The sequence below is a fragment of the Hylobates moloch genome, unplaced genomic scaffold, assembly GCF_009828535.3.
Source record: "Hylobates moloch isolate HMO894 unplaced genomic scaffold, HMol_V3 SCAFFOLD_17, whole genome shotgun sequence".
In the NCBI taxonomy this organism is placed as follows: domain Eukaryota; kingdom Metazoa; phylum Chordata; class Mammalia; order Primates; family Hylobatidae; genus Hylobates; species Hylobates moloch.
Genome location: NW_026652292.1, coordinates 48,948,178 through 49,020,266, shown reverse-complemented (window position 1 = coordinate 49,020,266; position 72,089 = coordinate 48,948,178). Strand labels below are relative to the sequence as shown.

At 42.2% G+C, this 72,089-nt stretch overlaps 1 protein-coding gene across 2 annotated transcripts; it reads right to left on the bottom strand.

Moving 5' to 3' along the window:
- Positions 1-12,825: 12,825 nt before the first annotated feature.
- Positions 12,826-54,913, bottom strand: BEND4 (BEN domain containing 4). 2 transcript variants are annotated; one of them, XM_032135722.2, is made up of 6 exons: positions 54,758-54,913; positions 53,871-54,599; positions 45,361-45,927; positions 27,542-27,633; positions 22,010-22,250; positions 12,826-19,689 (listed from the first exon to the last, which is right to left on the bottom strand). In XM_032135722.2, exons 2-6 carry the CDS (start codon positions 54,364-54,366, stop codon positions 19,472-19,474), a joined length of 1,614 nt encoding a protein of 537 aa, XP_031991613.1. In that variant the 5' UTR covers positions 54,367-54,599; positions 54,758-54,913; the 3' UTR covers positions 12,826-19,471. The 2 variants fall into 2 exon arrangements, with proteins under 2 accessions (XP_031991613.1, XP_031991614.1); XM_032135723.2 differs by having other exon boundaries at positions 19,544-19,689; positions 22,081-22,250.
- Positions 54,914-72,089: the final 17,176 nt, after the last annotated feature.

The following is a 72,089-nucleotide window of genomic DNA, read 5'->3' as shown; positions in this document are numbered from 1 at the left end:
GTAATGTATGATTATTTATATCTTGTTAAATCCTATTTAAAAGAGATTTTATAAGATGACTTCTAGATTACTCCTGGAACTATGGCAGATCATGTTGAGGTTAAAAGAGCATTAAGGGATTGGGTGATAGATGGTCCAATATCATCACTGCTTGAAGTTCCACGGAATTACTCAAATTGATCCAATTTCCTTATGACATTTTCTATATGGATTGACAGCCCATGTCAATTATTGAATACTTAGTATATACATGCTATGATATACTAGATGCCTGTGAGGCCCTTCTTAGAAGGAAGATGATGGCAGTGTTGTCAGCCAGATAATCATTCCTGATGGTCAAGGTGGGGGATGTCCCATCCTGATAATGCCCTCATCCAATAACCAGGACAGAATTACTCATGGCTGTGGCATCTTGTCCTTCTTGAGGTCAATAAGGCCTGCCTTGATCAGAACCAAGCAATTGTTCATCCCTCATGGGCCAGTGATTTCAAGTATAGAAGATGCTGGGACCCTAATTTGAGTCCACTTAATGGGAGGTATCCTGGGAAATGCCCATAATTAATTTGTTTGCTTTTCCAGGTTTCCTTACGCTTCCTAAGTTTCATAATGTATAAGATATTTACAGAATTCCTAAATTTTTGTAAACATGCTGTTATTTCTCCCATCTTAGTAAAACAGACTAAAACATCACAACCACGCCCCCACACACAAAATGTGTAAAAACAAAAAAATCCTTCATTTACTTTCTTATTTCTTTACTTCCCTTTACAGCAAAACTTAAAGGAGTTGTCTATATTTGCTGCCTCTCTTTCCTTTTCTCTGAAACCCATTACAATCAGGCTTTTGTCACTCTCTCCACTAACCCTGTCCTTGACTTCCATACCACTAAATACAATTGTCAATCTTAGGTTGTCATCTTACTTGATCTGTCAGCAGCATTTGACACAGTGAATCTGGCTTCCAGAATTCTACTTTCTGGGTTCTCCACCAACCTCTGTGACCACTCCTTTTCAGTCTTTTTTTTCTTTTGAGAGACTCTTTCTCTGTCACCAGGCTGGCTACAGTGCAGTGGCATAACTTGGCTCACTGCAACCTCCACCTCCCGAGTTCAAGCGATTCTTCCACCTTAGCCTCCCTGGTAGCTGGGACTACAGGTGTGCATCACCTAATTTTTGTATTTTTAGTAGAGATGGGGTTTCACCATGTTGGCCAGGCTGGTCTCGAACTCCTGGCCTCAAGTGATCTATCTGCCTCAGCCTCCCAAAGTGCTCAGATTACAGGGGTGAGCCACCATGCCCGGCCTTCAGTCTCTTTTTGTAGGTTTCTCCTCATTTCCATTACCTCCAAACACTGTCATATCCCAGGACTATGTCTTTTCTTTGTCTATATTCATTCACTGAGTGATTCTGTCCCACGGCTTTAAAAAAAAAAAAATTTATTGAAACCTTGATTCTCTACTTTGAATCCCAGACTCAAATGTCCAGTTGCCTACTTGACATCTCCAGGTTTGTGAGATAGGCATTCCAATATGCTGCTGATGGGAGTGTGAAGTAGGCCCAGCTATGTGGGGAGTACTATAGCTGAAGATATTAAGAGTCTGGAAAAATATGGCTGGGCGTGGTGACCCATGCCTGCAGTTCTAGCACTTTGGGAGGAGGAGGTGGGTGGATTGTTTGCTTGAGGCCAGAAGTTACCAGCCTGGTCAATATAGCAACGCTTTGTCTCAAAAAAAAAAAAAAAAAAAAGTCTGGAAAATAGCCATGTCCTTTTGACCTATCTATTCCACTTCTAGAAATATAGCCTAATAATAGTCTTTGGAGGCATATTTTTTGCAGGATATTTAATACGGTACAATGCTTATGATAGAGAAAAATGTAAAAATGTACATCTTGGGCTGGGCGTGGTGGCTCATGCCTGTCATCCCAGAACTTTGGGAGGCCAAGGCAGGAGGACTGCTTGAGCCCAGGAGTTCAAGCCCAGCCTGGCCAACATGGTGAAACCCGGCCTCTAAGACAAAGAAATACAAAAATCAGCCGGGCGTGATGGCACGCACCTGTAGTCCCAGCTATTTGGGAGGCTGGGGTGGGAGGACTGGTGAGATGGGAGGAGGTGGTGGTTGCAGTGAGCCAAGATGACACCACTGCACTCCATCCTGAACGACAGAGGAAGACCCTGTCTGAAAAAAAAAGAAAAGAATACACATCTTGCAGTTCAAGTTGTTGCTGCTAAGGTTTGAGATTGGAGTGAGACATAAAAAACATTTTTATGAACAGGTATTAGTTTTTTAAATTTTAAAAAGTGCTTAAGATTCATTTTCTAGTGAAAAAACAGGATACATAACTATATTCAGAATAATTTCAATGTTGTGTACATAGAAAAAGAATTGAAAGCAAATACACTAAATGTTAACAATTTCATATGTGGATAATTTTTTTCTACTCTCTTTCTGTCATTTACAGATTTTCTACAATGAGTTTGTCTTTTATAATAAAAAGTTAATTTAAAAGGACAAGCAATTCAGGCTGGATGCAGTGGCGCACACCTGTAATCCCACAACTTTGGGAGGCTGAGGTGGGCGGATCACCTGTGGTGAGGAGTTCAAGACCAGCCTGGCCAACATGGCGAAACCCCGTCTCTACTAAAAATACAAAAATTAGCCGGGCATGGTGTTGGACACCTGTAATCCCAACTACTCGGGAGGCTGAGGCAGGAGAATCACTGGAACCCAGGAGGCGGAGATTGCAGTGAGCTGAGATCACACCACTGCACTCCAGCCTGGGTGACACAGCGAGACTCTATGTCAAAAAAAAAAAAAGAAAGAAAGAAAAGAAAAGAAAAAAAAAAAGGACAAGCAATTCTTTAATCTTGGGATAACTGAAGACATTGATTGGAGTGTCAAAAAACTAAGGTGTGAGAATTTTTGAATTAGAATTTTAATTTTAATATCTACTTTCAAGAGGAGGTAAGAACCAAAAGTTTTAAAGGGAAAAGACTGAAGATGAGCGTGTTTCTTTGAATTATAAAACTTGGGTTTAATACCACTAGACTCTAAATTTCCAATCTAGTAAAATGGCATATGCTGTTGGAACTCAACTTGGTCGTTTGCTTAACTTTTTGTTGATATAATCTGAAATGATCTTTAATCTCACTGTGGAGCATCATAAAAACAACCTATTTGTCAGAGAAGAGTAGGACAATTGTCCTATTAAATTGGGCAACTGAAAAAGAAAATTTTAAAACAGACTTCCATTATTGCATTCATATGACAAATACTTTTTGAGTGTCTGTGTCACTGGGCAGTGTACTACCTCGTAACTACCTAGGCAGTCGGGATAGGGAATCCTCCTTGGGGAAGTACCCTTTGTAAGGCCAGGCACAGAGAAAAAGGAGGGTAGAGTGTGCTAGGTAATAGGTAGAGGACATGTACAAATAGATGGCTACTGGTTTTCAGTTGGTAACTATGTCTAATTAGGTGAATACCGTCTTATTCTAGTAAGAGTATCAGAGTGCGTTCATTCCCGAGGACCCTTTCCCTGGTGTTGAAACAAATTATCTCTAGCCTTCAATATGAAATAAATTCCCTTTTGCTACATTTCTGCCAAATCTGAAGAATCACAATGGATGAGTCTCATGCCTATTTCAAAATGGCATAGAGTCTCTGGGGGTTCAGTATATTTAACTTGTTTCCTCATAAGTGTGACTTCAAGATATTGTTTCATGCTGGAATTGTAAGTTGTGATTTATCCATTCTCTGTAGAAATATTAAATAAATCTGAAAAAAACTCCAAACCCATTTTTATTGTAATTTTTCTTACTGAATTTTTGATATAGCTTTAAGATTATTTGGTAAGAGATGAAAGGAAAGGTGGGCGTTAAACTCACATTGAAGCAATTTAAAATTTTACAGGCAGCTATATTTGATATAGAACTTCTCAGTTTATTATAAAGTGGAAAAAGGTTATATCTCTAAAAGGAAAAAATATATGTTGCAGCTGTTTCCATCTTATTTGTTCCATGGGACTCTCTTACGGCCCCAGCCCTGCAAGATTCCTCCAGGGGTCTCCAGCTACCTCCCCTCCTCTGAGGACTTTCTGTGTACAGAAGACAGGCCCAATGTTGCAACAGGACCTCCTATCGAAGCTTGGCAGTGTTTCCAGATTAGAGTTCAATTTTCTGTACTTAATTTCTTGATGCCTATCTCCAATCCAAATAAACTTAGCTACAATATTTTTGAAGATTTACATTCCTGAACACTTAATTCTGGAATTTTTCCTTAATAAAATAAGCTTCACTATTTTTTAAATTTTTAATCAACTCGTAATTGTACACATTTATGGGGTACTATGTGATGTTTCAATACATGTATACGTTGTGTAATGATCAAATCAGGGTAATTACCTTACCCATCACCTCAAACATTTATTGTTTCTTGGTGGTGAGAACATTCAAAATCCTCTTCTAGCAATTTTGAAATACACATAGCTAACTATAGTTACCCTACTTGCAATAGGACACCAGAACGTATTCCTCCTATCTAACTGTAACTTTGCATCTGTTAGCCAATTTCTCCCCATCTCCTCCTCTCCTCTACCTCCCACCCTTCTCCCCCAGCCTCTGATAACCATGGTTCTACTCTCTGCTGCTACGAAATCAACTTTTTTAGATTCCACATATGAATGACATCATGTGGTGTTTGTCTTTCTCTATCTGGCTTATTACACTGAACATAACGTCCTGTAGTTTCATCCATGTTGTTGCAAATGACAGCATTTCCTGTTTTGTTATGGTGAACTAGTACTCTATTGTGCATATATACCACATTTCATCTACTCATCTGATGATGGGTACTTAAGCTGATTCCTTACCTTGGCTATTGTGAATAGTGGTGCAATAAACAGGGGCATGCAGATGTCTGTTTCACATACTGATTCCAATTCCTTTGGATAAATAGCTAGTGTTGGGATTGCTGGGTCATGTGGTAGTTATATTTCTACTTTTTTTATAAACCTCCAAACTGTTTTCCATAATTACTACAATAATTTACATTCCCACCAACAGTGTGTCAGGGTTCTTTTTTCTCCATGTCCTCACGAACATTTGTTATTTTTTGTCTTTTTGGTAATAGCCATTCTTACTGGAGTTAGGCGATATTGTGATTTTGACTTGCAGTTCCCTGACGACTAGTGATGTTGAGTATTTTTTCATATACTTGTTGGCTATTTGTATGTCTTGTTTCGAGAAATGTCTATTCAGGTTTTTTGCCCATTTTTAATTGGATTATTTGTTTTTTTGCTATTGAACTCAATAGTTTGAGTTCCTTATATATTCTAGATATTAACCTCTTGTCACAAACGTTTACAAATGTTTTCTTCCATTCTGTAGGTTGTCTCTTCACTCTGTTGATTGTTTCCTTTGCTGTGCAGAAGCGTTTTAGTTTTGCTTTTGTTGCCTGTACTTTTGAAGTAAAAAAAAAACTCCTTGCCCAGACCAATGTCATGAAACATTTCTCCTGTTTTCTTCTATTAGTTTCATAGTTTCAGGTCTTACAGTTAAGTCTTTAATCCATTTCGAGTTAGTTTTTATACAGTAATCCCCTCTTTTCCATACGGGATACATTCCAAGACTCGCAGTGGATGCTTAAACCATGGATAGTACTAAATCCTATTTATACTAAGCTTTTTCCTATATGTACATGCCTATAATAACATTTAATTTATAAATGAGGCACAGTAAGAGATTAACTATAATAAAATCAACCAATTATGAAAATATACTGTAATAACTCATGTGAATGTGGACTCTTTCAAAATATCTTACTGTGCTGTACTCACCCTTCTTGAGACGATGTGCAATGATAAAGGGCCTACATGATGAGATGAAGTGAATGACGTAGGCATTGTGCCGTAGCATTAGGCTACTACCGACCCTCTGATGATAGGTCAGAAGGAAGATCATCTGCTTCACTGATCCTGGATCATTGAGCCACAATGATGTTGATGACAAATAGGCAGGTAGCATATACAGTACAGATACACTGGACAAAGGGATGATTCATGTTCCTGATGGATGGCATGAGATTTCATCACACTACTCAGAAGGGTGAGCAATTAAATCAAAACCACAATGAGATACCATCTCACACCAGTTAGAATGGCGATCATTACAAAGTCAGGAAACAAGATGCTGGAGAGGATGTGGAAAAATAGGAATGCTTTTACACTGTTGGTGGGAGTGTAAATTAGTTCAACCATTGTGGAAGACAGTGTGGCGATTCCTCAAGGATCTAGAACCGGAAATACCATTTCACCCAGCAATCCCATTACTGAGTATATACCCAAAGGATTATAAATCATTCTACTATAAAGATGCATGCACACTATGTTTATTGCAGCACTGTTTACAATAGCAAAGACTTGGAACCAACCCAAATGCCCATCAATGATAGACTAGATGAAGAAAATGTGGCACATATAGATACACCATGGAATACTATGCAACCATAAAAATGAATGATTTCACGTCCTTTGCAGGGACATGGATGAAGCTGGAAAGCATCATTCTCAGCAAACTAACACAGGAACGGAAAACCAAACACTGCATGTTCTCACTCATAAGTGGGAGTTGAACCATGAGAACACATGGACACAGGGAAGGGAACATCACACACTGGGGCCTATTGGGGGTGGGGGGCAAGGGGAGGGATAACATTAGGATAAATACCTAATGCATGTGGGGCTTAAAACCTAGATGACAGGTTGATGGGTGCAGCAAACCACCATGGCACATGTATACTTATGTAACAAACCTGAACGTTCTGCACATGTATCCCAGAACTTAAAGTATAATAAAAAAAAAGAAGATTGTGCAATTTAAAACTTATGAATTACTTATTTCTGAAATTTTCCATGTAATATTTTCAGACTGTGGTTGACTGTGAGTAACTGAAACCTCAGAAAGGAAAACTGGAGGCTGGGCATGGTGGCTTCTGCCTGTAGTCCCAGCACTTTGGAAGGCCAAGACGGGTGGATCATGAGGTCAGGAGTTCAAGACCAGCCTGGCCAACATGGTACAACCCCGTCTCTACTAAAAATACAAAAATTAGCTGGGCGTGGTGGTGGCGCCTGTAATCCCAGCTACTCGGGAGGCTGAGGCAGATAACTGCTTGAACCCGAGAGGTGGAGGCTGCAGTGAGCCAAGATCGCACCACTGCACTCCAGCCTGGGCGACAGAGTGAGAGTCTGTCTCAAAAACAACAACAACAAAAAAAAAACAGAAAGACAGAAAAAAAGAAAGGAAAACTGGGATGGGGGGACTATGTCGTATGGTGAGAGATAGAGGTCTAGTTTTATCCTTCTGCATGTGGGTATCTAATTTTCCCAGCACTATTTATTGAAGAGACTATCCTTTCCCCAAGGTGTATTCTTGGCACCTTCATTGAAAATCAGTTGGCTGTAGATATGTGGATTTATTTCTGTACTTTGTTTTTATGCAAGTACCATGCTGTTTTGGCTACTATAGTAGCTTTATAGTATATTTTGAAGAACATGAAGTAAGAACATTATCTTAAAAATGTTCATAGAATGGTTAGGGCTTCTCCTACAAAATGTACTGGTGAGTCACAAACACAAAATAAATTTTATTATAGTGTTCCTTATTTTTAACCCAAAATAATAATAGCCATTTTATCAATCTACCGTATTCATCAGTTGTCAATCCAACTAGTTTTGACTGCTTCAAAAAAATCAAATTTATCTTCAAAGGATAAAGATATCCATTATTCCATCAAGCCTATTTTAAAAATTGGTCCCACATACCTCAGGTTAACTCCCCAGCAGTATGTCAAACATATCCTAAAGATGATGACATTCTTAGAAAAAGATGATGGCATCATAAGATATTATTTTTAAAGGAATACTTAGTTGCTCTTCAATGTTTGTTAAAAATACTACTGATGTTATTTTATGATCATACTTTGGATACAATTACAGATTTACCCAAAAAATAAAGTAGGTAAGAATGTATTCCTTTACAAGATAATTCATAGCGATCTTTCTTTAAAAAGTTGTTTCTGTTTTACAACCACAATAACTACCCCTACATCATTAGAGATGCATCTATTATAAAAGATGAGCTCTTCTTGAGCCAGCAGGCTGGATATCCACACATTTGAAAATAATCTTAGTTCTTAACACTCAGTGAGTTTGTCAGCAACACAGGATCTCAGACTCCACTCCATACCTATTGAATCAGAAAATCTGTGTTTAACAAGATTTGCAGGTGATTTAGAAGCAGGTTAAAATTGGAAGAGCAGACCTCTTGCTAATCTTATGAAGAGACATAATTTATAACACCAACGAAACAACTATAGAAGACGAGGAAATTTTTTTCTCATAGAATACACGATGACCTTAACAAAGCCATATAAATAGAAATTTGCTCAAGAATATAAATGAAGATATAAACATAAGGACAGATGTGACACTCTCTCTGTCATACACTGGATAGAATTAATAGCAGATTAGGCACAGCAAAAGACAAGATCAGTGAACTTGAAGCAATACACACTATCCAAAATAAAGCAAAGACAGAAAAGAAATAAACAGAGTCCATGTGATCTATAGGAAAATATCAATCAGTCTGATTATGTGTGTGTACTAGTTTGCTATGGCTACTGTAAAAAATTACAACAAACTTGGCCCCTTAAAATAACACAAATTTATTTTATACTCCTGTAGGTTAGAAGTCCAACTAGGGCCTCACTGGTGTCAACAGAGCTGCATTTATGGCTGGAGGCTCTAAGAAAGAACCAATTTCCTTGTCTTCTCCTTAGAGACTCCAGTATTCTGTGGCTTGTGGCTTCCTTCCTCCATCTTCAAAACCAGCATGGGGTCCTCACACTGCATCACTCAAATCTACTCTTTTTTAAGACCCTTGTGATTACTTTGGGCCCTCCCAGATGATCCAAGATAATCTTCCTGTAAGATCCTTTCTGCCCTGCAATCTAACATACTCCCAAATTCTGGGGATTAACATGTGTGGACATCTTTGGTGAGTCATTATTCTGCCTTCCACAACATGTAATTCGAGTGCCAGAAAAACAGGAGGAAGAAGGAAGACAGAAATTATATTTGAAGAAATAGTGACTGAAAAATTTTCCAAATATGATGAAAAAGATAAACTCACAGATCCAAGAGTTCAACAAACCCCAGTAGAAGAAATTTAGATAAAACCACAAGGCAGATCATAATCAAACTTGATGAACAGTGATAACTTCTCAATTACTGATACTTCAAAGAAATGGCATCCTTTATACTTTTTACCACTATTAAAAATTCATTAAACAAATGTTTGTAGTTCTCCATAGATTCATGAGGATTTTCCTCATTATGTATCCTTAAAGAGAAATGTGAAAAGATTAGGAAAAGCCCCAATCTTTACCTGTTTTAAAGCTATCATAGACATTCTTCTGCAAAAAAAGTCTATCCACTGGGTGTAGTGGCTCATACCTGTAATCCCAGTACTTCAGGAGGCCAGGGCAGGGAGATCACTTGAGGACAGGAGGTTGAAACCAGCCTGGGTAACATAGTGAGACCTTGTCTCTATTAAAAGCAAAAAAATTAACCAGGCATGGTGGCACACACCTATAGTCCCAGCCCTTCGGGGATGAGGTGAGAAGATCACTTAAGCCCAGGAGTTCGAGGCCGCAGTGAGCTATGATCATATCACTGCACTCCAGCCTGGGCAACACAGCAAGACCCTGTCTCAAAACACATAAACACACAAAGTCTACCCAAATATACACCAGAGAGTGAGTGAATGGGTAATTATGTAGCACAAAATGTTAATAGAAAACACAACTTAAGCCACAATCAAACAGAATTATTATATTTTTATATTGAATTAAAAATGCTTCTGTGTTGCTAGGAAGGAGAAAGAATCATTGTCACTGGTACAAAAAAAAAAAAAAGCAGACTAGAATACATGTTTATACCCCTTTCCTCATCTCTTGGCAGGGCCTGCGTTTCTCCCCAGCATCTGGTGGAGAGTGAAGAGTCACTATTTAAGCCCTTATTTTGTCTGGAAGCAAACCCTGGGTTTAAAAAAAAGCCTGTATTTCCAGTTACATTCGCTGGTCCCCCTGCTTCTATTTAATCACACAGCCTACTATTCATTAGTCGTGCGTTGCTCAATGATGAGGACAGGTTCTGAGAAATGTGTCATTAGGTGATTCTGTACTAGTACAAATATCACAGGCAGCACTGACGCAAACCTGGATGGTATCACCTACTGCATACCCAGACTCCTAGTATTGCTCCTAGGCTGCAAACCTGTACAGCAAGCTTCTCCCCCGTGGCCCATGGGGCTTTGAATGACAGCTTTGAAGGGGGCTTTCAAAACGGCTTTGAATGCGGCCCAACACGAATTTGTAAACTTTCTTAAAACACTATGTTTTTTTTGTTTTTTTTTTTAGCTCATCAGCTATCATTATTAGTGTTTTTTTTGTTTGTTTCTTTTTGAGACGGAGTCTCACTCTGTCACCCAGGCTGCAGTGCAGTGGCACGATCTCGGCTCACTGCAACCTCCGCCTCCCAGGCTCATGCCATTCTCCTGCCTCAGCCTCTCTGAGTAGCTGGGACTACAGGCGCCCACGACCACGCCCGGCTAATTTTTTGTATTTTTAGTAGAGATGGGGTTTCACTGTGCTCTTGATCTCCTGACCTTGTGATCCGCCCACCTCAGCCTCCCAAAGTGCTGGGATTACAAGCGTGAGCCACTCCGTCCGACCTCATTCGTGTATTTTATGTGTGGCCCAAGACAATTCTTCTTCCGATGTGGCTCAAAGAAGCCAAAAGATTGGACATCTCTGCCAAAAGATTGGACATTTTTTGAGGTTGAGGTAGGAATCCAACTTCATTCTTCAGGATATGAATATCTTGTTCTCCCAGTACCATTTGTTGAAAAGACTATTCTTTCTCCATTGAATTGTCCTGGCACTCTTGATAAATGTCAATTGATCATAAATGTAAGGGTTTATTTCTGTTGGCTATCTGAGTTCCTTGTATTTCCATATAAATTTTAGGATCATCTTGTCAATTTCTGCAAAGAAGCCAGCTGAGATTTTGATAAAAACTGCATTGAATCTGTAAATAAACCCGGGGAATATTGCCATCTTAACAATATTACATCTTCCACTCCATCATCATGGGATGTCTTTCCATTATTTGGGTTGTTTAAAATTTTTTCCAATGATATTTTGTAGTTTTTCAGTATACAAGTTTGGCACTTATTTTGTTAAATTTATCCCTATTTTATTCTTTCTGATATAATTGTAAATGGAATTGTTTTCTTAATATCATTCAGATTGTGTATCACTAGTGTATAAAGGTACAAGAGATTTTTGCATATTGATTTTGTGTTCTGCAGCCTAACTGAACTTATTTCCAATGCTTTTTTTTTTTTTCGAAAGAGGGTCTCACTCCGTCCCCCAGGCTGGAGTGCAGTGGTACGTACCCCCGCGGCTCACTGTAACCTCCACTGCCCAGGCTCAAGTGATCCTCCCACCTCAGCCTCCAGAGTAGCTGGGACTATAGGCACGCACCACCTTGCCCAGCTAATCTTTATATTAATATTTTTAGTGGAGATGGAGTTTCGCCATGTTGCCCAGGCTGGTCTCAAACTCCTGGCCTCAAGTGATCCACCTGCCTTGGCCTCCCCAAGTGCTGGAATTACATGTGTGAACCACCACACCCAGCCTGTTTCTAACACTTTTTAATTGGTAGCTTTACTCTGTGTGTGCTTTGCTACAAAATATCCAACAGCTCATATTACTTAATAATCCTCTTTTAATGCTTCAGAATAACTTTCTTTTTAACTGATATTCCGATTCTAACAAAAATTATTTGGACTGAAGTATTCCTTTTCCATCCAAAATTACTGTCTAGGCTGGGCGTGGTGGCTCATGCCTGTAATCCCAACACTTTGGGATGCTGAGGCGGCAGGATTGCTTGAACCCATGAGTTTAAGACCAGCTCAGGCAACATGGCAAAACCCCGCCTCTACAAAAAATACAAAAACTAGCTGGGTGTGGTGGTGTGCACCTGTGGTCCCAACTACTCGGGAAGCTGAGATGGGAGGATCACCTGAGCCCAGGAAGGTCGAGGATGCAGTGAGCCATGATTGAGCCACTGGCAACAGAGTGAAACCCTGTCTCAAAACAAAAAACAAAAACAAAAACTCTTATCTTAAAGTTTGCATCTTCTAGGGCAAAAATAAAATACTTTTATGTTTTCCTTAAAATGAAATAGTGTGCTGTCTTAGCTTTTACTTAGTCTGACTTAACAGTTACTCAATTACGCTGTTTGATAATGATTATGTCAGATTTATATTTTATGTAATAACTAGAAGTGGGAAGCCACAACCATGTCCCCTTATTTAGCCACAGCTATTCTGCCTTTGTACGCAGAACACTGCTCAAAAACCATAAATAATCAGCATCTGTTTATTTTTTAAAGTCATGGGTAGCAGCTATAGGTTTTTTTCTTCTTCCTGATGGACTGGCACCATGAATAGCAAGCATGTGTGCTTTATGTATAGCAAGCATGTGTGCTTTATGTGTGAATGTATAAAATACCGTATGAAAATCCTGTTGGACTACACGTCACTCTGAGCTCGTCACTGGCTGTCCCTTTCATTCACCAGATCAAATGAATTTCTAGATGATTTCTGGTCACTTTCCTGACAAAACTGAGCATCTTGTGTTTGGATATTAAGCATATAACATTTCCTGATGTTCAGAGACAAGCAGAAAACTCCTAGCTTCAGGGAGAGAAAAGTTATGTATTCAAAGAAACAGAAAAGTATTTACAATGAATTGGAAAGATGCAAAAACCAAGTTAAAACACTTAACAGAGACTTGACATTTATTGTGCAATTTTATCCCCAACAGAACACGTGGCATTCTAGAGGTATATGAGGTAATAAAATCAACACTCCAATTAGAACACCTGAAATAATTGGCTCTAGTAACAAATGTCTCTTATAATTAAAAATATTGAATGTTTAAAAAACTTTTATAACATTTTAAGTTCCTAAAAGAAATGAGCCTAACACTTAAAAAACAACTTACTCTTCTATATAAATTGTTCACAAAAAAATCTTGCTATTCTATATTACACTATGCATTTGTAGTTTTATTAACATATCCCTAGTAGGTATTAACTCTACACAGTACAATCAAATAGAAATTATTCATAGAGAATCAACAAGACTCCAACAATAAAAATATCAGGATCAATGGATTTGTCACAGTTTCTCCACAAGTATTCATCATAGAAAATAGAGTAAAGGCAACTCGGCCCCGGTGTTAGGCTGCTACATGAAGTTCCAGAGAGGAGAGACATAAAGGCGATGCTTAAATTGGGCAGGGTCGGGCCGGACCAGTGACCTTGAAAGCTTCATGACCCACCTCTAGCATGCCCTGTTCCCAAGAAGCACAAGCCAAGACCCTCATGGCCTTGGCATGCTCTTGAACTTAAACACAGCCAAAGGGATGTGAAAGCCAAAACTACAGGAAAGAATCAACAGATTACTGTATTTTCTTACAAAATTTTCACAACAGTTCTCACAGTGACATCATAAATTAAAACTCTCTCTTCCAAACCAATCAGACTCATCAGCTCTAAAGCTACAAAGACACAAACATGAAAAGTGAATTGAATGTTGGCTACCTGATGTCCCAGTGCTATTTCTAACATCTAGGAGTTCCCAAAGACTCTCACTTCACTGAGTTCAAATGTTTGCTTGTATCTCCCTGCGTTTTTGCACTAGGAACCTATGAGATAAATGTGAACAAACTCGTGATTTTAATTCTAATTTACCTACTTTTTAAAAAAGTTTTCTGGTCTTCATCATAGGATGTTACATAGGTCAAGCCTTATACAGAAACCTGGGCAGATCCCAGAGGATATATGGTTTGTTTGTTCCTACTTAAGTATCGACATACTTTAGAAGTAGTTTTTAGCAATACACAAATATCACCTCTCCCTTGATGGCATAAATAAAACAACAAATCCATTCCAAAGTGTTGATGGGCTTTGAGAACTGTGCTCCAACTACTGAGGAAGACTGAACTCGTCATTCTGCTTCCTATGCCCAAAGCAATCCTCTTCTTAGCTGAGTACCTTGGGCAGTTTCCTTATCAATACAGTGGGGATAAGAACAGTAACAGCCTCACAGGGTAGCTGGGAGGATTAAAATGAGAACGCATTAAAGTACTTATCCAAGTAACTGTCACACAATAACTCAATAGATAGATATTAACTATAGTTACTACTGTTGTTGCCATTAAGTGGTTCCGAATGGGCCCAAATAGTTTTCCAATGTGGCCAGGATACATCTGGCCACTTGTACTGGCCCAATTATTCCAAGAATAAACAGGTTTTCAAATGAGTCCTACTAGCAGACGTGCTTCCATTGTAATTTGAGGATCTGTGATTCAGTAAAAACACAGCCCTTATATCAGACAGCTATAGAGAGTTATGAGGAAAATTAATCTGGTCACCATTACTGCAAAGACTTGGTAATTTAGTGCCTTCAGAAGTCAAATTAACCAAGCTGGTCATTAGATGAGGGAAGTCTCAACCTCTCAGTGTTAGCCTGCAACTGAACATATTGTGGAGTGTGGAAGGGTCTCTAATGTGCACACAGATCAGTTAAATGTTTACATTTTACATTTAGAAGGCAAATATTGATGGGTTATTATTTTTGCACTCCATGTTGTCTGATGTCAATTCTTCACTCTCCTCTAAAAAACAAACAAACAAACAAAAAAAACAAAAAACAAAAACCCCAACATAAATAAAAGAACCAGTGCCACTGGCTGACAATGTAACTTTGCAGAGGACTATCCATCCGCTGGGTGACATTTTCCTACATTACTCTAACTGAAGTGGTTATTTTTATCCAGTACTTACATGACTGAAAGAAGCCATCACTATGTTTACAAAAATACATCATAATGATACATACTGCTGTTTAGACACATTTACATTAGAGTTCTGACTCAAGCACTCCATTTGACATGTTTTGCCAAACAGTTTTGGCACGTGTTGCCACATTAAACATACACCAGCAAGACTTGCACCATATGTGCAAAATCATTTTCTATTACATTTCTAAAAATCTGTATATATGAGCTGTCAAAAATTAACGCAGATCTGTACTGTGAAATGACATAGCACTGAATGAGGAAAGTTATACATTTAAATCTTTTCTAGAATCGAAGCTATTATCCACGGATGAGATTTTTAAAAATAATTGAATCCTAAGAAACTCAGGAGGTAGTCAATGGGTATTAGGTTTAGGTTCTAGAGCATAAATTGAAGGATGGAATCTAAGTGAGGACAGTGGATGTTTGCTTTTCTGAACATATAGTGCACGTTTCATCTTTACCTGAGCTCCATCTGTTTTCTGAGAGCAACAGAAGGGAGGCAACAAGCCATTGAGAGCGGCAGGGGAATGTAGGAATCATAAACCTATAGATTCGAAGTCTGGGTTATTGCCTAATTTGGGGTAAACATCTGATATTGCAAGAATAGTTACTGGACTTAAAAAAAATCCTATCAACATCAGTTACCACTAGTTGATGGGACATGGAGTAGCTGGATCAAATAAAAAATGGTTAATAATTTATCTCTCCTTATAATCCTGAAGGAATCTCTTATGTCAATGTGTCTGTCACTGACAAAGGAATAAGGAACAATGCAGAATACAATCACCCACTAACTCTACAGCTGTGAAGTAGCTACATATATGCCTCGAATCCCCTACTAAAGGAGGTAATAACAATTTTCTGCAAATGCCCTAATATTATCCTTACATTCCTAGTGAAGCTTAATGAAACATAAATGGTAACGGTCACCTAAATGCTGTGGTGGAACGAGGAAAACCAAAAAAGTGATGCCTGGATTCAGGGGCTAGAGGAAATATTTTCAAGTAAATACGGAAAGTACTTGTAAAATGTTCAAGTAAAATGAGGAAGTACTTGTAAAACTGAAATGGTTACAGTTTTTCATGAAAGCATTGAACACTAAGGTTAAGCCGTGAGATTTTGAACAATGCACCGTCAAGAGTCAGTGAGAAACGTGACTTTAGTAACTGCTTGCAAAATACTGGTCCCCTCCACAGGCTCCTGGCCTACACTATCCAATAAATACCATTCGAGGGTCATCCTGAGCCTGGCTGGAACTGAGCTTGGGGCTTCAGCTCACTGTGAAAAGCTGGCATGATCTTTGTAACGAGATTTTAATTTGGGCAACACAGCACATTTGTCACTTTTTGTAGGTATGGCTCTTCTGCTTATGGACCACACCTAGGCATTGACAAAAAAGCCACATTTAGTCTCTGTTGCCAAGCCAGCCCCGTGACCTCTTCCTATCACCAACTAAGTGGGGGCACAGCTGCATCCTAAGCTGTTTTAACTCAATCCATTTTACACCACCAATGCTAACATGACTCAAGGACTCTAAAAGCTGACATGACTAAGTTTCCTGTGAGAGCAATCTGTCCATTTGCCAGATAAAGAGGCAGAAAATCAAATCCAAATAATAAGCAACACCTTCAAATCTCCAAGGATTTCAACTGAAAGGCTCACAGAGCAATGACAGCATCCAATCTTAGTGGGTGAGCTTTTAACCTGGCTACACAGAGGCCCAATGGGCCTTACCAAAACACAAATGAACATCCTTTGTAGGTCCTGATTTAAAGAAGAGGAGACCATGCAAACAACCACCGAGAAGCTCAAGTGGCAGTGTGGATACGTCCCAAGGAGAGGAGCCAGCAGTGTCCACAATGATGCTGTATCATAGCCTCAGTGGCTGCTAGTGCCTGCGTCAGATGCTAGGCTTGGCTAAAGGAACCCAGCAGTTACACAAACAGTAGAAGTACAGTGGAAAATCTCACTCAGAGGCAAAAGTCGTAGGAACATCTCACTCAGGCGAAAGTCGTAGGTCCTAGACCCAGGAGAGGAGTTAGAACTGGTTGTGTGATGCTGAGTATGGAGTCCGTCAGCCTTGTGCAAAAGATTAGTCTCAACATTCAGAATTTGTTGATGGAGAAACAGCTGATAGAGAAATGATTAACCTGGAATGGGTGCGAGGGAGGAAGAGACCATGTGTAACTTTGGAACAAAGGTGGTGTGCAAACCTGGGACAGCAGCCTTCTCAGGAGGTAACAGCAACAGCTAAATCACAGGCTGCTGTCCCCTGCCCTTGCAGCAGTGGTGCAGGTGTGCTGTCATGTACGGCCATGGAGCAGGGGTGCAGAAAGTGCTCTCATCAGCCTCAGCGAAGACCAGCATGACAGGGCTCCAAGATATTTGGATATGAAGAAATATTCAGGACCCTCAAACTTCCAGAAAAACAAGAAAGGCTAGTCTGTTTTTCTTAAAAGCAGTGATCAAATATTGTTGCTTTAGAAAAACAGAACAATGTATTCAGCAGTAAGGACAACTTAAGGCCAATGAAAAATTAAGGTAAGATGGAAAAACAGATGAGGCTATCGTGGTGTTTTTCTTCTAGCAAAGATGTCACGTTGTCAAAGAATCTTATAAGACAGACACTGACTTCTCGGACCTCTAAAAATGCTTTAAGAGGTATCTTTCTTCCTTAGACAGCCAAAGATACTGGTCTCGTGGTTGTCGTAAGAACATGGCATTTGCCCATATCATTTCTTTTACTTCCAAATTTTAGCTAATTTGCCCCAAATAGGATTGAATATTAGTTCTCCCTATACCATTGAATAGATCTCACAAATTTTAGTTAATTTTCTCAAAAGAGGATTGAAATATTAGTTCCCACTATGTCATTGAGCAGATCTGACAGATAACCATCTCCATAAACATTAAACTTTTCAATGGATGAATTCTAGAAATACAAAAAAGCTAATAAACAAAAGCTACAGAAAGACCTGTTTCTAGGACTTTGTATATAGTGAATGCAAACTAAATATTAAATCTAAAGGACAACTTGTGAGTTTATGTTGACAAAAATAGCCCAAAAACCCTTTATCAATGGATGCTCATTAACCTGAATCTCCAACCAATTTTCAAAACCCTTGGTCATGTCTGTAGATGACATTAGTAGCCTTCAATAAACGCTGTCCATTTAGCCCTTTGCTCTACAAAGAATGTAGTAATCTGGACTAGTTTGGTAAAGAAAGCCTCTCCTGAGTCCAAACAGGAAGCCCTCAGAAATGCACCTCTATAGCATTTGCCAATATGGGAAGGTTCCAAAGATACCACTAATTTCACATATGAAATTAATTTCACTAATTTCAACAAATTAACCAGGGGATAGTGGGTGGGAGCGGCACAGTGCTGACTTAGCCATAGCTAAGGGGAATACTGGGGAAAAGGAGGCACGGAGGGGATGAAACGTTTTCATCAAGGACAATGGGAGACAAGTTTCATACAAATTCTAAAGATCAACTCAGCAGAGAAAGACCCTCAAATTTCAGAGCAATTACTGACAAGCCCATTGCATAGTTGTCAGAATGGCCTTGAAGCTGTGTGTATACAATGCCAGAACATCTAGTCAATTCAGCGAATACCAACAGTCACACCACTTGTTTGGTCTTCAGTGCACCAAACAACTAATTGCTTTAAATTTTCATTGTTCTACCCATCACTTTGGCATTGTGTCAACAAAGCCTGATTTAAGGCTATGGAAACTACGAGTTTATTAACCTACAAAACTGAGCATTTGAAAATGGTTTTGGATCTTTGGATGTTTCTTGACTAACAATGAAAAATGACTACTGTTTGTAAACTCCAGAGATCAAATAGTGCCTTCTTGATCAACACAGTGGCTTTTAAACAACAGAAAAACAGCTGACCTGTAATTAATCACTGTCTGTAGATGTTGCCTCTGTTCTCTGGTTTCTTTTTAGTAATAGACACTATTAATGTCAAAATGGTATATGATGTCATCTATCCTATGTCTTTGCCGAGAAATATGAAGTCAAGTCTTTGGAAAACATAAAGACAACTTATTTGAATTAAGAGAATGTTTGCTTCTTGTCCCTTAACACAACTCCATGTCTCCACCTTCTCCCATGGGGAAACACTACCCCAGCCTACCTTGGGGACTATCTCTGCCCAGGTAGCAGAGCTTGAAGATTTCAGAAAGGTAAACGGGAGCTCACCTATTTTTTCACCCTCACCATCTAGCTAGTAATCATTTAAAAATCAGATGTAGTTTTTTCTTTTTATAATATAATATTCCAAAAGTCTGCTGTAGGTGCCACAGACTTCCCAAACAACCCTAAAATGGATTTCTATTTGGGTACTATGGCAGCTGAGAATGTGTAGAGTATGGCAGAATGACATGCTTTGGACTCTCAGGTGACAGGAACAGGACATTCACAATTGCAACTCTTGAGAGGACCAGCTGCTACAACAGCAAGATTCTGTCCACTAATCCCCAGATCCATCCTGGGAACTTTTATTGAAGACTTCATCCTGAGAAGCCTGGTGATCGATCCCTTCATAAAATGAGCCACCGTTGTGCAGGAAAGTCCCCACCGCCCGCCCCTGTCGGGCGTGACCGACAGCGTCGCTGAATACTTTGTTTATCTGCTCCTCCGAGGGCATCCACCAATCGGGGTTGGAGGTACAATGCATCCTAATGAATTCTGCAGGAATATACACAACATCAAAAAGAGAGAGAGAAAAAAACAGCTGGTTTTTGCAGAAGATGATAGGGCAGGCTGCTTAAACTTTAACAGAAGCTCTATAAGAAAAGCTTTATGGGAAATCCAATGCAATGCCATGATGATGTCACTCATTAGACCCAATTTATTCCATACAAATTTTCTTCTCATGCGCAGACGTAAAAAGAAAAAAAATTGCATCAGTAAGAGGGTAATCCCTCTAAGGAACATTTGCTGTTGAAATAAAAGGTAAATTCGATTTGTAAGATATGGGATGCATCATGTCTGGTGTAAGTCAAGGAGTAGATTTCAAAACCCAAGTTGTTACCTGGTCACATTTTGAGAATGTTACTATCTCCAGAAGCGCAGCAAATACCATTAGCATGGTATTCTTTAACCAGCTACTAATCTGAAGATGGAGTACAATAAAATAACAGTCTTAATGACTGAGGAGGTGCCTAAGTGTTAGTTCAGAAAAGGTACCCATGTTCTTAGAATGTTGTGTGATTAGCTATACTTATTTCTGAAAATGTCATTTCTATACATGGGCTGGCAAATATTTTTTACATGCTATCTCCTCTAAATATTTAATTTTACCAAAAATCAATTAACATGCCCAGAAGAGTGAACTGTTTCAGCTGCCTCCAACACAGACAATCACCATATCTTGCCTACGTATTCCCCAACCAAAAGCTGGAGGGAGGTCCACGTATTGGGGCCCTAAGTGAAAAATGAGCTGGAAATGGCAGTCTCTGGTTAAGCAGCCTGGATTGCATCAGGCGTCAGTTTGACAGTGGCTCCTGCAGTGTTTCCAGAGCAGCAGCACTAGCTCTCTGGGATGTATTTTAATCCATCAGTTCTACTGACTTGCTATAGAAATGTAAAATGTTGAGTAAGAATTTCTGGAAAATGATACAGCGATGAAACCCCTTATTTGGCTCCTTTATAAGCCTAAAGGCAACTCCCTTGAGTACACACAGACAGGGCACTCAGTCAAGCCCCCAAGCTCAACACTGCCTCTTGGTGAGTAACTCCATCATCTCTGATGATGGCAGGGAATACAGAAAACTATGGCTAGTTTGGCGGGACAGACCCTGGAAATTTCTACCACCTAGTCACTCTGAGTAAGTGGAATATTCAGACCAACTAATAGGAGGTGTGCTGGAGCACTTGTGCCTAGTAAATACAGGCATTTTCATCTCAGGTGGCTTCCTGAATCGTGGGCGATATGTGCATAAGCCCCTAAGGTTGTCTTGATCTAGGAACCATGCATGCCTGCCCCATCCCTTCTGAATCAGAATGTCTGGGGGTAGGCCTAGGGAATCTCAGCTGCTAACAAAAACTACATATGCATCCTAGGCACATAATGTCCAGAATCACTGTGGGCATCTTAGGAGGGAGTGCAGAAGTAGGGTTTTCTTTCCAATAAGCAGGGCCTTAGCAGTGATAATCCAGGTTGTTTTTTTTTATTGTGATTTCCTCACCAGGAAAAATTTTTATCCCTATTTGAGTAACTCAATATTAAGTCTTTCCAGCCAATAAAACTGCCACTGAACTGTATAGGTTAATATTGAGCTTTCTGATATGGATTTTTCAGGTGTGAACAATGTTTTGTTGGCACTATACCACTTCTATTTGTCTAGGTCTGTATTTGCACTTGCTGAATCAACTGGATACCTCCTGATTCCTCCTTCCCACCCCTCTGCCTGGCCTACAATAGTGCAGATCAAATGCAAAGTAATCAGCTATTAATACTGCTGAAGTCATATTATCTCCGCAGTACATTTAATAGAAACTTTTTTTTTTTAACCAAAAGAAAAATGTTTTACTGGGCAAGGTGTATTTTAGCATTAAGGAGAATTAATCCTAAACAAATTTAAGGAGTTGGGCCAAGTATTCTTGAGAAGGTATTAGAAGGGGACACAAACTAGAACTGGAAATGAGGTAACATTTTACCCATTAAAAAAAATTTCCACACCTTCCCTTCTTCTGTGTATTCCCCTATGCTCCAGTTTTGCTGGAGGTGGCCTTCTCTGGCAGCAAAGAAAATCTGAATTTGAAGCGTGAAACATGAGGTGCTATGCGATGCTTATGTACCACTAAGTGAGAACAACAATGCTAAGGCAAACGGAGGTTTTTAAAAGAGCTTCTCAAGACTGAGTAGATGGGCCACATGAAGCCTAGACGTTCTCAGCAGAAAGAAATCAAAATACAGAAGGCTGAACACTTGTACGGGGAGAGCCACAGCCAATGCGGTGAAATGAGATCACAGATGGTGACACTGAGCGGAAGGATGCAGTACCTCGGAGGCATGTTACTTTAACTGGATCCAGAGGGCGTCTTTCGGGACCTGTCTCTCCTGACTGCACTGACCTTTTCCTTTTCCCAAGGCCGCATGAGTACTTAAGCTCATCGGTTGTGAAAACAAATCTGATGAGGTATCGAAGGAGCCGTCTCCCATCTTTCTTTGAAGAATTTACAGCCTCATCCCACTGTTTGCTCGTTATGTAGACAGGATAGTTGTTCAACAGCTGCTTGCTTCCCTGGAAAAGCGAAATATTTTCTCATTACCCACCAAGCCAGCCAGCCAGAAGCAGAAGTGATCTCCATTTCAAAGGCAAACATGCTTTTTAACCAAGTGGCTATGCTGACAATGAACCAGGTATTGAAGTGCGCAAGTAATTGCTCAGACTCAGAAGGGACACTTTTCAAATTACATTTGCATTTTCTGTAACAAGAGCCAATGAGGTATAATGAACACCTTTGAAAGGGGAGCTATTTATAACTTACATTTTAACAGGTAGGTTAAAATGTGTCAAGATCCAATGACAGGGAACCACTATTTAAATCTAACCTGTAACTTTCCTTTTCAATCTATTAAAACATGCAAAACTTTGAAGTGTGTGATCAAACAGGTCTCTTCATTCTTTGGTTACTTTTAAGTACTTTTAGAAATGATGCTGGTGATCTATTTTAATAAGGTTTTACTTGTGTTTAACGCACACAACACCTGGTAGTCACTGCATTACAACAGAAACATTAAAAAGCAAATTTTAAGAAGGGAGAATAGTGGAAGCTGAAAAAAAATCACTAATAATAATGCAAAACAGGTTTCTTCAAATTACAGCTTCTGCAAATGCCACTATGTCAACTCAAAATTTTTCTTACTTTTCACCTTCATAATTTATGTCTGCTATAAAATTCCCAGGCTAAATAGCTGCAGTGGGACTAATTACGGGAATTTCCGTAACATTTATAAGCCATGTTTAATCAATTGCACCTACACAACCATTACCTTAGTTCTGGTTGTCCATAAAATTCTACAGTCCAGGACAAATTAATTAACCCATGATCTTAGTTTTAATGTACTCCTTCCCCAGTAATTAAGGTGTACAAAACAAAGAAGGGAAAACTCATTCATTTTACAACTCAGCAAATTTACTACAGGTTATAAATTTGGCACCATTTGGATCTGATAGGGTTTTATTTCAAAGAGTGCTCTGTTTAGTTAAACACTGAGAAGGGGAAATGGCATAGGAACCAAAAAGAGGGAGGCAGCCCAAAGCGGCTAGGAAACCAGCACTGAGTTCTGCGCGTGGAGACTCATCACGGCAGCATTCATACTCTCCTCAACAAGCAACAGCGTGATGTGGTTTCCTTTCCTAAGGAAGGCAACTGAGGCACCTAGTTTGTGCTCTGAATTTAGTCAGGCTGGCTTTGAATTGAATCTTGGTTCTGTGTCTTATTAGACTAACTTGCGGCAAGTTACTTCAAGTTGTTGGACCAAAGTTTTCCCATCTGTACAACTGAAAGGAACTGAATTATCCTGAGTACAAGATGTGACTATTTGGGAGCACGAGCCAAGCCTCGGCTGGGTACAGTGGTGGACCCTGTGTATAAGAGACAGTCAAAAGATGGGCAGGGGCCCAGAGCTCCCAAAAAGTCCTTCAGCCCCGGTTGCTGTTTCATGGCAGGAGGTGAGAGACGGAGGTCTGAATCAAGTCTATGCAGGGCAGAGAGAGGTGGGAGTGAAAGCTGTCGAACCGACAGGGCTAGGCAACCAATTCCATGGGCCAGGGTATGTACGGGAGACTGAGGAAGCAAGATGATCCCCAGTTCAAACAGTGGTGTCTTTCACAAAAATGAGGAACAGAGGCTACGGCTGGGAGGAAAGCAGCAGCAGGGAAAATAAATCCATTGCTTCCCAAGCACTGAGAGGAATGGGCTCCTAAGGGCTCTGAATGGTTGACCCTCAGCCCTCAGGGAGGCCGGGTGGGCCGGGAGGGTGGGTGAAATCGGGGGCTGGCTGACTCAAAACCACTCACTGTGTCACCAGCACTTTTGTGGAGGAAGCTTAAGCTTAGTAACTGTCACCATTTATTGAGCAACTGATGACCAGCCCGAAGTGCCTGCCCCAAGCACTCTGCACACTTCCGTCCTTTCTCCTCACAGGTGGAGGTACTAGGTCTATTCCACAGCTGGGCTCTGGGTTCAGCCTTGGGCAGGTGACTTTTCTAAACTTTGCTCCTTTGTGTTAAAATACAGATGATAATCCCAGCTTGGTGGTTTGTGGTGAGGAGACCAGCCGTCTCCCACCAGAAGAAAAGCTTATGAGGGCTGGGACTGTTACCTGTTTATTCAATGCCAGACTCTCAGGGTGGAGTACAGCGCCTGACGCAATGCAGGAGCAATAAACATTTGCTGAATGGCTGACGCAGTAGAACACGGGCCTCTGTGGCTGGCACACAGCAGACACCCAGTAATGGTGGCTACATTGAAGAATTCTTACTTTTTTTAACCACTGAATATAAATTCACAAAGTTAAAGAACTTTAAGGAGAGCAGCATAGACGAGGAGCCACTAAATAGGAGACTTCTACCATCCTTAATTTAAAAAATGAGACTTCCACCATCCTCTTAGTTACGGTCCCTGTAAATATTCGTCAGCCTTAGAAAAGACTGTCTAGCTGCTTTTTAAGCTGTTTATTTAACACCATATAATTTTTAAAAGCTGTTTTGCTCAGGAGAGTGAGTTTACCTGGTAAGCCAGGATTACAGCTCTATCTTACCAAGGAGGTCAAATCCATTTCCAAGGGCTCACAACTCAAAGGGATGGGGCTGGGGATGCCATTCTCAAGTTCAGAGTTCACCCTGTAAGCGATGCTTTGCTGTGCCCTTGAAAATGGTCTATTTCAAGATGGGATGGACTAATGATCTGGCAGCTGACAGTCCAGGAAAGGAGCTTTCTCAAAACCTTTGAAAAAATCCACTGAATGCAGCAGCTCTACATAAAATGTTGGTCTCATAAAATGCAGGAATACCATTTGGAGGTAATTTTCATCAAGAAAAAGGGAAAGAAAGAGAAAGTAATTTATAGCCCAAAGCACAATTCAGAATGCTCTCCGGGTTATGGATGAGATTTATAAACCTGTTTTAGCATAGTTAATATAAGTAAAATATGATAAACAGTAAAAACGAGAAAATGCTCGTGTGCCTGAAATGACAATATAAAGAGTCATAATGATGATGAGTCATAAAGTTTAACCAGTCCTATGCAGATATTTCCCCTATCTTTTCATTTTTGTAGAATTCTGGTTGTATATTTTCTTCAATTAGCCACCCACAGGATATTAAACATTGACCTATTGAGTCACTGAAAAAAAAAAAAAACAAATCACCCTTAATTAATGGGTTACTTAAGAGTCATCATCAAATGGAAGACATAGGTGTACATTTACTATTAAGTAAGGTAACTAGTTCTGAATTTGACTGCTTTGTGCCACACAGGCACAAAGCACGGGTGTGGCAGTCAGGGAGAGCTTCCTGGAGGAAGTGGGCTTTTCAGCTGTGCTTTTTGTATGACAGTAATGTCAAGTTAGGAAATATGGATTTAATTCTAGGGAGCAAAGGATTTTAAGCATACATTTACTTTGGATCTATAATTCAGAAAAAACAAACAAACAAATAACTTTCCAGTGTGGAGAATAGAGAAGAAAGAAGCTGCTACAATAGTCAGGTGAGAGACTCAACCTAGGAAAGGAGAGACAGTTCAACATGGCTGTAGAATTCTTAGACTTAGGAAATGAGGGAGTCAGTGATGTGTCAGAAACTTCTGCCTGGGGTTGGTGGGGCCTTTATTGAAAACAGGAGGAATTGCAGATGGGTATTCAGAATAGGTGTGGTGAGATCAAGTGACATATGGGCAAACCACTGTGGGCCAGACAGTTGGCATGATGGTCTACAATGAAGCCACAGGGACTGGTGCTCTAGGTATGCATGTGGGACTTGTTAACACACATGTAGCGAATGTTATAAGAAACATAACTGGGCACAGGCTCATGCCTGTAATCCCAACACTTTGGGAGGCTGAGGCAGGAGAATCTCTTGAGCTCAGGAGTTCTAGACCAGCCTGGGCAACATAGTGACACCCCGTCTCTTTAAAAACTAAAAGTTAGCTGGGCGTGGTGGTGCACACCTGTAGTCTCGGCTATTTGCGGGTTGAGGTGGGAGGATCACCTGAGCCTGGGAGGTCGAAGATGCAGTGAGCCATGATCATGCCACTATACTAAAGCCTGGGCAAGAAAGCGAGACCCTGTCTCAAAAATAAACAAACAAATAAACAGGAAACATAACTGATGAGAAAAGGGAGTAGAGAGTGAGAGAAAAAGACAAAGCATGAACTCTGGAGAACAGCAGATGGAAAAACTCATGAAGGCGTCATAGGAAGAGGGGCAAGGAACCAGGAGAAAGTACTGACACTAAGGCTAAGGACAAGAGAGAGCATGGAGGAGGAGAGGTGAGAGCCTGGGGTGACCAGAGTGGAAAAAGGGTCACTGGACCAGACAACTGGAGAGTCACCAGGGGTCTCTTGCAGAAAACTCTGGTAGCGGTGGAAGTGAAGCCAGATTACAGGGTGGAAGAGCAAATGGAAATTAAAAGAGAGAAGATAATGAATATAGACCAGTTTTTCAAATGTTTAATCATTAGAAAAAAATGAGGTCATCATTCAGCAATCATGAATTGAGTGTCTTCTATGACACTAGAGATGAGACCTGGGCCCAACTTTCAAGAAGCAAGATGTGCTGTAGTGTAGAATGAAGGTGCTGACCCAGGATACTTTGGGAGCCTGGAAGGAGATGGAAGTAGAAAGGAGGGCAATGACGGCAGAAGAGAAGAAGAATCCAAGGAAGGCTTATTTTTAGGCTGGGCGAAACCCGAGAGCTTCCCCAGGGGATTCTCATGGGGACTGTCCATGGTTTTCAAGTCTCGTATGAAAGTCATATATTCAAAACTGAGCCTTGAACATCTTAGAAGTATGTACCATCTTTATTACTATTAAAACACACCATTTCTTCTACAGATTGGGAGAGATTGTGGTTTCTTCCCTTTAAGTCCAGGTGAAAAAAATAACCCATGTCCAGGGGCCCTGACATCTGGAAAATGCCTATCTACATACTGGAGAATCGTGCCCAGTGTGTGAGGTGCCCAGAGTGAGGGGCATGTGGAACACAGGCTCTGTCTGAGGGAATGACAAGTTGGTGTCTCTCACTTCAGGCATTTCTGTACAAACAGAATGGTGGAAAAATTGCCCATGCTATTTAAATTGTCATTATCTCTGTCTTTCTCCACTCAGTACACGAAGCTGAATCTCTGTAGTTAAATACATGTGTGATCTTTCTCCACAAATTACATACTTACAGGTAACAGACCCATAAACCTCCGTCAAAAACTATTTTGCTAGCCAGTCTGTTCTGGTATACACTGATAAGTTAATCAAGAGACTTCATCTTAAGGGAATTCCAAATGGAACATTCACCTTTTTACTAGAGACCTACCTCAGTTGGCTGGTCAGCTGGCTGTGGTATCAGGAGTTGGTTGTGGTGCTGCAGAACTGTCTTCAAGTAATCTAAAACGGTCTGGCAGGGCACTGGGTGGAAGAAATGTTAACAATTACACATTGGCTATCCCGTAACATGAAAATAAATTTTTTAAAGTTTTTTTTTTTTAAACAGAGGTCTTACTGGCACCCATACTGGAGTGCAGTACAGTGATCTCAGCCTACTGCAACCTTGAACTCCCGGCTGAAGTGATTCTCCCACTTCAGCCTCCCCAGTAGCTGGGACTACAGGTGCGCACCACTGCACCCAGCTAATTATGTTAATCTTTTTGCAGAGACAGGGTCTTGCTATGTTGCCCAGGATGGTCTTGAGCTCCTGGCCTCAAGTGATCCTCCTGCTTTGGCCTCCCAAAGTGCGGGGTTCACAGGCGTGAGCCACTGCACCCGGCCTCTAAAAAGATTTTTGATGCAAACTTCTAAAAAAAAAATTTTTTTCTAAAGGAAATAGAATCTTCTTTCATTTGACATCCGTAGTTATTTCAGTTTGTAAATACAGAACAGATGCTATAGTTTGGAAAGAATTTTTAGGCTCAGCACAATTCACTGAGAACTTCCAAGTCACACTTACTCCAAGATGAATTTGGGTCAACAATCATGATCACAAAGAACTCACAGAAGAGACATGTCTCGACTTATTTGACTCAGGTTGCAGCAGTAGCACCCAATGATGCTTTTTAAAATTAAGGTACTGAAAACTAAGGTTTTGCTAATTATTAATCAATAATGTAAGTGTTTCTAAGGATGGATTCATTCCTAGTTCTTCAGTAAGCAGAATTCCATACAATTAGACTTGCTTCTCAATGCATACACACTTGGCCACACAGTCCTTCCCTAAGTGTCCCAAAAAGAAGCTCAATTGATTTGATCCCTTTGGTTATATATTTCACTAACTATTACACTATTTTTTGAGGCTTAGTCTTACAGACTCATTGAATAATCACAATAAAAGTGAATAGATATTAACCCAACATAGAGCATGACTTTTTTTGTACCACTACATAAATAATGCCTACATCTTAAGATTTACATTAGAGTCCTTTCAGGAGTAGTAACTAATTGCCTTTAAGGGTCTTGGTAGTTTAGTTACTAACCTAATTTATATGAATTGCTGCCACTGTATTTCTTAGCTGTGTGTTTTCTTAAGATGTTCTTGTCATGTTCGAGAAAATAATAAATATTTAACCTAAGCCCTAATTTTAAAGTATCACCACCAAGCTTTCTAAATTTCGTTTTTCTCACCCATTTTTTTAAGACAGCAAGCAGGAATTATCATTTTATGCAGTGCTAATATAATAGCTTTGGATTTTTTAGGTGACATCACAATGTAACATAATAAATCAAGAACTACTTCAACATCCTTTTGAAGAATTTGAATAACGGGAAGTAGGAGTAGGTTAGAAAATTTTTCTTCTTGCCAAAAAAGTATTTTCTTAAGTAGTCATCATCCTGACAGACCTGGGCTGTGGCCACTTGTGAACAGTTATATGGATATATTCTCCAAATTGAAGAAGCAACCAAAATAAGTCACATGTGTATCAGAAGTAGGCCTGTTATTAAACCAAAGTTTAATAAAACCTGTCAAATGGCCCTAATTTCACCAGCTTCTTAAAAGTCCAACCCTTTTTACTGATGCCACAATGAGGAAGGATGTGTCTCCTGACACTGAGCATTAATTGCTGGAAAAAACCCTAAGTCTCGAGAAACAAATGGAGACAGGAAACAGGCCTGCATTTTAGTTCCGGGTTTTTCACTGACTGTGTGACCTTGGGGACTTCATTTACTTTCTACTTATGAATCTTTTCTACACAGGGCTGAGTATGAGGCTCCAAAGCAGCATTCCGTTCTTCACAGTTTATGGTTAGAATAAAATGCAAGGGTACATATGTCACTGCTTTGTCAAGTGACATGTGCAAGGTACTACCTTGGATTTTGCTTGGAAGTTTTAGAGAAATTGTAAAGACTCATTGACTGATCAGAATTTGAATGAACTTTTTTTTGATCCCTCACCCATTTTTAGAGTCATTAAGATGTTGCCAGGCACGGTGGCTCACGCCTGTAATCCCAAAATTTGGGAGGCAAAGGTGGGAGGATTGCTTGAGCCCAGGAGATTGAGACCAGCCTCGGAAACACAGCAAGAACATATCTTTACAAAAAAATCAAACCATTAGCTGGGTGTCATGATCTGTGCCTGTAATCCCAGCTACCCAGAGTAAGCTAGGAAGATCACTTGAGTCCAGCATTTCAGGGCTGCAACAAGCCATGACTGTGCCACTGCACTCCAGCCTGGGCAACAAAGCAACACTCGCTCTCTAAAACGCACAAACAAAAAGATGTATATGAAACATTTTTTATAATGAGTCATTCACGACAAATCCACACCCAATATCATACTGAATGTGCAAAAGCTGGAAGCGTTCCCCTTGAAAACTGGCACGAAACAAGGATGTCCTCTCTCACCACTCCCATTCAACACAGTATTGAAAGTTCTGGGCCTGGCACATAGTGGCTCACGTCTGTTATCCCAGCACTTGGGAGGCCGAGGCAGGCCAATCACAAGGTCAGGAGATCAAGACCATCCTGGCTAACACGGTGAAACCCTGTCTCTACTAAAAAACACAAAAAATTAGCCAGGTGTGCTGGCGGGCGCCTGTAGTCCCAGCTACTCGGGAGGCTGAGGCAGGAGAATGGCATGACCCAGGAGGCAGAGCTTGCAGTGAGCCAAGATCGCGCCACTGCACTCCAGCCTGGGCGACAGAGCAAGACTCCGTCTCAAAAAAAAAAAAAAAAAGAAAGAAAAGAAAAAAGAAAAAAAAGAAAGCTCTGGCCAGGGCCATCAGGCAAGAGAAAGAAATAAGGGGGGTATTCAAGGCCGGGTGCGGCGGCTCATGCCTGTAATCCCAGCACTTTGGGATGAAACCCCGTCTCTACAAAAAATACAAAAAAAAAAAAAAAAAAAAATCAGCCGGGCGTGGTGGCGGGCACCTGTAGTCCCAGCTACTCAGAAGGCTGAGACAGCAGAATGGCATGAACCCGGGAGGCGGAGCTTGCAGTGAGCCAAGATTGTGCCACTGCACTCCAGCCTGGATGACAGAGTGAGACTCCATCTCCCAAAAAAAGAAAAAAAAAAGCGCATTCAAATAGGAAGAGAGGAAGCCAAACTGTCTCTGTTTGCAGATAACATGATCCTATATCTAGAAAATCCCATTGTCTCAGCCCAAAAGCTTCTTAAGCTGATAAGAAACTTCAGCAAAGCCTCAGGACACAAAATCAATGTGCAAAAATCAAACAAGCATTCTTATACACCAATAATAGACAAACAGAGAGCCAAAGCATGAGTGAACTCCCATTCACAATTGCCACAAAGAGAATAAAATACCGAGGAAAACAACTAACAAGGGAAGCGAAGGACCTCTTCAAGAAGAACTACAAACCACTGCTTAAGAAAATCAGAGAGGACACAAACAAACGGAAAAACTATTCCATGCTCATGGATAGGAAGAATCAATATCATGAAAATGGCCACACTGCCCAAAGTAATTTATAGATTCAATACTATTCCCATTAACCTACCATGACATTCTTCACAGAATTAGAAAAAACTACTTTCAAATTCTTATGAAACAAAAAAAAAGAGCCCATACAGCCAAGACAATCTAAGCAAAAAGAAGACAACTGGAGGCTACAGTAGGCAAAACAGCATGCTACTGGTACAAAAACAGACACATAGACCAACGGAACAGAACAGAGAACTCAGAAATAAGACTGCATGCACATCTACAACCACCTGATCTTCAACAAACCCGACGAGAACAAACAATGGGAAAAGGATAGGGAATCCTAGGAGAACTGGCTAGCCATATGCAGAAAATTGAAACTATACCCCTTCCTTATACCTTATACAAAAATTAACTCAAGGTGGATTAAAGACTTAAATTAACTCAGGATGGACGAAAGATTTAAATGTAAAACCCAAAACTATACAAATTCTAGAAGAAAATCTAGGCAATACCATTCAGGACATAGGCACGAGCAAAGATTTCATGATGAAAATGTCAAAAACAATTGTAACAAAAGCAAAAATTGACAAATAGGATCCACGTAAAACCTTCTGCACAGCAAAAGAAACTATCATCAGAGTCAACAGACGATCTACAGAATGGGAGAAAATTTCTGCAATCTATCCATCTGACAAAGGTCTAATATCCAGAATCTACAAGGAACTTAAACAAATTCCTAAGAGAAAAACAAACAACCCCATTAAAAAGTGGGCAAAGGACATGAACAGACACTTCTCAAAAGAAGACATTTATGTGGCCAACAAACATATGAAAAAAAGTTCAACAACACTGATCATTAGAGAAATGCAAATCAAAACCACAATGAGGCCAGGTGCGGTGGCTCACGCCTGTAATCCCAGCACTTCGGGAGGCCGAGGCGGGCGGATCACGAGGTCAGGAGATCGAGATCATCCCGGCTAAGACGGTGAAACCCCATCTCTAGTAAAAATACAAAAAATTAGCCAGGCGTGGTGGCAGACGCCTATGGTCCCAGCTACTCGGGAGGCTGAGGCAAGAGAATGGCATGAACCTGGGAGGCGGAGCTTGCAGTGAGCCGAGATGGCGCCACTGCACTCCAGTCTGCCAGTCTGGGCGACAGAGCAAGACTCTGTCTCAAAAAAAAAAAACAAACACAACGAGATACCATCTTATGCTGGTCAGAATGGCAATTATTAAAAAGTCAAGAAACAACAGATGCTGGCGAGGCTGTGGAGAAATAGAAACGTTTTTACACTGTTGGCGGGAATGTAAATTAGTTCAACCATTATGGAAGACAATCTGGCAATTCCTCAAAGACCTAGAACAAAAAATACCATTTGACCCAGCCATCCCATTACTGGGTACATATCCAAAGGAATGTAAATCATTCTATTACAAAGATACATGCACACATATGTTCACTGCAGCACTATTCACAATAGCAAAGACATGGAATCAACGCAAATGCCCATCAATGATAGACTAGATACAGAAAATGTGGTACACAAACACCAGAGAATACTGTGCAGCCATAAAAAGGAAGCGAGATCATGGCCTTTGCAGGGACATGGATGGAGCTGGAAGCCATTATCCTCAGCAAACTAATGCAGGAACAGAAAACCAAACACTGCATGTTCTCACTCAAAAGTGTGAGCTAAACAATGAGAATACGTGGACACATGGAGGGAAACAACACACACTGGGGCCTATTGGGGAGTGGAGGGCAGTGCGGGAGAGCATCAGGGAAAACAACTAATGCAGTCTGGGCTTACTGCGTACGTGATGGGTTGACAGGTGCAGCAAACCACGATGGCACGTTTACCTATGTAACAAACCTGCACATCCTGCACATGTATCCCGGAACTTAAAATATATAAAAAAAAATAAAATAAATTTACATGAAGTCCCAAAATGTTTACAAGGCAGCATATAAAACTGTTCACCATGACCTCGACCATGTTAAATACAATTATGTGCATAGAAAAGAGATAGGAAAGAATATAAGCCAAAGAGTTAATGATAATAGTTAACAATGATTACATTTTAGTTGTGGGATTAGGGTAGTTAAGACCTTTTAAAAACCCAATTGTAAAAAGTGTTTACAGTGGGTACAATAGTTTTATACTAATTTAAAAGTTGTTTGAAAAATGTCTACATCACTGTTGTCTCCCCTTCCTTGCTATTACTTCAACGTGGAGGGGACAGTCCTGGAAGGGCTTACAGGCTAGCTTTTTCTTTCTTTCCATGCACATTTAGGCAGCAGTGCTAAGCTATGACCCAAGCCGGTGGATGCACACAGGCTGGAAGGAAATGCAGTGTTACGGGTATTTACTGGCCACAGGTGGCTCTATTTAAGGCAAATGGGTCCTGTACATTGATACCTGGGCACAGGCTAAGGACCAGGAAGACTGAAGACAAGGCTCATATTTGGTCAATTGTTTAAAAAAAAAATAGCCAAAACTGCCCCAGGTGTTCTGAGTGCCTCCCTTCACCAAATGTCCTCCCATCCTCCCACTCCTGGTCCTACAAGGCAGGGACCTTGAAGCACCCCCAGCCAAGGCCTGCTGCAAAGGATATGAACATCACTCTTGACTGGGGGCTCTCTGGATAGATGCCTAGATTTACACAGGGAAGCTGTGGAATCAAGTGAAATATTTTCTGTGAAAAAAAAAAAAAAAAAAGTCAATCTGGAAAATGGAGATAGGTGCGTCTAGAAAAGTGGGAGTGAAATTTATGATCCTGACCCATAGCTACACCACACTGCCTGCCTGGAGGTGCATGGGCACTGAAAAGGAAATTGTGGAAAACCTCCTGTCCTCGTGTTCCTCTGTTCTGTTAACCTCAGGTTCTGTGGGGGACTGTGGAGTTTCTGAGTGAGGACTGGCCTTCACGGGTGGGGTGAGCGGCCAGTGCTGCAGGTGTAGCTGTGTGGAGTCCAGGCCACCACACCACTCCCTTGGCCCCCAAGGGAAGGGAGAGTGAGTCTTGACTTTCAGCAGCAAGAGGTCAGGGGATCGTTGAGGAGCTGCTGTTGCCCCCAGAGGCCTTCACAGCCAACTGCCTCCTCGTACAAATTAGGAATTTTTCATTTTGTTATTTATTTATTTACTTACTGAGATGGAGTTTCAGTGCTGTTGCCGAAGCTGGAGTGCAATGGTGTGACCTTGGCTCACTGCAACCTCCGCCTCCCGGGTTCAAGAGATTCTCTTGCCTCAGCCTCTCAAGTAGCTGGGATTACAGGCGTCCGCTACCACGCCCCACTAATTTTTTGTATTTTTAGTAGAGAGGAAGTTTTACCATGTTGACCAGGGGGGTCTGGACCTCCTTATCTCAGGTGATCCACCCACCTCAGCCTCCCAAAGTGCTGGGATTACAGGTGTGAGCCACCGCGCCCAGCCTAAATTAGGAATTTTAAACAAGTCACTCGCATGGTGAAACTAATACTTCAGACCCATTGGGCATGTTTTACTCATTCATTTGTCCATTCTGCAGAACAAAGTCTGACAAATCTAGTAGGTGTAATGAGAAAATAAATGAGGAACCAAAAATGAAACTTCTATCACAAGGAAGAATGGCTATAAAGGCAGCTAAAACGTACCTACTACCTATCCTGATATTGACATTTATAATTTTTTTCTCCTCTATGTAACAAAATTTCAAAATGCATCTTGGATAATCCTGGAAACAGTAAAATACTGAAGAGGAAGAAAGGAAATTAAGGAAGGTCTTTTGTGTAAATAATACATGTAAAGCCAAAGGCACCCAATAAATACTGCCTAGTGTAAACTATTGTCATTTTAAGATTGGTTGTCTATGAATTACCCACAGAGGCCACTTACATGATTCTGCTGACTGTGCCATCTTGGCAGCTGTACTGTCTAAGCAGCAATAGGCAATATTGTCTAAGCAAAGTAAACATGGAGAGGGATGGGTTACAAATGTTCCACTGGGTATGTAGGATATCTAGATGGATGTCCTGCTCAAGAAAAGGAAAGCCCCCAGGGATGTTATTTAAAGCCACACACATAGGGTCTTTAAGACATTCTACGGTAACACTAGTAGACACCAATTAACTGACAAAAAGCTTTGGATATTAGTCCTAAAGTAACTCTTGGATACCATTATTTTTCAGTGTACTGACTCTGACACTTATTAACCATGTGATCCTGGGAAGGTTACTTAACCTCTCCCAGCGTCTATGATCTCACCTGTAAAACTGGGAAAATGGGCCTCGGCATCCCAGCACTTCAGGAGGCCGAGGCCGGTGGATCATGAGGTCAGGAGATCGAGACAATCCTGGCTAACATGGTGAAACCCCATCTCTCTAAAAATACAAAAAATCAGCTGGGCGTGGTGGCGCGCGCCTGTAGTCCCAGCTACTTGGGAGGCTGAGGCAGGAGAATGGCATGACCCGGGAGGTGGAGCTTACAGTGAGCCGAGATCGTGCCACTGCACTCCAGCCTGGGCGACAGAGCGAGACTCCGTCTCAAAAAACAAACAAACAAACTGGGAAAATGACCTACTGTATACAGTTATTGTGAGGATTACTTAAAACAATACATGTAAAGCAAAAGGCATCCAATAAATATTGCCTGTTGTAAGCTACTGTCATTTTAAGATTGGGAGTCTAGTGAATTCTTCACCGAGGCCACTTAATTGACTCTCTTGACTGTGCTGTCTTGTATGAGCAGGTGGTAAATAAGACTACTGAAATGGTCTTCTTCAATAGTTTTCCTTGGGGAAAACTGCTCGGATTCTGGTTTTGCCCATCTTAAGGGTGCTTGGGTCTCTAGTTCCTAATTTTCATTGCATTAAAATCTTGATCAGAGTTTCTCTCTTCACCCTTCAAGCACTACTTAATCTGTCTTGCTATATAGTTGTTTTCAAGGACTTAAAACATCTCAAAATACTCCACCATACACTTTCATAGGGCAACTGAATTATTTACTGTCCTCTGACAAACATGGCCATCTGTGTGTTTAATCATCTTTACGTGCCCTATTCACATCATCTCTGTAAAGTATAAGCTCCTGAATTGTAAATATCTAGAAATAAACAATGAGCTTTAAGTATTAGTCAGCCTACAGATGCATAATTATATTTTTGTTCATGTCAATATCCTCATTCCATTAGTTCAATTCAATTGACATGCAGATGTTACAACATGCCTAACAGTGGGCTAGGAAAGAGGGGACACAAAGATGACTCTGAGCCTCTGTCCTCAAGGACCTCCATGGCCTGTCTCTTCATATCAGGACATCAGGAGACACAGACGCACATAGAGTAACAATTTCCCATGGTAACGATAACAGAATCTGCATAACGTGCTACGAAAAGTGCTTGCTTGCGAACTATGGGAAGCATTTGTTACAGTGTCACTGAGCTGGGTACTAAAGGATGAATAGGAGTTTCTCAAGTGGAGAGAAAAGGAGTATGTTCTTAGGTTGAAAGGAATAGTAGGAGTAAAGGAAGGCCAGAAGTATGGAAGTGTCTGGCTGTTCAAGGATTCACAAACTGTCCAATGGGGTTGGAACACTTGGTGTCTGGTGGGCTCTGAGGGCTCAGTCTCCAAAGACAGACAGGAAAAGATCCAGGAATTGAAGAACCTTGTGTGTCACACTGAGGATGCTAGAATTTACTCCATAGACTATTTGAAGCCCTTAGAGGTTCTTTGGCAGTGGGTGACCTGGGGCTGTTTGGGGGAGAGACCAGAGTCTGGTATGGGACAGACTGGAGTCTGGGAGGGTGATTCTTGCAACAGCTGCAGTTATGAGATGAGCCTGGTTGACACCAGTGGAGAGAAAGCAGAAGTCCCATTGATGGGTGTGTAAGAGGTGGCACCCAGAAGAATGGAGGCTAACTGGGAGTTGGAAGGAGAGATGAGCTCTGGATGGATCTGAGGTTCCCCACCTGGCCAACTAATTGAACGGTGATACCTTTGTAAGGTAAGACTAGCACTTACCATAAGGAAAACAACTTATGATTTCTGGAGCACTAGGCACAGAATAATTTCCTCTTTTTCTTAAAGTTTCCATTTATTGAGTGATTATTGGAAGACTAATAGGTACCCATTCATGACTTATTGCATTTGGTACTTTGAACATTCCTACAGTATTATGGCTGGGAGCGGTGGCTCATGCCTGTAATCCCAGCACTTTGGGAGGCCAAGGCAGGCAGATCACAAGGTCAGGAGATCGAGACCATCCTGGCTAACACAGTGAAACCCCGTCTCTACTAAAAAAAAATACAAAAAATTAGCCGGGCATGGTGGGGGGGCGCCTGTACTCCCAGCTCCTTGGGAGGCTGATGCAGGAGAATGGCGTGAACCCGGGAGGCAGAGCTTGCAGTGAGCCGAGATTGTGCCACTGCACTCCAGCCTGGGCGACAGAGCAAGACCCCGTCTAAAAAAACCAACCAAGCAAACAAACAAAAATTCCTAGAGTATTATTAACCTCACTCTAGAGAAAGGGAAACTGAGATTTGGCATCATTAAAGTGATTTGCCAAAACAATCACAGATACCAAGTAGCAGGAGAAGAGATTCAAACACGGCTTTGACTCCGAATCCATTCTCTTTACCTTCTGTTGCTCCGTCTCCCTCAGTGTCACTGATAGCTGTAACCAACAGCCATGATGATGTTCACCAAATTCTCAGTGAAAGAACTCAATGCTTTATTCCTCTGTCCCTATCATTCGCTGTAATACTCAGAATGTATTAAGTTCTTTTCATCCACCTCAGAGCCCCCACTTTACAAATGATCCATGAGTTTCTCAGGATCAGAAACCGACCTAAGCATTTTCCCTCCCACAGGCCCTTGTGGGTATTTTCAAGTTTGGAGGTTGGTGAGGGCACTGGAGCATACTAGCACACGTCTACACTGCATCTACTCTAAGGGCGTTTTATTCTTGCAAAATTCCTGTTATCTAAAAACTGACATGATTGATCATTTTAAAACCTTCTTAATTAGAAAATGTCGGGCTTGTAATCCCAGCACTTTGGGAGGCCGAGGCGGGCGGATCACGAGGTCAGGAGATCGAGACCACGGTGAAACCCCGTCTCTACTAAAAATACAAAAAAATTAGCCGGGCGTGGTGGCGGGCACCTGTAGTCCCAGCTACTGGGAGAGGCTGAGGCAGGAGAATAGCGTGAATCCGGGAGGCGGAGCTTGCAGTGAGCCGAGATTGCGCCACTGCACTCCAGCCTGGGTGACAGAGCGAGACTCTGTCTCAAAAAAAAAAAAAAAAAAAAAAAAAGAAAATGTCAGCAGTGGACTAACATGATCACAACTGCAGAATCCAAGGTTAGTTCTCTAGTTTGTAGCCTCTGGAGTTGGTACAGTGGATCCTCATCATTCACGGATTTGGTATTTGCAAATTTGCTTTACTTACCAAAATGTATTTGTAACCCCCAAATCAGAACTTGTGGTGGTTTTGTAGTGATTCACAGACATATGCAGAGCACTGAAAACCTGACATGCACACATTCCCAGCTGAAGCTTAACAACGGGATGCTTTGCATTCTTGTTTCAGCTCTCATAACTGTAAACAAGTGTCCTCACCATGGTCTATTACTTAGTGCTACAGTTTTTCTATTTTTGTGACTTTTGTTGGTGATCTCACTGTTTCAAATGGCCCCAATTGTAGCACTGAAGTGCTGTCTACCGTTCCCAAGCACAAGAAAACTGTGATGTGCCTTATAGAGAAAACAAGCATGTTAGATACGCCTCATTCGGGCATGAGTTATAGTGCTGTTACTCAACCAGTGTTAATTATTAAATAAGGTCTCCTTAAATAAACATGCACATAAAACAAAGTTATATATTGATCATCTGATGAAACTGTTGTGAGCAGAGGCTCTTAGGAACCTAGCTCTGTATTTCCCCTAGCAGGAATGCTTTAATATTCTCAATGTGGTGCTCACAGTGACTTTATAGAACATAACAATGGTGAGGAATGAGAATCAGCTGCTTTGAGGGTGGCGAGGGGTAACAAACTAGATCTGGAGTCAGAGGCTTAGATTATAATCCTAAATTTCCAACTGACCTCACTGTCCAGGTCTCAACCTCCTTGTCTATAAAATAGGAATGATATTAATATTTGCTGTGGCTCCATAGAGTTATAAGGATAAAATGAGATAATAAAAAAATGCACTTTTTAGAAAGTAGAGGGTCCTACAAAAATATTAACAATACTCTTCAACTAAGGGTGTGGGAAAACTGGATTTCTACATGCAAAAGAATGAAATTAGATCCTTGCCTTAGAGCATACACAAAAATAAACTCAAAATGGATAAAAGACCCAAATACAAGACCAGAAACTATAAAAGTTCTGGAAGACAAAGAACACAGGGGGAATGCTCCTGGACACTGGCCTTGGAAATAATTTTTTAGGTATCATAAAAGCTCAGCCCACGAAAGGAAAAACAAATAACCCAATGTAACAAATCTGTACTGTTCTTTAGATTAAGGATATTGAGTAGATTTTAGCAACTCGTACAAGAACAGCCAACAAAATTTTCAGGCCACAAAAGCAAAAATTTTAAACATGGAAATGCATCACACCAAAAAGTTTCTGCATAGCAATCAACAAAATGAAACAGCAATCTATGCTCTGAAAAAAAAATTTTGCAAACCATGGGGTTAATATCTAAAATATATAAAGAACTCATACTCCTCCACAGTGGAAAAACAAATAACCCAATTACAAAATGGGCAAAAGACCTGAATAGATACTTCTCCAAAGAATACCAACACGTATATAAAAATGTACTCAACATCATTAATCATCAGGGAAATGCAAATCAAAACCACTATGAGACACCACTTGACACCAGTTAAGATGGCTGTTACCAAAAGGTCAAAAGATAACAAGTGTTGGTGAGTGTATGGGAAAAAGGAAACCCTTGTATCATTGGTGGGAATGTAGAATGGTACAGACATTATGGAAAACAGTATTGGAATTTTCCAGAAAACTAAAAATATGACCCAGCAAACATTCTCCTGGACATATACCCAAAGGAAATGAAATCAACATCTTGTAAAGATGTCTGCACTCCCACGTTCACTGCAGCGTTATTCCCAATAGCCAAGACATGGAAACAACCTAAGTGTCTGTCAACAGACAAGTGGATAAAGAAACTGTGGTATATTATTGGATACAGTATTATTCTGATCTAAAAAAGAACAAGATTTTGCCACTGCCACAACATGGGTGAGTCTGGAGGGCATTATGTTAAGCCAGACACAGAAAGAAAAATACTGTAAGATCTCACCTACATGTGGAACCTAAAATAAAGAAAAATTCAAATATACAGAGCTAGAGAACAAAATAGTAGCTACAAGGGGTGGGGAGTTGGAGTGGGGGGATATAGCTCAGAGGTTACGAAGTAGCACTATGTAGGACGAATAGGTCTAGAGATCCAACACAACATGAGGAATACACGTGACAAATTTGTACCGTACTTGAGATTAAGGCTATCGAGTAGATTTTAGCAGCTCTTACTACAAGAACAACAAAAAAATGGGTAACTATGTGAGATGATAGATACAGCTTCACTACAGTAACCTTTTAACTATATATCCTCTAACTTCATTTTGTATACTCAAACTTTACAAAACAAAGTTAATTTAAAATATCAACAATAAACAGATCCTCCCTATATTTGACACTTAGAAAATTTCAAGGTATTTTTAACATGTTATAATTATTTTACTTTGGACTTTTCTTAGCAAAAATTACTATATTTTATGATTCTAAGACCCAGAGTTTTTCACATTTAGTATCTATGGACTTTGTGTTCAAAGATAATTATAATGTACAATTATGATTTCTTCTTTCTTAGTGGAAAATAAAGATTGGTGTAGCTTACATACGCTGGCGCCTTAGATTAGATGAAATATGGTATTTTATATTTGCCCTCTTTTATGAGTTCTTCTTAGTGTTGACTAAGCTTCCTAAGTAAATGTGACTACTCTAAGCTGACACTCTCTCCAATGAGAAGTTCTATGCACCATTTTCCTTCTTTTAAAAACCTCTCATCCCTCCCTTCATATTCCTGATCCAAAAGTCTTCTGCTTTTGTGGTTTTCTTATAAAATTTCACTTTCTTTTCAAAAAATTTAACTTCTAAACAGACTTTCTAATTTTCTAGTGTGATGATCTAATACAAAAGAAAATGTGCTAATGCTATTTCATTCGGATAAAATTTGAATTCCCTACACCTGCAACTGACTCTGAAAAGTTAGAATTTTCCAGAAGCCCCTCCCTTGCAAGTAGCTGATCATCAAAAGACTGTGTTGGATATTTTACAAATAATACCATAACACTGCCCCTCTCAGAGCAGTGCCAGAAATAGTGCCTGCCCACAACTTCTTTTTTTTTTTGGTATGGTCTCTCACCTTTTCCCTTGAGAGGTGCCCAAGTGAAATCATTTTTTCTTGTAGACTGATAGGCTTGTTTATTTTTAACTCTCATTTCAAGAACTGCTCCCAGGTATAAAGGTTTTATTTCAGAAAAAAAAAAAAAAAACTCCTCAACAGCACTCCTCCGGAAAGGCAGAGAAATGACCGAGGAAGGCTGCCTGGGCTCTGACCTGCAGCAGCTGACCTATCTCCTTTTCAACCTTATTTTCTGTGCTAACTGCTGAGCGTTGCCTTCTCCTTTGTATTCATCCATCCTGCTTGGCTGTAAAAAAAGTGATTGCCACAACACACGTAGATTCTACTAGAAGAAAGCCCCAGGTCCTTCCCCAGAAATGTACTGGCCTCTAGAACGATGGGGTCCTGTTGAGACCACTGCTTAGGGAAAATCCATCCCAAATTATGTAGGAGGGTTACTGAATGACAAAACATTTTTATTCTATGCAAAACCAGTGTACCATGTACTGCACTTTTCTTCAAATGATAACAGATACCCCTCCACCCAAAATGCACAGTTAATCAGGTAAAAAGTGGATTCTTGGGTGTCACTCACAGGCTGGTTTATTGTTTAGGTAAAAGTGGGCATTAAGAGGTAAGGGCAAGAGGGCAGTAACTTCTCCCTTTGATCAAGTTTTCATCTCCAAGTGACACTTTAACCTGTTTTCCAATATTAAGGTGTCCCTAGGTCATGAACACTTGATAAGTAATCACAAATAAGCTAATATTTTCTTCATTGTATACTATTTTTACAATGCACAATTAATAAACTGGCTTTTCATCCATATTGTTGGATGTATTTCTTAACGTAATCACGGTTATCCATGTGAAATGGTTGCTGGTTCAAGTTTGGGGAGGGGACTGTCAACAGGGTTGAATGTTTACAGTAATAGGACTGATCATTAGCCTAATTTCAACCAGTGTCAATTCAATGTTTGATCATCAAGAAGGCTCAAGAAATGGCAGCATCTCCAGCTTTCTGGGAAGTACAAAAGACAATGGACAGTGGCAGGCCAACACTGAGTTGACCCCTACCACAGGCACCTGACTTGCTATGGGTTTGGTAAGTGAGAGGCGGACTGAACCCCAAGTTTGCTTAGGACACATCAAGGACATACAGCTTGCCAAATATTTAGGATCAGGAATTAGACAATAATACTTGGGACATTTGTGTCACCTGTCCTTGCACTCTGAAACTCTTTCCCAAGATGAGATCAAGGAATGCCACTAAGCATTTCAGAAGCTAGGAAGGCTCCTTTGGTTATGGTTCTGAGTGGCTGATGAAAGTGTCTGTAGCTGGATGACCTCTACGACACTATTTTCTGCCCCAGTTAAAGAGGGCAGTGGGGGTGACAACAGAAATACCCCTATGAGATAAACCCACAGTGAACTAAGCACGGGTTACATAGCTGTGAGACTTGTAAAATCCCACAGTGTGCTAGCTGCAACCATGTCTCGGACTTGGGGAAACCAGGAATGATCTGGTTCCATTACATTCTTCCGGGTTCTACCCAGTGTCTGTCTTGTAGTCGGTGCCTGCCTGGCGTGGGAAAACACTACTCGTCTGCATCTAACCCCAGGGCACCAATGCAAAAGGAGAAAATGGATTTGCTGCACCTCTTACTTCCTCCCCTCCACAGGACAATTGCACTTAATCTAATTCCAAAATGTTCTGAACCAAACCTCAGCTCTATTTGGAGAATTATTTTAAATGATAAACCTTCTTTTTGCTTCCTTTGTCTACTAATAAACAAGTGGGTAGCTTTCTTTAACATTTCCTTCTTTCTAAATCAGCTGCCAAATTGAGTGATACAAAGATACTGTATTAGGCAAAGAATATAGCTTATATTGGCCGGGTGCTGTGGCTCATGCCTGTAGTCCCAGCACTTTGTGGGGCCGAGGCGGGCGGATCACCTGAAGTCAGGAGTTCGAGACCAGCCTGGCCAATGTGGCGAAACGCTGTCTCTACTAAAAATACAAAAAAAAAAAAATTAGCCAGGCGTGGTGGTGTGTGCCTGTAGTCCTAGCTACTCAGGAGGCTGAGGCAGGAGAACCGCTTGAACTCAGGCAGCAGAAGCTGCAGTGAGCCAAGATTGTACCATTGCACGCCAGCCTGGGCAGCAGAGCGAGACTCCATCTCAATTAAAAGAAAAAAAAAGGATATAACTTATATTTATGCATATGTATCAGCATTAAAATTTTAAAATTTCCTATGTATGATTTATTTTGAACCCCAATATATTAGAATAGTAGTACATGTATGCAATTAGCCAAGAAATGTGTAGATTTGTGGGCACAAGCTTAAAAACTTTTTTTTTTTTGAGACCCAGTCTCCCTCTGTCACCCAGGCTGGAGTGCAGAGGCACAATCTCAGCTCACTGAACCTCCGCCTCCCGGGTTCACGCCATTCTCCTGCCTCAGCCTCCCGAGTAGCTGTGACTACACGCACCTGCCACCATGCCCGGCTAATTTTGTGTATTTTTTTAGTAGAGACAGGGTTTCACCGTGTTAGCCAGGATGGTCTCGATCTCCTGACCTTGTGATCTGCACGCACCCCCGGCCTCTCAAAGTGCTGGGATTACAGGCGTGAGCGACTGCGCCTGGCCTCAAGCTTAAACACTTTTTAGCAATGACCGCACAATTAAAAAGGTTTGAAGAGATTGTTCTTGTTAATGATCTTAATGTCTTCTGTAAGCCACAGACATACAGGAATGAATTCAAAGATAAAAGTAAAATCAGGGCTGGCGCAGTGGCTCATGCCTGTAATCCCAGCACTTTGGGAGGCCGAGGTGGGTGGATCACCTGAGGTCAGGAGTTCGAGACCAGTCTGGCCAACATGGTGACACCCCATCTCTACTAAAAAAATATATATATATATATAAACTTGCCAGGCGTGGTGGTGGGTGCCTGTAGTCCCAGCTACTCGGGAGGCTGAGGCACAAGAATTGCTTGAACCCAGGAGACAGAGGTTGCAGTGAACCGACAAGGCGCCACTGCACTCCAGACTCAGCGACAGAGTGAGACTCCATCTCAAAAAAAAAAAAGTAAAATCAGTACCTTATCAGTTTAAAAAAAAACAAAACAGAAAGACTTTTCAACCCAGAGAATGTCTTGCCAGAAAGATGATTTTACTACTATGAAAATCTAGTGTCTCTAAGAGGCAGGAAATGCCTCATGTTTAGTCAGGGCCAAGAAACAGTTTGGGGCCGGCTTAATTACTGGTCTATCTTTGACCTATTAGGACAGTGTATATGCTAAAGAGGTTATGCTTGCTGAAACTTAAAAGGAAAGGCAGGGAAAATTAATGAAACAGAAGAGACCATTTCATTTGTTCAGTACTACTTGAGTCCTGCCTCTCAAAGTTTCACTTTAATTTCTATCATTGACTAATAAAATGCATAGGATCAAAGTTTTTAAAAACTAAAAACCCATTTTAAAGGAAGAGGACCACTTTTTAAGAAAACAGGCTTATAGCACTTGACCTATTTCGACGTCAAAGCAGCACATCTAGAAATTATTTTTATATTGATAGAGACATCTTTTAATAGGACTATGGTGTTCAGGCCTATACACAAGAACGCAGTAGCTGGAAGTAAATAGGCTAGTGGCTCCTCCTAAAATTTCCGTTTGGCACTGGATGGGCTAAGAAGCCCTTGAGCATGTCTGTTTTTTCTAACTTTTCTACATCACTGGCCAAAAAACAAAAAAAGCCCACACATACATACATGAGTACAGAAATACAGACAGACAGATGAGAAGTGAAAGAAAGAAGGGCTGCAGTTGTCTTGTAAGGAATATGGCAGGATACCTGGGATGCTCTCTAACTTCCTTCTGAGCTCTTCATTTTCTTGTTGCAGTGAAATAACCTCCTGCTCCAGCTCTTGGCATCGAGGACAATAGCCTTCCTCTTCCTCCTCCTCCTCCTCTTCTGGCAGTGTAGATGAAGATGGGTGGCCATGGGATTCGGACGTTGCTGGGGAAGTCCAGCCACCTAATGTATGCACAGGAGAGGTTGACAGAGGATCCACGTCTGCCAGGTGGCCATATTCACTGGCTGACGAGGGGTTTGGAGTCGGAAAGCTCCCAGAGAGCAGGTAATTTTGTAGAGAGTCGGTGAAAACCCTCAAAAAGGCAGAAGTTTGTTGTTTCCTTTGCATATATTGCATCTCTATGTCTACATTGTCTGAGGTCTGACTGTGGACCCCTTTCCCAATGTGACAGTGCTCCTGTCTTTCGTTGTAACTTGAGCCTTCCTGCTTTACGCAAGAAATCATGGACTGAGAATGGTTGGAGTCCAGGAGTTTTCCTCCACAATTTAAGAGGCTAAGAACTCGACTGCACTGCTGGGCAAAGGCATCCAAGATCATTCGACTCTCTGAAACAAATGAAAAGACACATCAGTGACCAACAGCCAACGGCAAAAGATAAAGTCCTCAATTTTCAGCTTAACATTCAAACATGTTAAAAATATGTATTTCTACTCTCTGTCATAAACCAAGATGACACAGTAAATCCACTGTGAATAGAACGCATAGCTTCCTGTTGTTCTGCGACTGCGGGATGCTTGATGAGTCACACCCAGTCTCTTGCTCTAGGAAATGGCTGGACTGTGACTTTGGGCACTATATAGAGATTTCCCTCTCTGTGGCATTAACTGGCTGCACAGGTCTGAACTCACACCTTTGGTTTCATTAATATCCTTACTCTAACGAATCGAGCCAGCCACTGCAGACTCAATTCCTCATTGATAGGAGGGCTTAAAGCAATCATTACTTCTATTTCTGGAGTGCCCTCATGCCCTTGCTATTAATCAGCCGATACAATCCCTGCCGAGAGTACATAGCTCCCAGATGCAAACTGGAGAAGAAAGATAAGTCTTTTTGAAGAGCTCACTAGAAATCTAAGGTAAAACAAAAGAGTAGGCCTATGGGCACAGGATGAGTACAAAACTGTATGTGTCTTCTAATATCGGTGTTCACTATTCCTTCTTTTCATTTATTTGCTAACTTGGATTTCTCGTCAAGGCCAATGTTTAGGCTGACCTGTATCATTTGAAAATCAGTAGTATCACTTCTTAGAACCTCTTCCAGTAGATTGCCAAATATCCTAAAATGGCACGAGGCATGGGTGCGTCTTAGCCCATGTACATGAATTCTAAAGCATACTGTCAACCATTGAAAGCAAAAAGTAAACAAAAGCAATCAACTCACTGCAAAAAGAAAATGTAGTTTAATGATATCGAAGGGTCTTGAAAATTTACCCTAAATATAAATGTCACAAGGTAGATTCACTTCTTTCCTGATTGCCACCTAGAATGGGCTATTATAAATAGAGAGAGGGGCACTTTTCAGAGCTAACACAGAAGCATGAGGATGTCTCTTATTTCCTCTCCCCTTTCCCAGAATAATGGCAACAAACAAAATATTCGAGATTTTAGACGCCTATAACTATTGTTTAAGATAAAAATGCAACTAGCACTAGCTCTCTCTGAAAATGTTGACTAGCTGCATTTTTTTCTGGAGGAAAAAAAACTTCCAGAATAAAAAATGGTGAGACGTTCAAGGGCTGCTATGGGAATAATAAGCTAGAACAGCTTCAATAAGAAATCCCCTAGAACACACCCAGGATGTAAGACCAAGGAAACCACACTTCAGGAGAACTCCATGCAGTGCTCAACATTCCACTGTGTTCTTTGTTCTTATTATTCTTTCATGAAATAACTAATTGGTCAAAGGAGAGGGGTCCAAGTGCTCTTTTCCAACTTTTTAATAAGAATACATACGTAAAGCAGCCGGGTGCAGTGGCTCACACCTGTAATCTCAGCACTTTGGGAGGCCAAGGTGGGCAGATCACAAGGTGGGACATCAAGACCATCCTGGCCAACACGGTGAAACCCCGTCTCTACTAAAAATACAAAAATTAGCTGGGCGTGGTGGCGCGCACCTGTAGTCCGAGCTACTCGGGGGGCTGAGGCAGGAGAATCGCTTGAACCCAGAAGGCGGAGGTTGCAGTGAGCCGAGACGGTGCCGCTGCACTCCAGCCTGGGAACAGAACGAGACTCCATCTCGAAAAAAAACAAAGAATATATATGTAAAGCTCGTATAAGCACAGTGTTTGGCACATAGGAAGCAACCCTTACATCTCCCCAATCCTGAATCCCGCTCAAAAACTGCAAGTCAGAACAGAGGCCAGATCTCTTCTACTCAGCAGAGGATCATAAACTACACTGGAGAGTGAGAGGCCGGCACAACGCCTTGAGAAACAGTTACTGAACACATAGCAGGTACCCCTGTACATACACAGAGCATCTTAGTCTATAGCATTTTCAGATTTACTTGACTGAGGTAGGGGTAGCAAGTCCACCCTAGGCTGGTTGAGAGTCCATAGAACTATTTTCTTCTTAAGATAGTACTTTCTCTTAGGAGCAGTATTACCCTCAGACCTTGGCAGCAGGACTGCCACCTGACCCTCCTTCTCCAGCCAATCCTGTCCCCATGGCCAAGTACCCCAAGATCCAGGAATTCCCCACTCAAACTGCTTTAAGGATCTATGCTGCCATCTTCTCTGAACCATCAATCCAAAGACAGAGACCATGGTGTCACATCCTGGAAGTGTGGACTGGGACCTCCATATATGTGTATGTGAGGTCCCTCCTAGTGGAAGATAAAGCTGGGAGTAAAGAGAGAAAGACATGGGTTGGCTGTAAATTCCAAACCTGGTTACTATGAAGGTGTATTTGTCAAGGTAGGTGGACAGAACATTTTTTGTTAAACAATTTGTTAGCTTGATTTATACTTTGTAATTATCTGATATATGCTCTGTGAGGCACCATTTGTACCCTTATCTGGAGTCTCACAAAAATATTTGGATGCCATTTATTTACAATGGCCAAAACCAAATAATAAGAAAACCAACAGTTGAACTATGCAAGTAAGAGGTTTAAGATGTTACACTCATTTTTTTTACTTCCTGGTTTCTGTTTTTTATTAGTAAAATCAAAGGATGATATTGATTGGGAATTTTCAATTCTAGCACAACAGCAGTTTTCATTCATCTTAATCCTATAATCCCATTCTGGACCTGAAGTTGTATTTACTGTTTGCATTTTAATCAGCATAGTCCCAATTGATTTACAGCCTATACACCTTTAAAATAACCTTGATGAAAAAGACAATATATGAAAGTCTAAAACAGAATTGGCTAGTAAGAACTGCTTGAATGTATTTGTTCAGTGTCCTACAACACACTCAGTAGTTTTAATCATATTGATAAATCACATTAGAGCATAGATTTTAAGGGAAAAAAATCTGACTTAGGGACAAGCATGATTTGTTTTCTTAATTGAAGGATAAACTTGTAACATGCTGAGAAAAAATCATTATGTAATATACTACATTATGAAGATAATCTATTAAAGTGCACTCAGAATGAGAGAATAGTTACAGTCATAAAGTAGTTCTTGCCTGCAGTTTTTTAAATGCTTCATTCTGAATTTGCTTTCAGAAATGATATGTACAAAAATGGCTATTGTCGGCCGGGCGCGGTGGCTCACGCTTGTAATCCCAGCACTTTGGGTGGCCGAGGCGGGTGGATCACGAGGTCAGGAGATCGAGACCACGGTGAAACCCTGTCTCTACTAAAAATACAAAAAAAATTAGCCGGGCGTGGTGGCGGGCGCCTGTAGTCCCAGCTACTTGGAGAGGCTGAGGCAGGAGAATAGCGTGAACCCGGGAGGCGGAGCTTGCAGTGAGCCGAGATTGCGCCACTGCACTCCAGCCTGGGTGACAGAGCGAGACTCCGTCTCAAAAAAAAAAAAAAAAAATGGCTATTGTCACCCTTAAAGTAAAATTTTTTCTCTCTTCAATACCTTGAATTATTTGAATATTATTTTAACATTGATACATGGAAGAGTGTGCTGAAAAATTATTACCATTACATTTGGTGGAAAACAGCAAATCTTTCCACTTAGTACACATTGCATTAAGTTTAGCCTTCTAGACAGAATATAATTACAAATCCAAGTACTGTGTGATGCCCATTATCACTAAGAAATGAAGAAAAGTTGTTTTCATACGAACACAATTGAATGGCTACTGATCTATGATTCTTAATTCAGCAAACTGTGAACATGTATTATGATTTTTTTAACTTTTTTTTTTTTTTTTTGTTAAGTCATAGAATGCTCCACTCAAGTGATGGCAGGGAAAGAGAAAGTCAACAGTTTACAGAAGGGCTACTTTATCCCTAACTTCCCTAAAATTAAACACCATAAAATGTTTACAAATCACAATCACAAAGCCCTCTAAAATGCCCACTTCTCTCTAATTTATTTTGCTTTATTGTGCAGCCTACTGGGAGATAACATCATGCTGCAAATTGTGCCTTGTCCGGTTCCAAAAACTGAACCCATGATTTTTTTTTAATTAAAAAATTCATTTCGGGAAATTCGTCTGAATTTAAGAGGTTTAATCCATCCTATATCTGATAAGTGAATAAGAAGAGGGATGGGAAGCAGGCAATCAAATAGTCTCCCTACTTTACCGCCCTTCTTTGTAAGTAAAGCCTTCAATGGAATTTGCCCATCACAGCAGATCCCCAAGAGAATTCTGTTTCTATGAAGGAGATCACAGTAGTCAAGATTAGTGGTAACCTTTTGATTTTAGCCCAGCGAAGGGTGAAATATATTAATATTAAAAATGCAGAAGCAGAAATTTTTTTTAGTGACCTACTATCATGCATTCATATATTATATCTACCCAAGGATTTCTAACTAATTCAAAATAGATGATTTCCTTAAAACATTAATTTAACTTATTTTTAAGAGAGGACTTCATGGCATAGAAAATAGAAGTTAGAAAATGAAAGCATCTTTGGAAGCACCATCCCTGTGTTAAATCAATGAACTATGTCTTTTTTTAAAAATGCCATCCAATTTTTTTTATAATGGCAAACATCAACACAGCAAAACAGGATGTAATTTTTCTAAATAAATAAATCAATGATGTGTCAAAAATTAACAGATGAGTTAATATACTCGGTGCTATCAAAACCAGATGGTGCTTCCTAATATTCATCCTGCTCAGTCAATCCCTGAATATTTTCTGGACCATCGGTATATAAAATAGGATGCTGCTATTTGTGATGGCAAACAAAAGCAATCATGCCTGCCAAGCACATACTATAACAGGCAGCATTTCAGCTCTGCTAGACAGAAAGTAATTAGAATGCTTTTAATGTCCAAAAGAATGATGCTGATAGGCTGCCACAGATGTGTAGATTTATGAATATTTATATGGTGGTTTATAGCTGACACTTTTATCAGTTGAAGAAGATAAAATATCTGCCTGACTCAAAAGCTTGACAGTCAGGTTAATAAAATCTCATTAAAGAGAATGACCTATGCAATTATATAGGATTTATTGTAATTCATTTTTGATTGTACTCTGCTTAAAGATGCAATTTCCCATTTCCTGATGCCAAATTTAGGCTGCATATCAAGATCTACGTGGGTTTTAACTCTAAGCCTCCCACAGAGGAAAAATATGCTTTTAAAACCATGGTGTATTACCCCTTTTAAGGAAAATTATACTCTTCATGAGATTTTATAAGAATGCTGAAAAAATCTATTTTTAATCACATATTTCTCTTCTTAGTTATGGCCCTTAATGGCAAATAAGATTCACATCAACCCTTTCATCTTTTCACTGAATTTACTCTGGACACTCAGTTATGTCTCTTCTTCTGTCCTTGACTCATTTCATAACATGAATGTTTTGACTATTTTCAGTTTACTAGGTAGCCTGAGACACTGCAATTACACTTTTGCGAGGGTGCAACAGGCAAAGTGCCACTCCCACCCCCCACCCCACCCAGTATGCTTAAATGGTCATGGGTCTGTGCACACATGCTCATTGGTTCAAAGTGGAACAACTAGTTTCTCAAAGAACCAATCAGCTCTTCAGGTGGCTGTTCCTCTGATGGCCACTCATATCACTGTGCCTGTTAAGAGATGGCTTTGTCCATCAGTGATTAATATTATGACCACAATTCATGATGTCTAGTTCTACGGCTTTTCCCCCCCCAGACTATTTTCCTCACTGCATGGAGGAAGCCTACCATCCAATTCCCATCTTTCCAACAAGCACGAGGGATCCAGCCCTTGGTGCTATCAAGCTTACCCCTTTCTATGACCTCCCTTAAAAACAACAAAAGCAGCCGTGAGAATAAAAGGAAATATAGAGAAATTCGAAGGGCATCAAAAAAGCCCCTCTTCACTCCTTTAGATTTAGTGATGTTATAATTTCCATCTGGGAACAGAGACAAAATAAACTAAACAGGACATTAGAAGGAACACTGAAAGAGAACATTTAGAACAAGGTGAGAAAAGGAAGGAAAAAAAAAAACTCCACATGAATGAAGGACAGCAAGGAAACTGCCAGGGTAGAAGTGACCAAAGAAAGAACAGCAAGTGACTGGTGCAGAAAAAAAGAAGCAATACAGGAAAAATATAGCCGGCTAAAACTATGGATGAAAATGGAAATGAGACGGGGGTAAATTTATAGTGTATAACAGGAAGTAAAATATGGAAAGACTGTCAGCAAAGGCTGGAAGGAGAAAGCAAGAGGAGATCAAAGAGGCAGATAAAGAGGGGAAAACCTCAATGCAAATGATGGAACTGAGGCTACGCAAAAGAGTAAAAGCAAAACACAGAAAATGGGAAAACGATCCAAATTGCTGGCAAACAACATAAAAATACAGGATGATAAAGCAGAGCCTAGAAATAAACATATGCCTGAACAAGAAGTAGTTTAGGAGAAAATAAGATCCCAAGCCGGAAAGAAAGAAAACGAACCTCCTTAAGAAGGGGGGAAAAAAGAAAAAAAGTAAGGAGGAAAATCAAATGAGCCAACTGCCTAACAAAGAATATAAAAACACAATGGAGTATTGGGGCAAGAGCAACTGAAAAAAAATATACCCCACAAACAATAAGGAAGTCCACCTAAGAACCCCACTGAAAGCAATCAAACATCTTCAAATCAGTGAGAGATGCGACAGATCAAGTCTTCACTATAACCTGTAATTAGGTTTTCTTTTCCAAAACCAATCCTTCATGTGTCAAAATATTGACAAACAAAAGAATTATTAGAGGAGGCATCTATAACTCACTTAGACACAACACTCTTCTATTTTCCACAGGGGAAAAAAAAAGTGTCTCAGATTCACTGACATGCAGGATTTGGGGGGCTTCAAAGTGCCATAAAAGGCCTTGGCAGGAACTTTTAGCTCTGAGTGGATAAACGTGGCTGCACCCACTGGGAGCTGGTGGAGAGGTCCCTTGGGCGCAGGCCTCAGGCTGTGGCCTCGCAACCAGCCCATCTCGCTCCCTGCAGGCAGGCAGTGGGCTGCTTTGCCCCGGCAGCGCCCGCAGACTCGGGATAAAGGACAGGAGTGGCGGACCCCAGGGTGGGTGCTTCCCACGAGGCGTTTCTGCAGGGCTCGGGCCAAGATGCTCGGGAGGGGCAGGACCCCGCGGCGCGGCAATGTCCCACGGACGGGGACGAGGGGGTGGCGGGGACGACGACCTGGGCGGTGGGAGCAGAGTGCCTGCGGCTCCCGGGGCAGGGAGAAGGGGTGGGATGGTTCCCCGCGCCCGAAATCGACGGCGTGGCGGACGCGGAGGAGCCCCGAGTCTCACAACCACGGGGTGGGAGGGGAAAGAGACAGAAAAGGACAGAGCGAGACAGAGCGCGCCCGAGAAACACAGGCGCACAGAAAAAGAAGGAAAAACGCAGCTGAGAGCCAGCCAGCATGGACTGCGACAGCGTGAGTGCATCACAGAGGTGGCGAAGAAAGCACCAGAAGGCAAAGGAGAAGTGAAGAGGACAAACAAATGGAGGAAGAAGAGCAAAGGGAAAAAGCAAACGGAAAAAGTGAAGCAGTACGAGGGCGTCCCAGCGGGGCGGCCCGAGAAGCTCCAGCTTCTCCCCGAGCGGCCGCGGCTATCCCCCTGGGGCGTCTGGCCCCACTCCGGCCCACGCCCCAGCGATCCCGGCCGCCGACCGCCACAGCCGTGCTTCCCGGCGCGAGATCCAAGCCGCGGAGCCACCTGTTAGGCGCGCGCCGTCGGAAGCCCATGCTTAGCGGCGCTGAAGAATCCTCTCGAAGTTTCCGGGCGCGCAGGGAGGACCCAGGGCGCGCCCGACGTCCCCACTCGGCCCAGCACCGGAGAGTGTCGGCGGCCCCCCGCCTCTCCTTCCCGGGTCCCCTCCCGCTGCCCCCGGCCTTGGCGGGAAGGAAAGTTGTGCCGAGAGTTGGTACCTGCGCTGAGCTCCAGGCTGGCGCTGTCGCTACCCGTGCCGCCGGTGCCGGCGGCCGCCGCCGCGCCTGGGCCATACCTGACGACGGCGGCGAACGAGGACGACGAGGAGGCGGCGGGGGACGCGGGCGGCGGCTGCGCCGGAGTCCTCAGGTGGCCCTGGGATGTAGCGGGCGTGCAGGACGGCGACGACGACGAAGCGGCGGCGGCGGCCCGGCCGGGCCCAGGGGGGTAGGAGCTCTGCGCCTGGAACTGCTGCGGCGGCGGCTCGCTGCTGCTGATGGAGACGGCGGCGTGCGGCGCGAAGGGCGGCGGGGGCGGCGGGGGCGGCGGGGGCGCCCGCACGTGCGGCAGCTCCACCAGGGTGGGTCGCTCGTAGCGCTTGGCCAGCGCCGGTCTCTTGCTGGGGAACGTCTTGAGGACGCTGTAGGGGCTGCGCTGCTTGTAGATTTTGGGAACGCTGGGCCCCTCCTCTGCCGGCTGCATCTCTTCCTCCATCCGGCGCCTCGGGGCCGGTCCCCCGGAGCACGTCCCCTCCCCGCCGGGCGCCGGGCTCCGAGGGTGCCTCCGCCGCCTGCCCGCCGGCTCTGCCCTGGTGCGCGCGTGTGGGAGGGTGTGTGTCTGTGCCGTGGCCGCCGCCGCCGCCGCCTGTCGCTGAGGCTGGCATCGCCGAGCCCCCGCGCGGGGGGCTGCCGCCCGAGCTGCTGATTGACAGGCCGCCTCGCCAATGCCTGGAGGGAGAAAGGAGGTAAAGAGCAAGTGTTTAGGGTAATATCTGCTAATGATAATGGGGGCGGGGCGGGGCCTGGCGCCGCAGCCGCCCGCGGGGTCTGCCCGCCGGCTCCGCGCCTCCGACGGGGAGGGGGGGGGGAAGGGGGAAAGCGAGGACCTGGAGGGCGCCCGGGAACTGGTGAAGAAGGTGGGGATCCGGGATCTGGCTACGGCGAGACTTTAGAGACCCAGCTGTGGACTCGAGGCTTCTGTGGCTGCGGGCGGGGTCCGGCTTCCGAAACGAGCTCCTGGCGCCCCCTGCATGACCCCAAACTCTCAGGGTTGCACAGAGGAGGGGCTAGTCGTTGGGGCGGGGTCGTCAGAGTACGAGTGTATTGCCGCAAGTTCTACCAATCGGGAATTGCTCTCCGATCCTTCTGAAAAGAACCTCTTAAAGATCTTGGCCCAGGTGGTCGCGCGGTGTTTACGGGGCTCTGGGGTCCTGCCTTCCCCGAGCCTCGCGGCCTCTGAGCTCATGCGGAACATAAAAGCGCGCAGGGCGTAGAACTTTTTCACGTTTTCATTTGTTTCCCGTAGGGGCCCTGAGAACGTGCATGACACCATCATTTCCCCCCCATTATAAAGATGAGAAAACCGAGGCTCTGAGAGGTTGAAAGGAATTGCCCAAAGTCAGACACTCGGGAGTGTGTGGCTGTGTTGCACTGATGCATCCGGGTTATTTGAATTCAACTCCTCACTTCTCATGGCCAGTAGACTCTGTCCAATTGAGTGGGGAAATGACCTGACACCTCCCTTTGAGGTGGTGATTACTTTAAACGGTGTCGTTTTAATATATGTATATGTACTTGCAAGACCAGGGTAACCCGAGAACTCACTCCTTGCATTGTCTGACTCACTGCAACTGGCGCCATCCGGCGAGGATCTGGAGGGTGCCCAATTTCGGTAGCCGTTTGAATGAGAGATCTCAGTGGTTGGGAGGAAGATCCTTCATTGGGTGCAGATGTCCTAGTCTCTCCCAGCTACTTTTTGGGGCAGAGGGTCCATTACTCCTATCTCACATCACCCCTCCTCTAGGCCAACCAGCATACCCTGCCCCAGGGTTGCTTTTCAGCCTTCCTTTTTCGTTCTCCAGGTCAGAGTTCTGGGTGCTCCTTGATGTAGGACCCTCATCTCTGCACTCTGAAGTTTGTTTCCTTTTCAGAGCCTTCCTTTTATTCTTAGGAAGGTGACCCATTTTCTTCTGGGGGTTCACATCTTTTCGCCTCTCTTTCCCTGATCTCCTTCCCTTTGGAAGCTTTTTCTCTCTCCCTTGCTGGTTCAGCTTCTGTATTATTCCCCCCTAGATTGTCTCCCTCTGTCCTGCAGCTTCCTCAGATGGTGCTGTGTTGCCCCCCCCCATCCATTTATTAGAGATGAAATAAATAATGCCATAAATAAAAGTATTTGGGAGTCCAGGAACTGTCAGGGCTGATTAGGGCATAGAGGACATTTTCTTTCTCATTATGCAAAAGCATTTCATGGGGAAATAAAAGAGGTTTCATTGTAACTCATGCATGTCATATTTCAAGGAATTCAAGATATTAATCATATTTAACATTATTTGCAATGTTTCTCCCTGGCTTCTGAAAACTACTAAATGAGGACACGTGGATCACTATCCTGGCTTTTGAAAAGAAATTGGGGTGGTGGCAGTGTGGGGGGTTTAGAAGGGAGAAATCTTTTAGTTCTTCTGAAGAAGTAATTTCCTGTACCTGGGGGCTTTCTCTTCTATGTAGTTTTAAATGTATATCCTCTTCACCACTTAAACACCTTAAGAGACTAGGAACAATACTTCTGTTGTATATTTTCTATTGAAAAGGACCTGCTGTCCTTTACATCAAAAAGCGATCATTTGTATAAAACTGAAATAATCAAATTAGTCATTTAGCTTTTTAAAAGTGGGAGGAGGGGAAGGTGCCCAGAGGAAAAATGTTTAAAAGTTTTAAATGATCAGCTTTCAGATTTTCATGTGGGCAGTCACCTATGTCTGCGTCCTGGGTTCGTAGAAAAATGAAGTATTTAAGAATCACCCTTTAGAAAATAAAATGAGCATTTACTCTAAGTGTGGAGTTGAAGGCAATTTTAAAATTATAACTGACCACTAATCCCTGCCTGAGATTGTATTTAACTGAGTATTGTACATAGATGTAATGTATTTAAGTGTTCATAAAATTACTGGTAGCACTCTGTGAGCATCTTGCTCTAAATTGTGGCCTAAATTATCAGATAGTGACTTTGCTGATATCTTCCCTTGGGGGTCTCATAGGAGCTGATAGAATAGTAATTACACCCATGCTTTAAATCTTCTTAGATATTTACTCTTATCTCAAAAAAAAAAAAAAAAGAGAGAGAGAGAGTGAACTTTTAAAAGCCAAGTGGCTATTTATGGACAGGGTGATTTTTTGATTGGCAGCATGTCAATTCCTTGAGCCATCCAGTATAGCTTTTAAATAATAACTCAGCCATGGGAAATGCTTTTTATTGCACCAATTTCAATGATATTTAATGAGCTTCTGATTGACTGTTTGATCTCCCAATGTTTTGTGCTACTTTTAATTCATTTCGTATAATAGAAAAAAAAGTAATTGGAATAAAATTTTGTGACAAGATAATGACCTTCCACTTTGAAATTAAATGTCTGATTAGCTTCAACATTTTAATGCCAAGATGATATTGCAGCAGGAACAGGAGTATGCATACTATCATTTGGTACAAAATGACTGAGGAATACTCCTTTGCTTTTCCCATTGCATAGCAAAAAAGGTGTGGTGGCCATGTAATCGTAGGTACATAGGACTAGAAGGGACCTATACAGTCTTTTATTCTTGTGACTGAGCCTCTGCCCATAGTTTTCGATGGCCCTGTCAAGCGGTTGTGCAAACCATGATTAAATGCCTCCACTGATGGGGATCTTGCTACCTTCAGGGACCCTATTCCCCCAGGTATTTATTCCGCAAATATTTATTGAGTGTCCACCATGTGCTAGGTACCTTTCTAAGCACTGGGGGATATAATGCTAGCCCAGATCACAAGGTCCTACTATTATGGGGGGAGCAGGTAAACAAATAAACTAGTAACTAACTGAAAAATATTATTTCAAATAGAAATAACTATGATGAGGGACAGGTGCAGTGGTTCATGCTGGTAATCTGAGCACTTTGGGAGGCTGAATGGGGAGGATCACTTGAGCCCAGCAGTTTGAGACCAGCCTGAACAACATAGTGAGATCCCATCTCTACAAAAAAATAATAATAACTGAGCATGGTGTTGTGCATCTGTGGTTCTAGCTGCTTGGGAGGCTAAGGCAGGAGGATCACTTGAGCCCAGGAGTCCAAGGCTGTTGTGAACTGTGATTGTGCCATTGTACTCCAACCTGGAGGACAGAGCCAGGCCCGTCTCTAAACAAACAAACTATGATGAAAAACCAGGGTGGGAGACTGGGCGCGGTGGCTCATGCCTGTAATCCCAGCACTTTGGAAGGCCAAGGTGGGAGAATTGCTTGCATCCAGGAGTTTGAGACCAGCCTGGGCAGCATAGTGACACCCTATCTCTACAGAAAATAAAAAATTAGCAAGGTATGGTGGCTAATAGCACCTGTAGTCTCAGCTCCTCAGGAGGCTGAGGCCGGAAGATCACTTGAGCCTAGGAGGTTGAGGCTGCAGTGAGCCAAGATCGTGCCACTGCACTCAGCCTGGGCAACAGAGTGAGACCCTTTCTCAAAAAAAAAAAACTAGGGTGAGGCTGTTACTTTTGATAGAGTGTGACTGGGAGGATTTCTCTGAGGTGGAACAATAGAGCTGAGAGTTCACTCATGAGAAAAAGCCACCCATGAGAAGAGCAGTCCAGGCTAAGGGACAGTAGGTGCAAGAGCCATAGATGGGAACAAGCTTGATGTTCTCGGGGAGCTGAAAGAGGGGAAGCCATGGGAATTGCCCTGGCAAGGGGCAGAGCAAGGAGGAGAGGAGAGAGGCGGGCTGGACCCAGGCTCTGCAGGGCCTTGTACATCATGGGACGCTTGGGGGATTTATTCTAAAGGCAGTGGGAAGTCTTGGAGGTAGTTACACAGAGGTAATGACATGACCAGATTTATGTTCTTAAAAAATGATGTTTTCAGAAAAGGTAAAATCATGACTCTCCTACAGACATAAAAATGAACACGTGTTAAAGATTGTATTAAACATAATTATTCAGGGCCCTTACAGTGTTCAAAGGGAAGCACAGATTGGTATGGAATAAAGGAATGTTGAATTGAATGTGTAAATGGTTTTTCCATGGGGGCGTGCAGGTGGAGAAAAGGGAACCTATACCAGATGAGACAGTTTGCATGTCTGTCAGTTACCTAAACTTGCAGAGTTTAGAACTTGTAAAAATAGTTCAGACAATGAAAGAGTAGAATCAGATAACTGAGAAGGGTGTGTTGCTTGTAGGCAGTGCATAGTTTTCCATTGAAACACAATTTATTTTCTACAGTGCTTTCTTTAAAACAACTTTTTATTTTGAAGTAAGTACAGATTCACAGAAGTTGCAGAAAGGTCCCAAGTACCCTTCACCCGTATCCTCCGATGGGTACATCTTATGTCACTAGAGTTAAGTGAATGGAATCATGCAATATGTGATCCTTTGAAATTTTTCACTTAATTGAATGCCCTTGAGATCCACCTGTGTTGTTGTGTGCATCAGTAGTTTGTTCCTTTTAATTACTGAGTAGATTCCACGGTACGGATGTACCACAGGCTCTTTAACCATTCACCTATTGGAAGACATTTTGGTTGTTTTCAGTGTTGAACTGTTAACAACTATTGTTGCTCTGAACAAACACAGGTTTTTATGTGGACATGAGTTTTATTTTTGGGGGAATAAATGTCTGGGAGTGGATTGCTGGGTCATTTCATAGTATTTTAAAAGATTCATTCTGCTTTGTGGACAATGAACTTTAGAGGATCAGATTGGCAGCAGGGAGACGATTTATTTTCAAAACAGCGGCTGAGTGATCCTTTTAAAATATAATCATGTGGGCCGGGCATGGTGGCTTACACCTGTAATCCCAGGTGGCTCACACCTGTAATCCCAGCACTTTGGGAGGCCGAGGGAGGCAGATCACGAAGTCAGGAGTTCAAGACCAGCCTGGCCAATATGGTCAAACCCCATCTCTACTAAAAATACAAAAATTAGCCGGGTGTGGTGGCACCCACCTGTGGTCCCAGCTGCTCGGCAGGCTGAGGCAGAAGAATCGCAGAAGAATCACTGGAACCCGGCAGGCAGAGCTTGCAGTGAGCCGAGATCATGCCACTGCACTCCAGCCTGGGTGACAGAGCGAGATTCTGTCTCAAAAAAAAAAAAAAATATATATATATATATACACACACACACACACACACACACACACACACACGGTATGTGGGGGGGTCCTTGCTCCCAGAGCTCCCAAGATGGTGGTGGGCCGCTTCCAAAATGGCAGTGGGCTGTTTCCAAGATGGTGGCAAGCCTTGTGTTCTCTGACCTGGGGTTCTTGGCCTCAGGGACTCCAAACAATGGAATCTTGGGCCATGTGGTGAGTGTTATAGCTCTCTCAGAAGCTGTGGGTCACGGAAGAGAACTGTGGAACCCAGTGACTAGTGTTCAGCTCGATTAGGACGAACCTGGGCACTTAGCCATGCAGGAACAATGGCAAGCCTTTAGCCCGATCGGGAGTGACAATGGGTGCCTCGCTGGATCAGGAGCACAGCAGACACCCTGCCAGATCCAGAGGGATGGAAGTCAGCGGCAGGTCTGCGATGGCAGCAAACAGCAGTGGTGGACGGCGAGCGAAAGCTTAGCTTGAGCTGTAACAAACATGGACCAGAAGAGAGTGCAGTTGCAAGATTTAATAGAGTGAAAACAGAGCTCCCATACAAAGGGAGGGGACCCAAAGAGGGTAGCCATTGCCAGCTCGAATGCCTGGGTTTATATCCTGATCATTGTCTCTCCAGCTGTGCTCTCAGGCAATAGATGATTGGCTATTTCTTTACCTCCTGTTTTTGCCTAATAAGAATTTTAGTGAGCTCTCTTTACTATCTGATTGGTCGGGTGTGAGCTAAGTTGCAAGCCCCGTGTTTAAAGGTGGAAGTGGTCACCTTCCCAGCTAGGCTTAGGGATTCTTAGTCGGCCTAGGAAATCCAGCTAGTCCTGTCTCTCACTCCTTCCCTCCTTCACGCCTCTCCAGCCCTACTGGTCTTGAACAGGCTAAAAATGTCCTGTCTCATGCAGGATTCTTGCTGTCACTACTCCTGCTTGAAATACTATTTCCCCAGATACCTGTATAGCTCTTGCCCTTATCTCCTTTGGGTCTTTGCTCTTGTATCCCTTTCTCAGTGAGGCTTGCACTCATCACCTATTTACAGCTGACTTACCTGCCCCTCCCTGCCCGCCCCCATATCCTTTCCTGTCTGGCACCTATCACCATCTATCATGCTGTATATTTACTTGTTTATTATTTGCTTCCATTGACTAGAATGCAAACTCCCTCAGGGCAGAGATTTTATCTGTTTTGTTCTCTACAGAGTCCACAGCATCTAAAATAATGCTTAGCACATAAAAGAGGCTCAATAAATATTTGCTGACTGAGTGACATGATGAAGCCCTGGCAGCAGTCTAAATGAGAGCCAAGACTGCTTGGACCAGTGTAGCGGCAGTGACGATGGAAGGAAGTGGGCAGATCCGGAATGCATTTAAGAAGCAACCTGTTCTGCTTTATATAGCTCTCAACAGTGGAAATTTTTTCCTTGTGTTGAACACAAATTTACGTCTTTGCTTCTCAGAACTGTTGGCCCTTGCGGCTATTCAGAGGAAGCTTAATCCCCTCCATCCTCGCTTTGGAATTAAATCTACAACAGTTTTATCTTTCCTTCTGGGTTGGGAAATCTCTAACTGCATTTTTCCTCTGCTCTCAAACCACAGCACTCATCAACATAGAAGACTTCTGTGACCAAACGTGGGGGGTTTTCTCCACCACCAAGCACCAGACACCAGCTGGTGCCACTTCAGTTCTGACACCATCTACCTGGAGATAGCATCAGATCACACAGGATGAAGGCTCAGTCCCCAAGACTGCCCCCTCCACAGACACCAGTTGCAAGTCCAGGCCTCCGGAACTTCAGACCTGCTGGCTTCACATTGGGGTTGCTATGACCCCCTCTTTGGGTTCAATTAATTTGCTGGAGCAGCTCACAGAACTCAGGGGAACAGTTACTTACCTTTGCCAGTTTACTATAAAGGATATTCCAAAAGGTATAGATGAGGAAACGTGTAGGGTGAGATATGAGGGAAGAGGCTTAGGGCTTCCATGCCCTGCCTGGGCACACCACCCTCCAGGAACCTCCACGTGCTCAGCTATCCAGAAGACTTTGGAACCCAGTTCCTTCTGGGTTTTTATAGAAGCTTCATGATGTCAGCATTCCTTCTCCCAGTGTATAGAGTGGGTATTAAGACCCACAGTCCTGCTTCTCAGAATAGGAGATTTGAAGAAAAAGAAAAAAAAAAAAAGACCCACAGTCAGAAAGGTGGGGGGAAGATTAAAATTCAGCCTTGGGGCAGGTGAGAGGAGGGCAGGGCAGAGTTTGCGTTTCCTGAGGCCTGCCCCTGAGGCCTAACATACTCAACATTGTAACAAAAGATTGTAACAAGGGCTATGAGAGTTATGAGCCAGGAACAGTGGATGAAAACCAATATATATATCGTAACACTACACCTTTCTATGATGGTTTCTAAGACGTTTTTGGAATCCTTTTAAAGAGTAGAAGAGGACAGTCATTTTTGATCTAATTACTATTTTTTTTTTTCACTAATAGAATCCTAGAATCATTAGAACTCTTAGTAGCAAGTGACAGAAATCCACTCAAATGGACTTAAGCAAACATGTTTATAGCTTGAATAATGCAGAGATGTATCTGCAGGCATGGGTGCTCACATGGCGTTATTAGTAATCTACCCCTGTCCATTCTTGCCTCCAGTTTTCTTTGTGTCGATTCATTCTCTGGCACGTCTTTCCTTTACAGTGTCTGTCTGGCCACCAGCAGTTGTCAACTGTGTGCAAGAGATTCTCTCTTTCCCATCAGCTCCAGAATTGACTATTGGCTAATTGGGTCTTGATAATGGATTAGTTTATTTGTCCATTGACCCTTCCAATATTATGATGTTGTGGCTATTTCCCTTCAGAGAACTGAAGAAATTTCCCCAAAGTCACCAAGCAAATCATTGAAGAAGTTAGCCCAATATTCTTCTTTATCAGTGTAGCAAATATACCTTGTCAAGTTTCGTAAATTTAACCTTTTATTCTCTATTCTTCACTTTCTTCCAACTCCTAAAGAAACATTCCACCCAAAGAGCTGAAAGCACCATGGACATAAGTATGAGCTTAAGATATTTTATTTTATTTTTTATTTCATTATTATTATTATTATTATTATTATTGGAGGCAGGGTCTCGCTCTGTCACCCAGGCTGGAGTGCAGTGGTGCAAGCCTGGCTCACTGAAGCCTTGACCTCCTGGGCTCAGGCAGTCCTCCTGCTTCAGCCTTACATATAGCTGGGATCACAGGTTTGAGCCACCATGCTCAGCTTTTTTGTTTGTTTGTTTGTTGTTTTTGGAGAGGTAGGGTCTCACTTCATTGCCCAGCGTGGTCTTGAACTCCTGGGCTCAAGTGATCTTCCTGCTTTGGCCTCCCAAAGTGCTGGAATTACAGGCATGAGCCACTGCACCCAGCCACTTGAGATATTTAAGAGAATAAAATTGGATACTAAAGCCAGGAAGAAAAAAGGAGAAAAGAGTTAGGAAGAGAAAGTTGAGAAGATACGATAACAGCAAGTCAAACTGTTGGGGATTTAATTTCTAAGAAGAGTTTGCAGTCTTTTCCAGCAAGATCCATTTCCATCCTGGCCACTCTTAACTTTCTCTGGGTACTGTGCTACAACAGGAAATGATTGGTTCATAATAGTAATTGGTGTTTAAGTCAAGGTTTTATTCCATACCATCACAGGAGGGCCACTTCCATAGAGAAGCTTCTGAAATGAGCCACTGAAATATAATCTTAAATAGTGGCAACTTGAGGTTTTGTAACATCACACATTATACACTTTACTAGAATTTCTATGAACTAATGCATGCCATTTGCCCCCAGCCAAGAAAGCAACTGGATTTGTCTGGTGTTCTGGTTGCCTGGAGTATTTCATGGTTTACTAACAAAGCTTCTGTAAGCACTAGTTTTTGGAAACCAATAGAAATATGATTTCACTTCTAAAATTGTGATAAGCATCTAACTGACTTATATAAGAAATGTCCAGGCAGCTGGACTTTTTGGATCTCTTTTCTAGGCTAGGAAAGAACAAGGACTTTTATTTTTTTAACCTCTTCTTTGGTCTCCAAAAAGTAGCTGGTAACAGACTTTATATATTGCATGAAGACCAACAGTGATCCTTTAACTTATTGTTTTCGGGTAATTCAGACTTGTGGGTCTTTCTCCCCACCACTCCAGCATCAAAAGTGAATGACTACAAAGTCATAGATTTTTCTTTTCCATAAGGGAAAAGAAAAGGCTGCCATATCACAAACGGAATGGCTTACCCAGAAATTTATTGTCTCAGAGTTCTAGAGGTTACAAATCCAAGATCCAACCAAGATTCAACCAAATGGTGTCAGCAGGATTGGTTCCTTCCGAGGGCCATGAGAAAGAATCCATTCCATGACTCTTTCTTACCCTCTGGTGTTTATTGGCTAGCAATCTCTGGTGTTCCTCAGTTTGTAGAAATACTACCTCAATCTCCATCTTCATCTTCCATGACATTCTCCCTATGTGCCTGTCTCTGTCCAAATTTCTGTTGTTTCAGCCACCCAGTTTGTTGTACTTCTTTTTTTTTTTTTTTTTTAGATGGAGTTTCACTCTTGCTGCCGAGGCTGGAGTGCAGTGGCTCGATCTCAGCTTACTGCAACCTCCACCTCCTGGGTTCAAGTGATTCTTCTGCCTCAGCCTTCCGAGTAGCTGGGATTACAAGTGCCCGCCACCACGCCTGGCTAATTTTTGTATTTTTAGTAAAGATGGGGTTTCACCATGTTGGCCAGGCTGGCCTCGAACTCCTGACGTCAGGTGATCCACCTGCTTCAGCCTCCTAAAGTGCTGGGATTATAGCACTTTGGGCATGAGTCACCACACCCGGTGTGGTACTTATTGCAGCATTAGCAAACTAATACATGGTACTTATTGCAGAATTAGCAAATGAATACATATACCATATATGTAGGTGTATGGTATATATACATATATGATAATCGTGTGCCGTATATAGGTTATATGATAATCTCTGTTTATCAGAATAAGTTATGCCAAAAAGGTCAAGTATTTGATTTTTTTGCAAGTCTATCAGAACTTGTATGATTTCATACATATTGACAGAAGACTTAAATATATACAACAGATATGTACACTTGGGCATGAACAGTGGGTTCTTAGGAGGCCACAGAACAAAGGGCCAATGTGTGGTTATTAAGAACAGGGTCTGCACTTTGGGAGGCTGAGGTGGGCAGATTGCTTGAGCTCAGGAGCTCAGCTAGCCTGGGCAACATGGCAAAACACTGCCTCTACAAAAAATAAAAAAGTTAGCTGGGCATGGTGACATGCACCTGTGGTCCTGGCTACTCGCAGGCTGAGATGGGAGGATCACTTGAGCCCAGGAGTTTGAGGCTACGGTGACTCGTGATTGTGCCACTGCACACCAGCCTGGGAAACAGAGTGAGACCCTGTCTCCGAAAAAAAAGAACAGGGTCCCTTGCTCATTTCCATCACATCTCTGGAAATGTCCAATATGCTTTAATGAATTCAAGCACATCCCAGGAAATGGTGAAGGACAGTTACATAGGGCTAATGCCTCCAAGCTTTTTCTGACACTACCACCAAAAGCATGGACAGAGAACAAGTTACTCTAGTTGAATCACTCATAAAAATTATTAAAGACATATATGAACATATTGTTAGTCAGCCAATCTTAACCTTGGCTGGAAGAATTTTGAAAAATACTGATACTTGGGCCCCTGTCTTGAGCAATTAACACAGAATTTCTGAGGTGAGACCTTGATATTGGTGATTTAAATATATCTTCAGGTGATTTTAATATACAACTATCTTGAAAACCATTGCCTGAAGCACTGGCAATGTCACTAGAATAAACACATCATGGTATGAAGGTTACCACGTGGAAAACAAGTACACATTGGGATGCCTGAGCATTTTGCTATTTATGAGCAAACTGAGTATCTTCCTGTCTCCCCAAAGACAAAGTAAGTTACTGCAGTTAGAAAGCAATCACATCTGCTTGAAGTCTGGGCTAAGTGGGAAGTGAAAACGAAAGAAATGGATTTAATGTGAAGAGGACTGAGGCTAGCAAGATGACAAGTTTACTGGGTATAAAAGAAACTCAGTCCTTTTTAAGAAAGGGAAATACATTTAACTTATGCAGACACCTTCTGTGAGAGGTTAAGGAAGAGATTTAAACTTTTAGTCTTTTACATTCTGACTCTTGGTTGCAAGAGACAGAAATCCAACTCAAACCAGATTAAGTACAAAGGGAAATTTATTGGCTCATTCAACTTGGAAGAATGCCAAGGTTTCTCACAGGAAAGGAGTTTTTGGGATGAAAAATGGGCTCACTGATTCCAGAATTTTCTCTCTCTCCATCCAATTCTCACCTCTCCGTGTTGCAAAAAAGGTGGCCTCCAGCAGCCATAAAGTGTCATCTTCCCAGCTTAAAACTCACAACAGAAAGATGACTCTCACATGCTATCCTTGGACCAGGCACCATTGCCTGGGAGAGCAGGTCCTGTTTCGAGCTACGTTTGGGCCATAAGACACCTCCAGAACTGCATATAGGAGGAAATGATTCTCTAAGGAAGGGATGCTGAGTAGACAAGAGCAACTGCTCTCTTTTGCATCTTTAAGAGTGAGTTAACTAATAGCTCCTCTTTCAACCTTTTAATAAAAGCCATTTTTGTGGGATAAAAATATTCCTAAGTCAACTATAAAACCTTCTGTGAAACTGGAAGGGAAAAATGAAAGGACAAAGTCAGACACACAATCTTGAATGTCAAAAGTGATAGATGACTTTATGCTTTGCGATCTCTCTTTTCTAGTTGGCAAAATTTAGAAGGATTGCTCTGGAGAGACATACCTGCAACAAACAGTGACTTGAGACACACCGTGCTCTGTGAATCAAGTCATGTCTTTTCTATAATATGCATGATAATAGCTTTACTTAGGTTACTTTCCCTTTAATGAAAGATCTAGTTTTTATTTTTTTCCCAAGTGGACTCCAGGCTTTCCAAGGATGGTCATCCATGAATTCAGGAGATAAGGACAGACCCATGGGTATGACCCTCTCCATGGGGAGCCCACCCCTTGAACCTGTGAAGGCTTGTATTTTCAGCCTGTTGAAATAATCACAACCATTCTGGATGTCTAAGAACACAGATCTGGTTTCAAATATAGATTTTTTTCAATTGAGTAAAGTTGAGAGAGATCCTTTTTTTTTTTTTTTTAGAAACTTGTAAGCTGCTTATGTCCCAAGTGTCTCGTTATTGCCAATAGGAGGGTAACATGAATGTTTTTCTGAATGAAAGTCCAGGTCGTGCAATCTAGAATTACAAGTTTGTGGACTGCGTTAACTACTCATTATAGCTGTGCCTGAGAAACAGGAACACTTAGAGGTTAAGGGCATGGGCTCTGGAGCCAGTTGCTTGGATTTTTGATGTTTTTTTTTTTTTGAGGCAGGGTCTCATTCTGTCACCCAGGCTGGAGTGCAGTGGTGCGATCATAGCTCACGGCAGCCTTGACCTCCTGGTCTCAAGCAATCCTCCTGCATAGCTAGGACGACAAGCCCATGCCACTATGTCCAGCTAATTTTTTTATTTTTATAGAGATGGTGGTCTCCTGTGTTGCCCAGGCTGGTCTCAAACTCGTAGGCTCAAGCGATTTTCCCACCTCGGTTCTAACCAAAACACCATAATTACAGCCTAGTTGTTGGGTTTTATGTTGACTCTTTCACCTACCATTTGTGTATCCCTGTGTCAGTAAGTAGGCTTCCCCATCTAAAGAATGGGGATAATCATAGTGCCCACTTAGCAGCATTGCTCTGAGAAATAAAAGGATTAATGTGTGTATACAAACCATGCCTGGCACACAGGAAACACTTGGTAAAGATTGGCTTTTACCATCATCATTAGATAGAATCAGATTAAGTCCTCCATATATATCTTTTTTTTCTTTTCCAGAGAGAGTCTTGCTGTGTCACCCAGGCTGGAGTCCAGTGGTGCGATCTCAGCTCACTGCAACCTCCACCTCCCTGGTTCAAGCAATTCTTATGTGTCAGCCTCCCAAGTAGCTGGCATTACAGACACACACCATCATGCCTAACTGATTTTTGTATTTTTAATAGAGACAGAGCTTTGCCACATTGGCCAGGCTGGTGTGGAACTCCTGACCTCAAGTGGTTCACCCAGCTTAGCCTCCCACAGTGCTGGGATTACAGGTGTGAGCCACTGCGCCTGGCCCTCTGTATATATCTTAATCCAACATGAGCAACTACCCACCAGAGGGATCTTCAAAGCTTAGTGTTCTCTATTGGCCTCTCCCCAAGCCACATGACGAGCAAAGACCTTGGAACCCTGGATCCAAATTTTTTTTTTTTTTTTGAGACAGAGTCTTGCTCTGTTGCCCAGGCTGGAGTGCAGTGGTGCAATCTTGGCTCACTACAAGCTCCGCCTCCCAGGTTCACGCCATTCTCCTGCCTCAGCCTCTCCGAGTAGCTGGGACTACAGGCGCCCGCCACCACGCTTGGCTAATTTTTTGTATTTTTAGTAGAGACAGGGTTTCATCGTGTTAGCCAGGATGGTCTCGATCTCCTGACCTCATGATCCGCCTGCCTCGGCCTCCCAAAGTGCTGGGATTACAGGCGTGAGCCACTGCACCCAGCTCCCTGGATCCAAATTTTTGTTCCACTGTTATGTGTGAGACCCTAGGCAAGTTGTGACCTCTTGAGTCCCATTTTCCCCAGCTGTGAAAACAGGATAATCACAACTAACTCACTCCTCTGCCAGGTGGGCAGATCAAGAGGCCAGGTTTGCCAGCTGCCCCAGGCCCGAGCTTGGCATTGATGGGGAAGCACAGGGAAGGTGAACTAGCCAAGGAGTGGCTCGGGTGCACCCCAGTCTCTCTTTCCCCCTGCTGACAATGATTCAGTAAATTCACTGTGACTTATTCTTAACTCTCCTGTTTTTTTCCCTGTCTCATTCTCAGGTTTTTGCTATTCTGGATTTTAGAAATAGTTTGGTTGCCAAAACTGGTTGAATGAGCTACTTTCGAAATTAATCAACTGATACAAAGTACTGCTTTGCACAGTGGTTTTAGCAATTCCCCTCCTCAGAACCATCCTATAATAGAATGTTTTGACAAAATGAGAGGATTTCTAAAATTCACATTATAAGAACGACTTTTACCATCCACATCCAGGAAAATCCCAATGTTGTATACATCTTTCTTCCTAAACCAGAGCAGCAAGATAAATCAAGACATGGATCATCACTGAAGAATCTTACATGGAGGTATCCAAAAATAGACATTTAAAATTTATTATTACGCACACCAACACAAGGTCCTCCTTGGGCTACTGGTTTAGTCCTAGCTGGATGGCCTCAGACTTTAACCTTAGCTGTTTAATTTGAAGTTGGCTCAGTAGCTCATGTTTATGGATAAATGAGCAAAACATTAAAGATCAAAAGCAAAAAATAAAATTACTATGGAATTCAATATTTCAGAAGCCGGAGCCAGGTAAATGTTACTGAAGTGTGGCATTCAAAACGAAAGGCCCCCACTTATGATAATGCACCTAACAAGGAAATGAGATTGACACAGCAATTCTCTGTTTTGTTGTCCCCTGAGGTTAGAGATTATGCAGTGCATGTTTCTGTTTTTAGTTTCTTTGGTAATTCCTGTGGTGAGAGACTACACTCTGCATATTTGTCACGGTTGCACTTCTCTCAGGTGCTGGGGTCGTTGAGGTAGCACAGGAAATGCCGTTCTCATCTGAGCCTTGAATTCCGTTTCTCCCCACCTCAGTCACCCCAGGACATCCCCTTCCTATGGCTGATTTCTTTATTTATGTTCAGTTGCCGGGGAATTCCACAGGAGAAACATGAGTCTATCTTAACAACAGTTGTTGCTTTGAGAAATGTTGTTCAAGTGGGGGGCCCAATGACAAAATGTTTACATTCTTTATTTGATGCCCCATTGTAATCCTGAGGCCTTTCAACACCAATCAAAGGTAAATTAAGAACAGGCAGCCGGCCGGGCGTGGTGGCTCACGCCTGTAATCTCAGCACTTTGGGAGGCCGAGGCGGGCGGATGACAAGGTCAGGAGATTGAGACCATCCTGGCTAACATGGTGAAACCTCATCTCTACTAAAAAATAAAAAAAAATTAGCCTGGCATGGTGGCAGGCGCCTGTAGTCCCTGTCTACTCAGGAGGCTGAGCCAGGAGAATGGAGTGAACCTGGAAGGAGGAGCTTGCAGTGAGCCGAGATCGCGCCACTGCACTCCAGTCTGGGCGACAGAGCAAGACTTTGTCTCAAAAAAAAAAAAAAAAAGAACAGGCAACCATGGAAGATTAGCATGGAGTTGAATGAAAAATAAACTTGTTTGGCTTCTTTTATGACAAAGAAACATGAGTTGGGATCCATTGACTCTTTGGTAATGTTTATTGTAGCTGAATCCTTGGGTACAAGTGTCATCTGTAAACCCAACTGCATTAGTCAGGGCTTTCTAGAGAAATAGAACATAGATAGTTAGATAGATACATCTATTAAAAGCAATTGGCTCACATGACATTGGCTCACATGAAATTGAGTAGTTTTGTGATCTGCTGTCTGTAAACTGAAGGCTCAGGAAAGCTGGTGGTGTAGTTCCAATATAAGTCCATAGGCTTGAGAACCAGGAAAACCAATGGTGTAAGTTCCAGTTCAAGTGCAAGAGAAGACGAGTGTCAGAGCCCAAAAACAGGCAGAGAGTGAATTCTTCCTTACTCCCCATTTTTATTCTATTGAGACCTCCAATGGATTGGATGGGGCCCACCCATATTAGGGAGAACAACCTGCTTTACCCACTCCCTTGACTCAATTGCTAATCTCAGCCAGAAACATCCTCAGAGACACACCCAGAATAATGTTTAACCAAATATCTGGGCACCCTGTGACCCAGTCAGGTCGACATGTAAAACTAACCATTACACCAACTCAAACCAGCTTAAGGAGAAGAGGAATGTATTGACTGACATAACTGGGATAAATGTGTGGCTCACAATCACTATAGCAGTCAAGGCGGTAGCAACTGGAACCAAGACTTGATGCTGGCATCCACTCTTCCTCCCTGCTTGCCTCACTTGCCTCAGTTTATCTTTGAGAATCTGTCTCAGCCTCTCCTACGCAGATTGACCCTGTCCACATGTCAGAGCCCACAGCTTCAACTTAGTAGCCTAGCACAAGAGTTCTTTCATCGCAGGCTTGTGTATAAATCCTAGGGAAGGACTCTGATTTGCTCTACTTTGGGACATATGACTACCCTGGGACCAATCAATCTCTGCTGCCAAAGGATGGATATTATGATTGATTGACCTGAGTCCAACGTTTACCACTACAGCCAGGGCAGAGGGTGTATTTCCAAAGGAGGGGATGTGATAGTTGTCATTAGAGACCAGGACAGTCCATCCCTTGGCTGCCTGACACACATACGCATGCAATCAGAAGAATGGATTCATTTCTTATAACTGTCCCATGTTCAGCTAAAACGCACTCACCCATTTCCTATGAGAGTAACAACTTAATGTCACATCCAGTTATTGCATCTAGCTCCAAGGATAGGATTTCTGGGCAATGTCTTTTCCTCTTGGTCAAGTTCAAATGTGGCTCTTTATGGTCCAGCAACCTATGCCTAATTATCTCCAAAATATCCAGCATATAATAATGGAGGTAAAGGAGGATAAATCCAATTAAAACCCCCAGTTAGGCCTCAGTGCAGTGGCTCATGCCTGTAATCCCAGCACTTTGGGAGGCCGAGGAGGGAGGATCATTTGGGCCCAGGAGTTTGAGACCACTCTATGCAACATAGTGAGACCTCATCTCTACAAAAAATAGCCGAGTGTGATGATGCTTGCCTGTAGTCCTAGCAACTTGGGAGCCTGAGGTGGAAGGATCCCTTGAGCCTAGGAGGTCGAGGCTGCAGTGGGCCAGTGATTGCGCCACACTGCAATCCAGCCTGGGCAACAGAGTGAGACTTTGTCTCAAAAAAAAGTTTTTTTAAATGCCTGGGAAACATAGCAAGACCTCGTCTCTACTAAAAATCAAAATATTTAGCTAGGTATGGTGGCATGCACCTGTGATCC

What these genes read in the sequence shown, in the direction of transcription:
- BEND4 (XM_032135722.2), bottom strand. Translation starts at nt 54,366, where the DNA reads ATGGAGGAAGAGATGCAGCCGGCAGAGGAGGGGCCCAGCGTTCCCAAA. An exon ending in GAAGTTAGAGAGCATCCCAG is followed by an intron (nt 27,634 to 45,360) that starts GTATCCTGCCAT and finishes TCTTCCACCCAG; the next exon opens with TGCCCTGCCAGACCGTTTTA. An exon ending in TAAAGTAACATGCCTCCGAG is followed by an intron (nt 19,690 to 22,009) that starts GTACTGCATCCT and finishes ATATTCCTGCAG; the next exon opens with AATTCATTAGGATGCATTGT.